This window comes from Solanum dulcamara, chromosome 1, assembly GCF_947179165.1.
Source record: "Solanum dulcamara chromosome 1, daSolDulc1.2, whole genome shotgun sequence".
Classification (NCBI taxonomy): domain Eukaryota; kingdom Viridiplantae; phylum Streptophyta; class Magnoliopsida; order Solanales; family Solanaceae; genus Solanum; species Solanum dulcamara.
Window position 1 is genome coordinate 24,309,589 of NC_077237.1, and position 72,089 is coordinate 24,381,677.

Genomic DNA, 72,089 nt, shown 5'->3' on the forward strand with positions numbered 1-72,089 from the left:
GAAGGAAAAGCAAGACAAGGACCCATCCTACTTCAGTTAAAGAAAGATGTCCATAAGTAAAATGTGATTGCTTTTGGACAAGAAGGAGAAGATGTGTTGAGATATCAAGGTAGATTGTGTGTTCCGAATGTTGATGGTCTCCGAGATAGGATCATGGATCTGCCCATAGCTCTAGATATTTGATTCATTCGAGCTCTACCAAAATATACCATGACTTGAGTAAAGTCTACTAATGCAATGGAATGAAGAGGATATTACAGATTTAGTTTCTAAGTGCCCGAGTTGTCAGCAAGTCAAAGTTGAGCACCAAAGGTCATGTGGCATGGCTCAAAATATAGAACTTTCAAAATGAAAATGGTTGATGATCAACACAGACTTCATTATAGGTTTATCGCGATCAAACCGATTGCATGATTCGATTTGGGTGATTGTAGATCGAATGAGTTCAGCCTATTTCTAGCCAATTAAGACTACAGATTCAGCAGAAGACTATGCCAAATTATACATCCACGAGATAGTTATACTTCATGGAGTTTTGTTTATCATTTCAGATGGAGGTGCTCAGTTCACCGCCCAATTTTGAAAGTCATTTCAAAAAGGTTTGGATTCAAAGGTTATTCTTAGTACCTCATTCCATCCTCAGATAGACAGTTAGGCAGAGCGTACGATTCAAACTCTAGAGAACATGTTGAGAGATGTGTTATTGACTTCAAAGGAAATTGGAATGACTACTTGCCTCTCATTGAGTTTGTGTACAATAACAGTTATCAATTGAGTATTCAAATGACCCTTATGCAACTCTTTAAGGGTGGAGATGTCAATTTCCAATTGGTTGGTTCGAAATTGGTGAAACTAAGCTTATAGGGTCAAAATTGGTTCATCAGACTATGGAAAAGATGAAAATCATCCAAGAGAGGTTGGAAACCACGCAAAGTCGTCAAAAGTCCTATATTGATGTTAGGCAAAGAGATTTAGAGTTCGAAGTGAATGATTGGATATATTTAAAAGTTTCACCCATGAAGGATGTCATGGGATCCGAAAAGAAAGGAAAGTTCAGTATCCATTATATTGATCCCTACCGAATTTCGAAGAAAGTGGGTAATGTAGCTTATGAGCTTGAACTACCATCAGAGTTAGATATGGTCCATTCAGTGTTTTACATTTTTTTGCTCAAGTGTTTAGACGATCCTTCACTCATTGTTCCTATAGAAAGTATGGTTGTGAAATGGAGAAAAAAAAAAGAATCAGTTGAAGTGAACATGCAAACTGAAAACGGAAGACCTCTCATTGAAGTGAACATGCAAACTGAAAAATGGAGAAAAAAGGAAAAGAATAGCAACCCCTGTCCCACCCCTATTGACATCCCTACATTGAAGATAGTTTAGTATTACATAGCCTTCATTTACATTCAAAATATACAAGACCAGTTCCTAAAATGGTGGGTGGCGGTTAACAATGAGAATGTAAAAGCTTCTCTTACTTGATATTGTCATCCCTACATATCTCTTACTTGATATGTGGATCTATCAAGCTCACTAGTCCTCGAATCAACTGCTAAGCAGAAGTCTATTGTTAAATCAGGTTGCTTTCATTGCACATATGGTTCTTCAATGGGGCAAAACTCCCAACAAGATGGCTCTAAAAAGAAAGCTGCTTCGTCACATTTCATCCCTCCGCCAGATATGCATTAAAGAGCATAATAGGTCACACAAGTGAGAGGAACACATCAAAACAACAAGAGTACCGACACTTCAAGACCGAAGGCTTGCAGTGTTGCTCAAAGGGCTAAAATGACTATGTGCCCCCCATGTTCTGGCATTCACGACATCTCTGACAACAGCCAATCCATTCACATGAGTTAGTCAAGTAACAGGTTTGCTCCTCCCATTTGACATTGTAGTATTCCCACTGGAATCCCGCTTTGCTTTGAAAACACCCCAGAGGTAGTACTTACCCTGAAATCCTGCAAATTGATTTTCTCAAGCAGATTAACAATGAGCCTCAGATAACGCAAACCTAGAAGACATGGTTATATTTAATCTGAACACCGTTAATTCAAGTCTATATTGTGGCATTCAAGTTGGCAGGCTGATGACGGTAAGAGTGTTCAAATTTTATTTTATTATATTATACTACAAGTGGGTCCAAACTTCCTGGTAACTATATTTTTAGGAGAAATAACATCTGTCAAATTTAAGAGTGTTTACAAAAAACATTAACCCATGGGCAATAAGACAAGGTATAAACCTTCATCTTTTATAACCATGAAAGATGGTTTAATTTGTTCACTTTGCTGAAAGGATATAATAAGAAGCAACTTTCGAAAGAAACTGACTTGATCCAATATGAGCATAGGTCACTCTGCCCTGTGCTTTGGCTTGAAAAATGAACCATTTGAAGTCTCCCTTTTCAAAGCCACAGAAAAGCAGTGTCTCTCTGCTTAAACATTATTTTGGTAATCATCCCTTCTCGAACTCCAATATATCCACTGACCACCAATCCTCGACTTCTAATTACCATATCTCCTATCATTCAACAACAAAAGTTCTCCAATTTCTATCAGTTTTTTCCCCATGAAGTTAACTTCGTCATCAGTTTGAACTTATACTAGCATACAAGTGGACCTGAAATGCTTTTTTAGCAATACAATATAGACAAATATTGAGAAGCACAAGAACATGGTTTCACGTTTAGCAAGCATATCATCTTCGGGGAAAACCAAAAAAAATAGGACATGTAAGTGAAACAAAGGATCAAATAAAAACTTACTCCAGTATAGCAGGGGTAGTTCTGTGGAAGTGAAAACCAAAAGCTCAGCATTTGTTACAATTGCTCGTAGGGCAAGTTCTTCACCAATCATTTGCTCCACCAACTGATCGAACTCTTTTTCACATCTAAAGCAAGAAAAACAAGAGGATAATAAACCAAATTTTGATCAAAGAACCTGGTCAATGGGGAAAATATACAAGTAATTACCTTGTGTCAGATGGAAAAAAATACAATGCGATGTTATCGTCAGTGGGCTCTGATATGGTGAAACTCTTAGGCCATACGTCAGATTTTGGAAGCATTTCCAGTTGAAGCAAAGCTGGAAACAAGCTTGCTTCCTCATAAACCTTTTGACATGCTTTAACTGATAGGTGAGCTAAAAGTCCATCAAACGTCTCATACTCTGTGTTCCTTATGTTAAAACTACCCCTGTCAGATCACCATAAAGGATAAATTTGCATTAGCACCACAATAAATCCATCAGTTAGATTATTTGCTGAGCTAAAATTCATGAGATATCTTCTGACCTCCAAATGAAATCGACAATAGGCAGCGCTCGTTCCTGGACAGCATGTTTGGGTTCATTTGGCTGTTCACCTTTTGAAAATTGAGAAGGATCTTCATTGGAAACAGTTCCAGTTTGAAGTGTTAATCTTATATCTTTTCCAGGCAGCGATTCCTTTTCATGATGATTGCCAGACAATGATATACTCTTTGTCTTTTCAATCATGCCAGAAGAATTACCCTGTGTGTCAGGCTGAACATCTCCCTCACAAGGTTTCTTCAAATGGCAAGCTTGAAAATTTTCTCTCGCTAGCTTGGCTAGTGGGGCAGCAACTTCTTCCTTTGATTGCTTAGCTGGCAAAGGAGAAACATTAGCTGATTGAGATCGTTCACTGCATGCAATGCTTGTCTGTGACTCATGGGACGGAATCCCATAATTGTTATCCAAATCATATATATGTATTAAAATATTTATTAATATGTAAATATGAACTTTGTTAATACTGTATAACGTTATTATAAAAAGTCATAAATTTTATATTTTGAATCTCTTTATCATTGCTCCAGTCATATAAAGAGACTTAAATCATCTTTTTACTATCAATATCAATGTGCGACTCTTCAGTCTACCATGTTTAGTTAAATAACATTGAGATTGTAAAAAAAATTCTAAATCGATAATATATATTTAAAAGTTAATTTTTTCTATTGTAAAACCTTTTAATGGCAAAAGGTTCAATCAACATTTCTAAGTACATTCATACTTTAAAGTAATATAGATAAGTGGAACCCAACATGGATAAAATATTGATAGTATCATTAAATATTTGTCAAATAAGAAAATATATCATTCTTTTTAGAATTAACTAAATAGGAAAATGAGTCGCATAAATTGAGGAAGAGAAAGTAGTTTTTTATTATGAAAAATAAATGACAATTGACTGTAACGACCCAAGTTAGGCCCTAGGCACGACACAACGATTAGAATTCCGAAGGACTCCAACCAAGCATTTTAATATATCATACATAATCATACACAATGTAAATAAGAACATAACAAGAGACATCATATATGCAGAATAAAAGTCTCAATAAGAAAATCTCATACGAAGAGAAAAGCAAGCTAAAATCTTTGAATAACGGGGCAACATAGACTCCATGACCAATCTAACATGCTTCTACTAATCTAGATGGAGTGTACGACAAGTTACTAGCTCACAAGCATAAGAAATAAGGTCATAGGAACATGAGAAATCATAAATGTCTCGTCCTCGGAATAAGAAGACTCACCAACAATAGGAAAATAGTAACTCAAGTTCTAGCCACAATTAGAATGTGTGGGATGAACATTGGACCCTATATTATGATAAAATATAGGCAAAAAATATGTGTTAGTACATCGAATGCACTAAGAATGTAAGAAGCATGCAAGAATAATGACAATCGAACATTGTCAATATGAACATGTGATGCATATGGCAGTGATATTTTCTTTAAAGATATGGCGTCATTATCTCAATGGTATGCATATGGATGTGTTTACTGATCATAAGAGTATTCAGTATGTCTTCAGTAAGAAAGAGCTAAATCAAAGGCAAAGAAAATGGCTTGAGTTGCTCAAAGACTATGATATGAACATTCTCTACCATCTAGGTAAGGCTAATGTTGTTGTTTGATGTTCTTAGCAGGTTATTCATGGAGAGTACTGCTCATGTTGAGGAAGAAAAGAAAGAGTTGGCTAAGAAAGTGAATAGACTTGCACATTTGGGAGTCTGCCAAATGAAGGTAGTGTCATTGTGTAGAATGGTTGAATCGTCCTTAGTGGTGGAAGTGAAGGAAAAGCAAGACAAGGACCCATCCTACTTCAGTTAAAGAAAGATGTCCATAAGTAAAATGTGATTGCTTTTGGACAAGAAGGAGAAGATGTGTTGAGATATCAAGGTAGATTGTGTGTTCCGAATGTTGATGGTCTCCGAGATAGGATCATGGATCTGCCCATAGCTCTAGATATTTGATTCATTCGAGCTCTACCAAAATATACCATGACTTGAGTAAAGTCTACTAATGCAATGGAATGAAGAGGATATTACAGATTTAGTTTCTAAGTGCCCGAGTTGTCAGCAAGTCAAAGTTGAGCACCAAAGGTCATGTGGCATGGCTCAAAATATAGAACTTTCAAAATGAAAATGGTTGATGATCAACACAGACTTCATTATAGGTTTATCGCGATCAAACCGATTGCATGATTCGATTTGGGTGATTGTAGATCGAATGAGTTCAGCCTATTTCTAGCCAATTAAGACTACAGATTCAGCAGAAGACTATGCCAAATTATACATCCACGAGATAGTTATACTTCATGGAGTTTTGTTTATCATTTCAGATGGAGGTGCTCAGTTCACCGCCCAATTTTGAAAGTCATTTCAAAAAGGTTTGGATTCAAAGGTTATTCTTAGTACCTCATTCCATCCTCAGATAGACAGTTAGGCAGAGCGTACGATTCAAACTCTAGAGAACATGTTGAGAGATGTGTTATTGACTTCAAAGGAAATTGGAATGACTACTTGCCTCTCATTGAGTTTGTGTACAATAACAGTTATCAATTGAGTATTCAAATGACCCTTATGCAACTCTTTAAGGGTGGAGATGTCAATTTCCAATTGGTTGGTTCGAAATTGGTGAAACTAAGCTTATAGGGTCAAAATTGGTTCATCAGACTATGGAAAAGATGAAAATCATCCAAGAGAGGTTGGAAACCACGCAAAGTCGTCAAAAGTCCTATATTGATGTTAGGCAAAGAGATTTAGAGTTCGAAGTGAATGATTGGATATATTTAAAAGTTTCACCCATGAAGGATGTCATGGGATCCGAAAAGAAAGGAAAGTTCAGTATCCATTATATTGATCCCTACCGAATTTCGAAGAAAGTGGGTAATGTAGCTTATGAGCTTGAACTACCATCAGAGTTAGATATGGTCCATTCAGTGTTTTACATTTTTTTGCTCAAGTGTTTAGACGATCCTTCACTCATTGTTCCTATAGAAAGTATGGTTGTGAAATGGAGAAAAAAAAAAGAATCAGTTGAAGTGAACATGCAAACTGAAAACGGAAGACCTCTCATTGAAGTGAACATGCAAACTGAAAAATGGAGAAAAAAGGAAAAGAATAGCAACCCCTGTCCCACCCCTATTGACATCCCTACATTGAAGATAGTTTAGTATTACATAGCCTTCATTTACATTCAAAATATACAAGACCAGTTCCTAAAATGGTGGGTGGCGGTTAACAATGAGAATGTAAAAGCTTCTCTTACTTGATATTGTCATCCCTACATATCTCTTACTTGATATGTGGATCTATCAAGCTCACTAGTCCTCGAATCAACTGCTAAGCAGAAGTCTATTGTTAAATCAGGTTGCTTTCATTGCACATATGGTTCTTCAATGGGGCAAAACTCCCAACAAGATGGCTCTAAAAAGAAAGCTGCTTCGTCACATTTCATCCCTCCGCCAGATATGCATTAAAGAGCATAATAGGTCACACAAGTGAGAGGAACACATCAAAACAACAAGAGTACCGACACTTCAAGACCGAAGGCTTGCAGTGTTGCTCAAAGGGCTAAAATGACTATGTGCCCCCCATGTTCTGGCATTCACGACATCTCTGACAACAGCCAATCCATTCACATGAGTTAGTCAAGTAACAGGTTTGCTCCTCCCATTTGACATTGTAGTATTCCCACTGGAATCCCGCTTTGCTTTGAAAACACCCCAGAGGTAGTACTTACCCTGAAATCCTGCAAATTGATTTTCTCAAGCAGATTAACAATGAGCCTCAGATAACGCAAACCTAGAAGACATGGTTATATTTAATCTGAACACCGTTAATTCAAGTCTATATTGTGGCATTCAAGTTGGCAGGCTGATGACGGTAAGAGTGTTCAAATTTTATTTTATTATATTATACTACAAGTGGGTCCAAACTTCCTGGTAACTATATTTTTAGGAGAAATAACATCTGTCAAATTTAAGAGTGTTTACAAAAAACATTAACCCATGGGCAATAAGACAAGGTATAAACCTTCATCTTTTATAACCATGAAAGATGGTTTAATTTGTTCACTTTGCTGAAAGGATATAATAAGAAGCAACTTTCGAAAGAAACTGACTTGATCCAATATGAGCATAGCTCACTCTGCCCTGTGCTTTGGCTTGAAAAATGAACCATTTGAAGTCTCCCTTTTCAAAGCCACAGAAAAGCAGTGTCTCTCTGCTTAAACATTATTTTGGTAATCATCCCTTCTCGAACTCCAATATATCCACTGACCACCAATCCTCGACTTCTAATTACCATATCTCCTATCATTCAACAACAAAAGTTCTCCAATTTCTATCAGTTTTTTCCCCATGAAGTTAACTTCGTCATCAGTTTGAACTTATACTAGCATACAAGTGGACCTGAAATGCTTTTTTAGCAATACAATATAGACAAATATTGAGAAGCACAAGAACATGGTTTCACGTTTAGCAAGCATATCATCTTCGGGGAAAACCAAAAAAAATAGGACATGTAAGTGAAACAAAGGATCAAATAAAAACTTACTCCAGTATAGCAGGGGTAGTTCTGTGGAAGTGAAAACCAAAAGCTCAGCATTTGTTACAATTGCTCGTAGGGCAAGTTCTTCACCAATCATTTGCTCCACCAACTGATCGAACTCTTTTTCACATCTAAAGCAAGAAAAACAAGAGGATAATAAACCAAATTTTGATCAAAGAACCTGGTCAATGGGGAAAATATACAAGTAATTACCTTGTGTCAGATGGAAAAAAATACAATGCGATGTTATCGTCAGTGGGCTCTGATATGGTGAAACTCTTAGGCCATACGTCAGATTTTGGAAGCATTTCCAGTTGAAGCAAAGCTGGAAACAAGCTTGCTTCCTCATAAACCTTTTGACATGCTTTAACTGATAGGTGAGCTAAAAGTCCATCAAACGTCTCATACTCTGTGTTCCTTATGTTAAAACTACCCCTGTCAGATCACCATAAAGGATAAATTTGCATTAGCACCACAATAAATCCATCAGTTAGATTATTTGCTGAGCTAAAATTCATGAGATATCTTCTGACCTCCAAATGAAATCGACAATAGGCAGCGCTCGTTCCTGGACAGCATGTTTGGGTTCATTTGGCTGTTCACCTTTTGAAAATTGAGAAGGATCTTCATTGGAAACAGTTCCAGTTTGAAGTGTTAATCTTATATCTTTTCCAGGCAGCGATTCCTTTTCATGATGATTGCCAGACAATGATATACTCTTTGTCTTTTCAATCATGCCAGAAGAATTACCCTGTGTGTCAGGCTGAACATCTCCCTCACAAGGTTTCTTCAAATGGCAAGCTTGAAAATTTTCTCTCGCTAGCTTGGCTAGTGGGGCAGCAACTTCTTCCTTTGATTGCTTAGCTGGCAAAGGAGAAACATTAGCTGATTGAGATCGTTCACTGCATGCAATGCTTGTCTGTGACTCATGGGATTGCTCAGAAGAGCTACGTACTAGTCTTGGTTCATATTTCTCATCTCTCAATGAGGTAGGACTAGATTTCTCCTTGCTCATCTTCATGTCTGAAGTACTACCCGCTATCTGGCAATGCTCTACCAAATCAATCCCAGCAGGTAGATGATGAAGTTGCTGAAGCCTACCTTCACACCTCTTTATTGTCTCAGAAACATCAAACTTTACTTCAGAATTCACTTTACAATGCCTTGAACTAGTGCAATCCCTATTTTCTACTGTGATGGCATCAGACTTCTCGATGTTTAGTTCGTCTAGCTCTTTCACTTCACAGTCATCACAGACCCAATAAACAAATTCATCAAGTGTCACATTTTCAAGGCAGTAGCTGAAAAATAAGCAAAGATCAACAAACCATATAAAGAACCACAAAAAGATTAGCAGTAATCCATCTTCGTTTTCAATTGCTCTCAACTGTTTATCTAGTTATTATTGACTAAATTTCTTAAGTAATCGACTAGAATTTTGAAAGGGATCACAATCCACCTTCGCTCTTGCGCTCTTGCGCTTTGAGGAGATATTTGATTAACACAACCATCCATAAAGTTAAGAAACCAAAGATTGACAGAAACAGGGGCAGGTTTTTTCAAACCAGCACATTGAAGAATGTCCAATGCAAGGAGAAAAAGTGAATTAGTATGAACTCTCAACTTTTAAGTTATATCCGAGATGATAAAATACAAAAAAGTTACTACTTTGCTTAAATTCAAAGCTAGTAAAAAACAAAGAAATCAGTACAGGTACTGGCCTCTCCACCACTTCCATTACATAACTACAGTTCACATGGAAAAAGGTTCCCAATGATTTTATAGAACAATTCCGTCATAGGTTCATGTAAACATTCCAGCTCGTTATAAGGACCATTGACACGCCATTCTGGAAAAACAAATAGAAACACATACATACACAAAAAAAGTAATGACGCAAACACAAAGGGCCACTGGTCCATTGACTATTCCAAACAAAAAAGGGTTGTTGGCCTGTTTGTTGCTATAAGGGAAACTTGAAAAGAGAACGAAAACAGAAATAGCTATGTTAGTGGAATTCAAACGACAAAACAAACTGCCTGCATTGAAACAGAAGCCATTACATGCCAACTTTGAGCTTTGTCTTAACTTTTTGCAAGGTGAGTTGGATAAACCCTTCACCTCTCTTTACAAGAAAATAGTATTTACTCCCTCTGTTTCATTTTATATAGCGCATTGAATGGACACAAAATGCAAGCAAGCAAGAAAGAAGGAAAGAGAGACTAAGCCAAAAGTACCCTTAGAATTTGTAGTTTTAATTATGTCATGATATTTTTATGGCTATAGAAACATCAAACATGTCATTAAAGGTAAATGGTAAGTCTCAAGTTAAAGACTTTTAAATATAGAAAAGGTGTACATTCTTTTTGCAACAAAGTAAAAAGGAAGAATTGTCATATAAGATGGAATATAGGGACCATTGTTAAGGAAACAATTTTTGGCAATACTAATCATATCATACTATACTAAAAATGGGAAGGTGCCAAGTCAAATTGAAAGACAAAAATGTTCATAAAAAATTGAAGGACTATTTTACCCATCATTTAAATGATAGTTTTGTACTAACAAGTAAACTTACTTTCAAAAAAGTAATAAATGTGTATTCCCATAATAAATGAGAAGAGAGGCATGTGGAGTTCTGTGCAATCACTTAGTGAAGCCTATTCTAATTCTTGGTGTTGTTTTCATCTTCCCGTACATTATTGCAAATAATTCCTGACCCTTAAAATGTCAATTCAATGTTTGTTTCTTTCAGCTTTCAGTAATTATTATAGATTAATCCTTTTCTTTCCCTTTCTTTCACTTAATCAAAGTGGGAAATTAAGTCAATTAAACAATTTTCTCCCTCTCAAATAATTTAAAAAGATATTTTTCTTTTCATTAGAAAAAGCTACTCACCAGTTGCAGCACACAAGCAATCGTATGACTTGCAAAAGAATAGTCAAAATTCCGGTAAGTTTATTCTTTTCCAGTTAGTTTTTGAGTATTGTGGAGAGTCTAATCGAGTACCTTGAAAAACTCTAACCTTTTTGACAAGAATAATCTTGTCCAATTTTGATGTTATTTATATTACTGCTTGATTTGTTCAGAAGATGTTAATAACTTGTTATACTCGTATGACTTGCAAAAGAATTGTTTACCCATGTTTCAAATATTGTTTCTGTTTGCTTATTCGTCTATTTCATAGAAAATGAAAAAAAAGAATGTAACAAGTACTTGCAATGCAGCTGTTGCATTTCCAATCAATTATATGGAATTGATAGCAGCGACAAAAAGAAATGTAAGTGGTTTTGGAGATAATAGTTAGGGATTTGAGGTTAGAAACATTATCCATAAGGGGAGAAGGGCTGATCTGGGGTGTATTTACGCATTCAAACACTATATGCTACCTGTATTTTAGCTTAGTTCTGAGTATAATCTTGTGAATATCTTTGTGTTTATTGATGATATGATGTGATTAGCTAATGGACATGATTAGGTTGATTTCAAGACAAACAGCCAGAAAAGACCCATATGATGGATTGGAACACAAAGCGAAGTAATCTGGTAAAACGAAGGAAAAATAACTCTAGGACCGCCCGCACCTGTCTGGAAACTAAACTTCAGAGACTCAACAAAAAGAGGACAAACTTGAGATGGGCCTCGTGGCGCGAGTTTGGGGTCCTCGTGATGCCCCTCACGCCGCGACCCCCTTGTCCGTCAGACTGGTTTTGACCCCATCAATGAAGAGTCTAGAATAATTTATTATTATTATTATTATTATTATTATTATTATTATTATTATTATTATTATTATTATTATTATTATTATTATTATTATTATGTCTTTTGACGACACTTTTCAGAGAAACGGAATTTAGAATAGCTATTAGGACTTAGAATTATATAATAAAATTCATTGTCCTTAGTTTCTAGGGTTTACTTTACAGTTTTAGACAATTATTGTGGAACAAACAAAATTCGCTTGCAAGTGTGGCTTTAATCAAATGTTTCTCTTACTCTTTTACATTCCGGATTTCTAGTAGTTTAATCTATTATAATCATTGTCTAACACTAGTTATGAGTAACTAAATTCATAACTAGGGTTATGAAACTTAGGTTAGGGATGATGATGAATGCTCTACAATAAAATATTCGTTTATAAAAGGGTGATCATTGTGTATTAAGTTTCTTTCATATTTAACACTTTCTTTAAAGATGACTGACAACCATTAATAAAAAAATCGCTCGTACTCTGACCTAACGCTTTCTTTAAAGATGATTGACAACCACTAATAAAAAAAAATCGCTCGTACTCTGACCTGCTTGACCATAGAGGTACAGATTAGGAAAAAGGTTCATTAACATAGATTTAGTGCTACCAACCACCATCTAGTAACTTGAGACCGAGAGGAGATAGTTAACTTGAGGCTTTTCACGGATGAACAAATTAATTAGACACCCAAGTGCCTAAGAAGAACTTAGGGTGATCTTGAGACTTATAGATTTGTTAGTTTTGCACAATGAACACACCTTAATGAATGAATAGTAAAGCATTTATTGATGTTCCGATATCTAAAGAGTTGTAACCCTAGTTCGTCTTCTTTATTGATGAAAATCAAGTAGTTAAAGTAGTTGGTATATCATAATTACAAATCCCCAGTTCTCTCATAATAGTTACTTTCTTGAATCTCAAATAACAAATTATAAGCAAACTCTAGTATGCACTCTGTGGGATTCCTTATTGTATTTTGCATCGACCGCTTTAACCCTCGTAAAAAGGGTGTAGTTTGGGCGACATCAAAATTCTGGCGCCGCTGCTGGAGAATCTTTTAGAGTCTTATAATTTGTAGAAATTTATCAGGTAGCTATTATTTTCTTTTTCAAATTACATTGATTGTTGTTTTTGTCCATTGTAAGGTTTTACGCAGTTTATGCCCGATACTAGGAGTCAATAATCTCCCTTGGTTCCAATTGACCTGGAAATAGAGAGAGCATTCATGCGACGAATGTTGAACTTTGCGAGGGTGACGAACACGATCATGGGTTGTAACTAAGGCTGTTTTCCAAGTGGGCCATGCTGGGGCCACTAAACCTCCACTGTGGGAAACGCTACTTTCAACATCACTAGCACGATGTTGCATTTAATAGGTATAAAGGGTTTATCCGATGGTCTACCTCTTGAAGACCCGAATAAACATCTTAAAGACTTTGCAGGGTATGTCTAGCTTACAACCTACCAGGTATTTCCCAAGAAGAAATAAGACTGAGGTTGTTCCCATTCTCCTTGACTAGTGAAGCAACTACATGGCTTAGGGAGTTACCAAAAGCATCCATCACTACCTGGACGGAACTTATAGGTACATTCTTGGAGAGGTTCTTTCCTCCAAGTAGACGTATCTAGCTTAGGGATGAGATTAGCAACTTCAAACATGTGCCAAGTTAAGGGCTACATGAAGCTTGGCTCTAATTTAAAAAGAATGTAGCTTAGTGTCCAAATCACAAGCTGCCAGATGAAGTATTGCTAGAGAGCTTCTACAGATCGCTAGATACTGTCAACAAGTTTGTGGCCAACAATATTGCAGAGGGTTCATTGATGGACCACACTTATGAGGAGGCCAGTACTTTGCTTGACCGGATGACCAAGAAGAACATGGCTTGGCATACCAGCGAAGCTGAAAGTTTTCAACAGAAGAGAGACGCAGAGAGGAAGCTAAAGAGGAAAGGATGGTAAAGTTAATGACGCAAATGAAGTTATTGACTAAGCATGTAATGCATGCCCCTACACAGAAGGTGAATGTTGTAGTTGTTAATGATCAAGGATACATACATGAGGATGCCTACCATAATTATGAGGAGGAAGCTCACTATATCAATATAACGAGATGGAGGGTTCTCATCCGAACTACCAAGGCCATAATCAAGGACCTTGGCAGCAAGGACAAGGGAATCAAGATTGGAACAGAGACCATAACACAGGTTGGAGAGATGGAACCAAGGTAACTGGGACCAAGGCTTCAACCATAGAAGTATTAATCCATATATGCCACCAAGGGGAGGGCAGCAGAGTACCGACCAACCCTCAATGAGAGACCCTGCAACATCTAAAATGGAAGACATGTTGTCTTGCATATTCAAGAAAGTGGAAAACACTGAGAGCAATATGCAGCAACTACGCAACGACATATCTTTTGTGGGACATGTTGTAAGCACGCATGCTACATCTATCAAGCAGATTGAGACTCAGCTGGGCCGAATTTCACCAGAGATAAAGCAAACGAAAAAGGGTACTCTCCCAGTGATACTATCGCAAATCCAAAAGCAGATGGAGGTAGTGTAAATCAATGCATGGCTATCGCAACACAGGATCAAGAAGCATTCAGAGATTATGTAAAGGTGAGTGAAGAACTGAAAAAAGAAGTTGTAAGCGATCAAGAAACAGTATTGTTGATGAACAGGTGAGCAAGGATGAAGATGTTAGAATGCTAGTAGCAACTATACATGCCCTAGAAAATGCTCCACCAACTCCCGAGAAGTTGGAACTGAACGAAGAGGAGGCTAGTTTCAAAGTTTTCAACACATTCAAAGGACTTCACATCAACATTACAGCTATTGATGCATTGAGGAACATGCCGAAGTATATGAAGTATTTGCAAAAGACAGTGGCATGCAAGAAAGAAATTGGACAAAGCAAGGAAAGAGCACTTACTGAGGAGTGCAGTTCAGGAATAAGGAGCAGGCTTCCCAAAAAGCTTGATGATCAAGGGAGTTTCAAATTGGTGAATAAGGTGTTGGACTTGCACTGTGTGACCAAGGAGCAAGCATAAACCTAATGTCACTATCAGTGTTCAAAGCTCTTGGCTTAGGAAAACCAAATCCAACCAGCATCACCTTGCTACTGGCGAACAGGTCCCACTTAGCACCAGATGGTATCATCGAGGATGTGCTCATAAGAGTTGGGATATTCATCATCCCCACAAACTTCATAATTCTGGAGTTTGAAGCAGATTCTAGGATGTTGGTCATTATAGGACGTCCCTTCCTAGCTACGGGAGGAGCACTCTGATGTTAAAGAAGGGAAGATGACTATGAGAGTCTGAAACGAAGAGATGACTTCCAAAATCTGCAAAGCATCTTCAAGACCTTCACATTATGGGGTCTATTCTTGATTACAACAGTAGATGCAGAATCTGAGAAACCCAAGATACCATGGCTTTCTTTGCAGGATTCAATTGAAAGAGATCTCAAGAGTCAAGGAATGTTTTGCAACCCTAGGGAGAGCAATCCTCTCAACACTTCAGAAGTTTCATGAGAATATGTGCTATTAATATCTAATGAACTATTAAAACTTAACATGTTTATGTACTCTCTTACCGGTGAAGCATAAGCATGGTTCAAAACATTGCAACCAGATGAGATTGACTCCTCTCCTAAACTAGTTCACATATTTAATCACGAGTGGAGTCTAGTATCAGAGAGAACGCAATTTGTCAATAGTATCTTGTACTTCAGGCAACTAGAGGATGAGCTATTATCGGATGCATGGGTAAGATTCAGAAAGCTATTGAGGCAACCGGATCATGGATTACATGAATCAACAGTTCTAGACGCATTTTGGAATTCACTTGATCCAGTGAATCAAGAGCTTGCAATAACAGTAGCTAGAGAGAAACTGAACAAAATGTCGAGAGAAGAGGTCATAAAAGTGCTAAATGATAACCAGACATGGACCGCATCCGACGTGGGTCACTAAAAATTTTCACTTAAAACTTTGGGGCACCCCAACCCGAAACCCTTATTTATACTCCCAAACTACGAAATTCATCATTTTTACACGAACCCCCTTTGCGTCGCACCCCTCTGATTCCCTCAAGAAAATCTCAAAGCAAGTCCCAATTACCACAATTACTCCTTGAGTCTACTACAACAAACTTCAAGGTATGATTTTTATCACATTTTCAAGGTTTGTTTTGCTACTATTCCTACTTCTTTCCCTAGGCCTCTGATTTTTCTTTCAATTTAGTATTGTACATGTGTTTCATCATAAATTTGTTGGTGTTTGGCTAGAAACTTTGATAAACATGGATAACCAAACTTGAAGTGGGGAAGGAAAGGATGATATTAGGGCGGACATGTGCTTAAACTTTGAAACAACTTGATCTTCTTTTAGAGTAGATATCTACTAATGCAATATCATTGAAGATAGTTACTAGCTAATGCATGCAAACAGTTTGGGAAGTCCGAGTACCTAACTAACTATACAACTAGTATCATGCCAGCAAGTTAAGTGTGGATTGACCCCAAAAAAAAGTTGAAATGCTTAAAGATGGCTACCTTGGCCTGTTGCTAATATGTTTGTTGTTTAGAATCCACAAGTACCATGTCTTCACACCAACATAGGGGTAAGGCCAAGGCTAGCAGTAAACGATCTCGCTAGGGAAAGACTTCACAAGGGAACACTACTTCGTTTGCCTATCACACGCATACACCCAGTTCGGCATACACTGGATTGCAGAACCAAAGGGATAAAAGTGGAATCGGACTAACAAGGTTAAATACCTTCCTAATGAGAGAGTGGATAGGGACAACCTTGCGGGCTGAATCACCCCGCATTTTTGAGAGGGTGAATGCCCTTGGTCCTGATTTCATTTACGAAGAACAGTGGGAGTGCAAACTCAGCCTTGTGAGGGAGTTCTGCGCTAACTAGGACCTTTGTTACTGCAGCCACATAGTGAATGTCTGAGGCCACAAAGTGGACTTTACAGCCACAAACCTTAATGAATATCTGCATACACCAGCAGCGGACCCATGGCCAATGAAGGGATTGAGAGAAAGGCCACCATTTCAGGAGATCCGCCACACTCTATGTGGGCCACAATCAGGTGTCAGATGGGTCCGACACCAGCCGACAGGAAGGCACCAAACCTTCCCCTACGCACACCTGAACAGAGAGGTCAGAGTTTGGCTTCACATTGTGTGCAGCTGCTTGATTTCAGGGAAGCACATGACTCATATCTCTAGGGATAGAGTGATTGTTGTGTTTGCCTTGATGATGGGAAGGAGTTTAATGTTGGGATAGTATTGAAGGGTGCCATGAGGATATTCAAGTTCCTCAAACGCCTGCGGTTCAGTTTTGGAAGCTTGCTGATTGGCTTCTTGAGAAGCCAGAATGCTCTAGAGGAGGACGCTGATTATAGACCACCTCGCAACTCTAAGGGGGTGAATGTGACGACGTCCAAGGATCCGGATACTCAGCATGGGCTAGCAATGTCCATTTCCGAGTGCAATGCGGGCACAGACAGCTATCAGAGCCACATGTATGGCTTGTTTATGCTTCAGCTAAGATGTGAAGGACGCCTTCCTACATAGGATGAGATGCAGCAACTCCACTATTGAGTATCCACTAAGTACTAGTGCCCAAAGGTTGTGCTGAATAGGCCTAGACTTTGAGGAACCAGTTGATGACGACATTCCCATGAATGAGGAGATAGAACACGAGGACTCTGATGCAGAGTCTAATGGAGAGGAGGAAGATGACGCTGCAGCGGAGGAGGATTATACCAGGGAGTTATTTCTTTTCTCTCTTACCCCAGTTGAGTTATTTGATTTGAGCACCGAGGACAATGCGATGATTTATGTATGGGGTGGAGAAAAACATGTCATATTTCTCCCTATATTTTGTATTTTCTAGAGGTTGTAGGGTATATTCATCTCCATGCCTTATATGTTTTCTTCATTATCAAGTTGTATTGCTCATTTTGATGATGAATTGGGTTGTTATTATCCTTCTGTTTGGTTTGAATGTTTATGGGTTGTAATTATTCTGATATTATGGGCTGTTAGTTATGTTGTTCTATTAATATTTTATGTTTTCATTATGGATTTTTATTTGGGTTGCTCGACTTTTGTTTTTTGTACTTTTCAAGAAGATAATCCCTTTGAACCAACTAGGATCTTATTTTTAGATTTTTTTTAGGAGTAGTTTAGTTTAGATCTTTTTGGTCTTAGAAACCTTAGAACAATGAAGTCCGTCACTAGTAATAAGGTGCTCTGCATAAAAAGATTTTATTAGACCTCATGGGAGTTTAAAAAGAAATACCTAAGTGTAGACTCAAATACTATCTAGAATAAGACTCAAACAAAAATAGAGCTTAATAATGCATAGCATCCAATGTGTTAGTTGTAAAGACTAGAGTCTTAAGTAGCGAAGTTCGAAACTGTTAAGGTGCCATGCGTGGTGAGCGTTTGTGCATTCATTCATGTTAATACATCTAGAACTTGCCCTGTGTGTGCAAAATGATGAACTTGGTGTGAAATTGTTTGAGGTGATCAAGGCCTTTCTTGTTTAAACTCATTGACTATATTGTGATACCAGCCCTTACATTATCCCTAGTTAACTCATTTTGAGTCTATAAGCCTATTACTTTGGCAGCTATTATATAGCCTAATTCCCTTTTGTTGATTAGCCTCAGATTTTGATCCAAAAGTCCTTAATGCATTTTGAGTTGAAAGACTTAGAGGTGGAAAGAGAGATGAGAAAGAAAAAGGTAAACTTGGAGAAGTAAGGTTATGTGGTAGAAAAGAAATGGAAAATAGGGCCCAAATTATGAAAATATCTATGTTTGATATATACAAGGGATGAGAGAAGTAAGAAATATTATTTCTTATATGACTTGACTATAAAAAGGTGAGTGTGAGAAAAAGAAAAAACAGAGAAAGTGAAAAGCATCCTTGTAACTATCAAGTAGTAATGCACTTTGAGTTGAAAGACTTAGAGATGGAAAAAGAGATGAGAAAGAAAAAAGTGAATAAACTTAGAGAAGTAAGGTTATGTGGTAGAAAAGAGATGGAAGATAGGGCCCAAATTATGAAAATATTTATGCTTGATATAAATAAAGGATGAGAGAAGTAAGAAAAATTGTTTCTTATATGACTTGACTATAAAAAGTTGAGAAGTGGGAAAAAAGAAAAAAAAAAGGGAAAAATTAAAAAGCATCCTTGTAACTACTAAGTAGTAAAGAAAAGGGATTGTTCAAAGGAAGTAGAAAAATGTGAGGAAGTATCATGGAAAGTTCAAAGTAGGTTTAAGTAAGAAAGGAGCACTTATTGATCTTGTCAATGTCTTAAAGTGCATAGAGAAGAGTGGTCACTATTTGCAACCAAATAAATTCTACTTGTCCCTTAGCCGACAATACAACCTGAAAACGTCCTTGTGATCTTACAATTCTATGCTTTGTTTGACGTAGTAGTACACTATTGGCAAGCCTATGGTATGTCTTGATATGTCTTGAATTTATTTCTGAGAGTAAGAGATTTGATATGCTCATGCCCACTGATATGATATTGATAATGAGTGAAAAATGGGCAATTCCATGATTGTGAGGGCATTTAATAGTTAGAACTAGTCACTTGATGATTTCAGTATTTGCATCGTAGCATGTTGGCCCTATATATGTGATAAAGGGTTAATCTAGTAATTGTGAAGTTTGCATGAAGAGTCTTGAGTCAAAAATTGTGCTTGAATGAGTAAATTCTAGATCATGATTAAACTGTCTAAGGGAATTAGAATTTGTGAGTAACATTATTAACTAGCACTAATTTGATATGGGATCTATAGAGGATAGGATAGATTGTTCGAGGACGAACAAATGCTCTAAGTGTGGGGTGGTGATTTAGGGCTGTATTTATTGATGATGGTTGTGATTAGCTAATGGATATGATTAGTTTGATTTCAGGCCAAAAATAGCAAGAAAAGACCCATATGAATGACTGGAACACAAAGCGAAGTAATGCAGGCTAAACCGAAGGAAAAATAGCTACAGAAAACAGATGGATACAAGGCTTCAGAACTGAAAACAGGTTGATGAGATACTGGAAATATGCCACTTATTATATGCGGATGACAAAGTAGTTTTCTGTAATGCTAAGCCTGAGCAAATAAGTTATCTCAGGATGATGCTAATCATTTTTCAAGCTATACTAGAATTGAAAGTAAACCGGAGGGAAGACAACATTGTTCCCATCAATGATGCTGCACAAATTCAGCTGTTGGCATTCATTTTGGGTTATGGGGTGGAAAAGCTACCTATTGCATATCTTGGGATGCTTTTGGGTTCAAAACACAAGCACTTGAAATCTGGAATGGTATTAGAGCTGGCAATATAGGTCAGCCCAGTCCATCCGGGCTAGCCCACACAGGCTTTGAAACTTGATGGGTCAGGCCTGGCCCCTTTTTTTGGTGGGTCAGAAACATCAAACCCAAACCCATCATTAGGTGGATTGCGGGCTATGCCGAGCCAGCCCACATATTGAAAAAAATATATTTTTTTATAATTTTTAAATTTAAATGCTAATTTAAAAATATTAACATAACTATTTACAAGATAATATTACATGGTATTACTATGCAAATATCTTGGGTACAACCATACAGGGAAATGATCTTCTTGGACAAAAAGTTTCTGTGAAACTAAATAAATTTTGACATGATACCACTCGAATCAATAGAGATATTAATAAGCAAACTAAACAATTAACAAATAACAATATAACTTACTAAATTTGAGTTTGAGTTCCTCTTATTATAATTTACTTATAGTATTCTATTTTATTTTTATTTGGCCCACGGGCAGGCTCAACTCACATTGTTCAAGCCCCACGGGTCAGTGGGCTTACTCAGACCGAGCTAAAAAACCATTTTGGGCTCCAAAAATCTTAGTTCAACCCTATGAAATCATGGGTTGGGCTGGCTAACCCAACGAGCCTATCCCATATTGATGGCTCTAGATGGTATTATTGAGAAAACCGAATGAAGTTGGCATTGTCGAAGTGACAATATCTCTCTTTAAGAGGCAGATTAATTTTACTCTGTTTTGGACTCTTTACTAACATATGTGATGCCAAAATTTCCCCTGCCAAGTAAGGTAATCAAAGCTCTGGGCAGAATGAGAAGGAACTTTCTATGGCATGGCAACAAAGAGGCCAAAGGGTTTAATATGGTGAAGTGGGAGATAGTACAACAAAACAAGGAGGTATGGGGGTCAAAAACTTGAAGCTGCAAAACAACAATTTACTCATGAAATGACTTTGGAGATATAACAAGGAGGGCCAGGCCCTTTGGAAGGAGGTCATTCAACAGAAGTATGGGCAGAATTAGCAATGGTGAACTGATGAAGTCAGAGACACTTTTGGAGTAGCAGTTTGGAGAACTATTAGGTCCTTATGGGCACCTCTAAGTAGGAATATAAGCTACCATGAGGGTAATGGAAGAAAAAAAAATTCTGGAAAGACAACTGGACTACACAAGACTCATTGCGGGAAACTTTCCCTGATCTAATTGCCATCTGCATAAATCCAGACATCACACTTGATGAAAAGTGGACAGCACAAGGCTGGAATCTAATCTTCAAGAGACTGTTGAATGATTGGGAAGTAGAAAGGGTGGTCGAATTGTTAGGAAGAGTGGGAAATTTTACTGGGACAACCACTGGACAAGACACAATTAGATGGAGACACGATGAAGATGGGAAGTTCTCAGTGAATAAAGTTTACAAGAGGAGTCTATTTGAGATGGCAGAAAGTCCCAAGTGTCCATGGAAAGCTACTTGGAAAAGCATGGAACCAACAAAGGTGGAATGTCTTACTTGGCTAGTGGTGAAGAAAGAATGTCTCACCCATGAGGCACTACAGAAGAAGAAACTTCAGATAGCCTCCAGATGCCCTTTACGTATGGAGGCAGCAGAAACAAATAGTCACTTGTTCCTTCATTGTAAAGTAACTGAACAAGTTTTGGCATTTTTTTAATCTTTTTGGCTAGGATGGAATGGACAATGCCAGAGCACACGGCGGATTTACTAAGCTGCTGGGTAAGAAGAGGTGGGAGTAAGAGTCAAAAAACTTGGTGGAAAACGGCTAAGTTGCTCGGACTCAGGTGCGGGTGTCCGAGAGTCGGATTTGGCAAAATCTAAATTTTAAGATTCAGGGATACAAATCCGAGTATGGATACGGGTGCGAGGATTCGGCTAAAAACATTCAATATTATAAAAATCTAGTTATAAAGATAAAGATATTCTTCCCCTAAGAAAAGAAAAAGAAAGTTATTCAAGGCCTTCTACCAACTCCCCTTACAGATCGTTGCTACTGTCTACCAAAAATCGGAACACAACCGCTTGAATATTTAGCATCTCTCTGTTTGGCTTGAAACATGAAGCAACAAATATTGACCAAGAGGAAAAGTATCTTGGTCAAAGTAGTTGATGTGAATTGACCGAATCCCATGCGTATCCCGCACCCGCACCCGTCTGGTGTATCTGATGTGGGTTGTCCATGGACTCTTGGTCAAAGTATCTAATGTGGGTTGACCGAATCCCATACGTATTCCACACCCGCACCCGTCTCGTGTCGACATGGGTGCGGCTACAAAAATGAAGAATCCGCGCAACTTAGAAAAACGGTACCAACTTGTATTTGGTGGAATAGATGGAAGGAGAGAAATGGATTTTTTCAAGGCGGATTTAGTTCCATATAAAAGATTAAATGGAATTGTATTAAAACTTTTATATTTTTGGTGTAAAGAGCAATGTATAGAAGAAGTACAGATAGTGGACTTCTTAGGAGTTTCGCAATTAATATTCTCCTTGTAAGCGCATTTTTTGGTGAGGTGGTCAGCATACCCTTAGGAGTCGTTTAGTCGCTTGTTAGAAGAAATATTATACATGTATTAGATTTTGCATAAGTAATACCATGTTTGGTAGTTGGTTAGGACTATGTATAATATTAATAGGGTGTTTGATTTGCAATTTACAAATCTGCGTAACTAACAACAACATACCCAGTGAAATCTTAGAAGTGGGGTCTGGGGAGGGTAGGATGTACGCAGACCTTACCACTACCTCATGCAATTTACAAATCAGCATAACTAATACATGTATAAATTATAAGGGAATCTACGTATAATTTTATGCAGGATAGAAGATAGAATAACTAATACATGAATAACTGAACCCTCCATTCCCTACATAAAATAATACATAAATTTTATCATAACTAATTCATGTATTACTAATACCTGCATAACTCTAATCAGCTACCAAATGACCCCTTAATGTTGAGGAATACAAGTTACCAGTTTTCAAAAATAAAAACTTATTGAATGCTCACATGAGATGATTACGGCTATTATATGTTATTATGGTGTTATCACTGAGTGATTATTGAAGAATACGTGTAAGCAATTGATATGCATATATATATGACATATGCATATTGAGATATAATACTTGTAATGGGTAGCAACATTATATATTGTTATCCAACGGCAAAACACGATAGGCCTGGAGCACCTTATACTAGAGAAAACTACCAATAACTATATTTCACACTAAGACTCTACTATAGACAGCCATGGTGATAATCATAGACAGTCCGATATTGATTCTTTGGAAACTCCCTCACAACTTGGGCAAAACTTATTTGATAAAATTGCAAAGTATGTGTACTGATGCTCAGTTAATGTATTTTGTGACTTTTACCCCCATATTACTTTAATTTGAAATTGTATATGTATGTGCATATATAATTCTCACCAAGTTGATTTCCACCCACCGCTCACATTAATTGACCCCCTCTTCTCATCTTCACAAATTTGTTAGTTGTCCTGGACTGAACCAGACTTGTGACCCACTAATAGAGAGAGAGATACAATCAATACTGCCTGGACAATAAGACACCCAACCCATAATTGCAACGACCCAATTGCAATAGTGGAGAGAGCATTATCTCTTTTTGTTTTGTTTGACTTTTCCGTCATGATATTTTGACATTTCTCTAGTGTTATAATCCACAAGTCAGTCACGGGAATTGTAGAACTTCTTTTGCGAGCCTTGTATCGATTCACTATTGAATATTTGATCGTTAGTGTCTTTGAGTTATAGTTGTAGATGTTGGCGGATCTTGTATGTATTGTGGTAATTGGTTAAAAGAAGGATTATTGGAATGCTCTTGGTACAGAGGAAACTCTAACAAATTTTTGCAATGAAAATGGGTAGGATTGCTAGGTGAGTCAAGACTCAAGCCTCACTTAGTGGCGGTCACGACCCAAACCGTGACTGAAAAGATCAAGGAAGAGATTAAATTGCAATAAAAAGATAGTACAATGTTTGACCATTGATAGTACAATGTTTGACCATTGATAGTACAATGTTTGACCTATAACAATGACATTCAGTTGTTGATCTAACTTACCGGTGCACAGCAACTTCTAGGCATTTCACACAGAAAACAAATGCATTAGTGAATCCTTTGTCACCACAAGTTAAACATAGTGTGCCCTGCAGTGAATTACAATAAAACAAATTAAAGATACATAATATCATTATGCAAGAAATATATGACTGCACAGAGAATCCAAGTTCTTGTTAGACAGGAAAGAAACCATAGTATGCAAAGATGCAGACTTAAGGTATGGAGCACTGAGTAGCCAGTAATCTGGCTCATCAAATTTTTTGCTGAGTTCAAGTTGAGTAAAATGTGTTCTCACTTGAAGTCATATAACGTAGGCTCACCGAGCTCTTAAGCCCAACCAAGAAAAAGTAAGATCTAGCAGCTATCTGTTTAATTTTTATGTGAAATATTTTCTTTTTTAGAATGTTCCGAAAAAGAATGAAACCTTTCAATATTTTTTTTATGACGTAAAATTTTACTGAAGTGTTTGGGCAAAAAACTCGTATACAAATAGTATACCAAAAAGTAAAAAAGCCTACAAAAAGATACGATTTTCTACAAATTGATACCCAATCTTCTATCCAGGAACCTCATGCGTGAACCAAAAGGAAACAAGGGATAAGAGGTTATTCCTCAATTGTGCAAAATAAAACTCTACCCCTTCAAAAGCTCTCATGTTTCTCTCTCCAAACAAATCACATAAGTGTTAATGGGGCAATGAAACCTTTCTATATTTGAAAACTCTTAGCTCCATGTTTACCTTAATGACATGCTCTTGCAGCTAGAGAAATATCATGACAAGTTTAAGACTGAAAGCCCCAAGGATGATTTTGGTATATTACAAAAGTTTTCATTTTTTCTTACACTTCGTGCACAATCAAACATTGGGATATAAAAAAGGGGGAAGGAGTATGTCACATGGATAGCTACCGATATGCGTTCATGTTACACTGATCTTTTTCTGGATATATATCGTGTATGGGTGTGTGTGCAAGGATCCCATATGATAACGTCAAGTATTTTGCTCCTTTTTTTGAGTGTACTTTGAAGAACCAACAAAGTACCCACACCCTTATCGTACCCGTTCACGAGCACATCAAAGGCAAATGAAAGATCAACTTAATGAAGGTAAGTGTATATCTCTAAGAACCAATTTTGGTTTCATGCCGGAACGATCAACTACAGATCAATTCATCTGGTAAAGAGATTGTTGGAGGTGTAGAGACAGAAAGAAGACTTACACATGGTGTTATTGACCAGGAAAAGGCGTATGATAAAGTCCCTAGGGAGATCCTTTGGGGACGTTTGGAGCCCAGAGGTGTACATGTGGTGTATATCAGGGCAATTAAGGACATACATAATGGAGCCAAGACTTGGGTTAGAACAATGGGAGGTGCTTTCAAACATTTCCACATCACGATTGGGTTGCCCTAAGGATCAACCCTTAGTCCGTTCCTATTTGCCTTAGTGATGGATGAATTCATACGGCATGTCCAAAGTGAGGTGTCATGGTGTATACTCTTCATAGACGACATAGTATTGATTGACAAGAATTGTAGTGGAGGTAACGATAGACTAAAAGTTTGGACACATGCATTGGAGTGTAAAGGTTTCAGGTTAAGCAAGATTAAAACACAGTGTCTGGAGTGTTAAGTCTAGTGACATAACGCCTGAAGAAGGTGAAAGTGAAGATCAATGCATAAGTCATATCCACAAAGGGAAGTTTCAAGTATCTTGGGTCCATCATCCAAGGAGAGGGAGAAATTGATAAGGAAGTCGCACATCGCATTGGGCGGGGTAGATAAAATGGAGGCTCGCATTAGAGATTCTACGGGATAAGAATATGTCACAAAGGCTTAAAAGGTAAGTTCTACGAGTGGTGGTTCAACCAACTTTAATTCATGGGCCGAAGTGTTGGGTAGTCAAGAACTCCCACGTTCAGAAGATGAATGTAACAGGGATGATGAACGTGTGGGCATATTAGGAGAGAGGTGATTAGATATGAAGTTATGAGGGGCAAGGTGGGAGTGGCTTCCATGGCGAACAAAATGAGGGAAGAGAGATAGAGATGATTCGGGTATGTGAAAAGGAGGTGCGTGGATGCGCCCGTAAGGAGGTATGAAAGGTTGGCTATAGAGGTAGGCCAAAGAAAAACTAGAAGGAGGTGAAGAAAGGACATGACACAACTTCAACATATTGAGGATATGACCCTGGATAGGAAGGTATGGACGTCAAGGATTCAGGTAGAAGGTTAGTGGATAGCCGAGAGTTGTCGCATTTCATGTGGGAGAGGCACGGGGTTAGCTTCCTATCCTTATTCGTAATCATCTTTAGGAATCACATATTCCTTTATTATTCAGTGTTTATTACAATATGTTGCTCTATTTGCTTTGTATGTGTTTTGCTCTCATATTTCCTAATAATCGTGCTTCGAATTCTTCTTCTCTTTTGAGTCGAGGGTCTATCGGAAACAGCCTCTCTACCCCCATAAAAGTACCCTCCCAAGACCCCCACGGGATTGCACTGGATATGTTGCTCATTATTCAACTAGAAACCTAAAATTAAGAGAGTTGACCAAAGTCAACATATTGAATAAATGAACTTAGATTCATCATTTGAAGGTTCCAATAGGTTCGTATAATGATTTTGGACTTGTGTGTATGTTTGGATTGGAGCCCAAGAGGCCAGGGTGCAATTTGACACTATTGCATAAATATTTGGAGTTCAAGGTTCATAAATTTGACTTGAGAGTCCACTGTGTTGTAGATTTTCCCCTTGTGTTTTGAGTCCTTGGACCAATCCATATAGGGCATTTGGACTTGTCAGAATGATTTGGAGGAGACCTGAGGGGCTTGGCTGAGTTTCAGCGTGTTTGGACCAAGTGCTGAAAGATTTGAAGTGTTGCAACGTGATTTTCTGCACTTGACCTGACTTGAGAAGATATCTGTTCTCAATCTATAAAGAATTTGGTGAAGATGTATTGACAAGAGTAGTAGCCCCTTGAATCTAGTTTCCAGATATTCAAATCGTCTGTCATTCCGACATCTGTACAAAAAGTTACGACTGTATTAGTGAAGGGTGCCAATGCTGTTATTTCTGTGTGACCCGCTGTTTTTAGATTTAGAATTCTGAATCATGTTCCGAGACTTCTGGTAGCTCAGTAGCTAATTGGAACTTGTTTGTAAAATTTGGTTAGATTCCATGGTGGTTCAGGCAGGTTTTGGACGCATTCAGCAGAAATAGCATTTTTAGAAAAAACAAAATAACTAGACCCTTCATTTTGTGCATATGTGATCAAAAGGTAATTTGACCACATGGTTAGGTCCTTATCATTATTTGTGACTCATAGAAATTAATTTCGTCCAATTTTGAGTTTGTTTGGTATATTTCGGACAACTAAAAATAAGATAATTAAGTGCAGATTTTTCTAGTGCAACAATTACAAAAACAAACAGATTCATCCCAGTTGTGCAATAAAAGAAAATCTGATGCATGCTCTTCATTCTTTTTGGAGATTTTGAGAGCATAGCTAGTGGGGAAAAGGTAAAAAACATTGGGATCAAGGAAAAATGTTGACGTAATCTTTGTTTGATCAGTTTAAACTACTCATCCAAAATTTCAAAAAACAAAAACATGTCTATTCTGGAAGCACATTGATTATTCTCTCCTCTAAACCATTTGAAGGAGCCTCTATGAAGTGGGGGGTCTAGTAATGATAATCCATTAATGATTCTGAAGAAGTCCCTCCTAACTCTGATATTCCTTGAATCAAATCAGACAACACTAAAATCCTCATCAATTACCCACGCCAATGAAATCAAGTCATTAAAAAAAATTGAGGATAGTAACAAAATCAAGTCATAAATTGCAGCCAATTGAAAGCGAGTACTTTCTTCTTCCCGGAATATATAACTGAATGATGTCCCCCATATTTGTCCCAATAGTTCCACCTCCTCTTCTCCCAATACACCACATTTCCCCGCTATTACCTTGAACCTCCAATTCCAACCCATTCGCTCCACCTGGATCTCCCTACATATTTAATATCTTCCTCACTCAAGCCACTTAACTTTGTTTCAGAAAGATAAACAATGTATGCATTCCATCTTCTTAGAAGCAAATCTATAATTCTTCTTCTCTCCATCATTCATACCCCTAATATTCCAACTAATGGTTTTCAGCTTCATTAAAAATAAATAGAGCCCTATCCTGTCCCCAACCACCACTGTTCCCAACAGAGATGGACTACTGCCCTACTATCCTTTCCTCCTGGTTTTCCTTCTATACCTATGGCCACAAACCATTTTGGAAGAAGTAGGTAATCCATGTGGCAGGTGAATCGAACGAAGTTTATAGGCCACCAAAGAAAACTCATAGATATATAGAAACCAAAGTTGGAGTTCATGTTTTCACTATATCTATTTAGATTGAAAAGTCTCCTACAGTAAGAAATGACCAGAATCATGTCGCCAGTGCATGCAAAGAATAAGGAGCAATGAAAAATGCTAAGTCATATCACCAACGAAGACAGCTGGAATCTCATCACCACCAGTCAATTAGGCGCAAAGGGCCATGAACCATCAGTTAAAAGCATTAATGGATCTGGAAAAGTGACCCCAGGAATAATTCAAATTTGGAATTACCATGTGGGGTAGATGAGGCAACAAGTATTGGGCATGCAAGTCCAAAAGGCGTATTAATTTTCAAGGGCTTATATGAAGGACCTCTGCACCAGCAGCCAATTCCAGGGATCTTGTAACCAACTCTCTTATCTGGATGGATAAAGACAAAGTGAACACTAACCCAGACATCCTATTTGATCCTCTCTCTGTTGAACTACAGCTAACAATTATTACAGCAAAAATGGTTCAAGTCTTGCGATGATAGTGGTCCAAAATGACGAGTTCCTCGAAGACCAACTCACAATCAAGGATAACAATGTAACAACAATTATTCCCATCGCAATCTAAGGGAAAGAAGATATATTAGTTAATGAGCAGCCATTATCAGAAGAGGAATTCGAACAACATAATATAAGAAGGATGTTTCTAGAAGAAGCATAGGAACTTCAAAGACAACAAACTGAGATGGAGGCACCTTTATGGTCCACAAGAATGTATTTTCTTTGAGAAACAATATGGTGTTGAATTTCAAGGCTATGAACAAGAATCACAGAAAATGTTAATGAATATTGATAAGAAGAGACAAAACAAAGACTATTTCAGACCAATCCTGGAGGCAAGTAGACCAAGGGGAAAATGAGCTAAGAAATTTGGAGTTTATGTCAATGAGTGAATTTTCAAATGGTAAAGAGGAACTAGAACTTATAGATCCACCACTTGTGGGGAAATATGCATGGTTCAAAGGAAACTGTCAAGAAAGTGTTTCAAGAATTGATAGACTCCTATTATCCTCTGAATGAAATGAGGAATTCAGAATGATCATACAAGAGTTAATACCAAGACTAAAGTCAGATCATGTCCCTTTGCAATTGCTCTGTTGAAATTGGGGAAGAACCAGATCATACTTTATATTCGAGAATTGGTGGTTGGAGGTGGAGGAATTTGTGGATAAAGTGAAAGAATGGTGGACAACCTTATAGAATGAAGGTAGACCAAAATTTATTTTGTCAAAGAAGCTGCTGCTAATAAAAGGGAGATGAGTCAGTGGAATAAAAGTAACTTTCGAGTTTAGATCGTAGGAAAAGTGAGCAGTTAGCTGTTAGTATAAACAACTCATCTAGACAGTGGAAAAGGAATAACAAAATTGGACACTTCAAGAGGAGGTTCTTATAATCAATTTACAAATGGAGTTGGAAGACATAGCTAAATATGAAGAAGTCACTTGGAGATAATCAAGAATGTTATGGTTGAAACAAGGTGATACTAATACTAGATTATTTTCAGAAGATGACAAATGCTCACAAGAGATACAGCCACATTGGGAGTTTAGAATTAATCTTATAATGAAGGAGGATCCTAAGGACATCAAACAAATTTGAAGTTCTATCAAAACCTGTATGCTAATGGGGAAAACAGGAGAGCTAGGTTAAGCATGGTGACTCTCTAAAATTAGCAAAGAGGAAGAAATATGGCTCCAAAGACCATTTGGAGAAGATGAAGTCCTGGAGATTATAAGGCATGTGTAGGTGACAAAGCATCTAGGTCCAGATAGGCTTTCCATGAGTTTCTACGAAAGATGATGGTTAATGATTACAGAAGACATAGTGAAGGCCATGTATCTTTTCCATTACTTAGGAGAAGATTGAAAAAGGCTTCAACCTCACTTATATTGCTCTGATCCCTAAGAAGAAAGTTGTTTTGGAACTGAGAGATCTTAGGCCCATAAGCTTGACTAGTAGCTTCTAAAAGATCATTTCAAAGTTACTAGCAGAAAGATTCAAAAGAGCAAATCATAAGTTGGTGGATAATGCACAAATGGCAATTATTAAAGGGAGGCAAATCATGGAGGTAAACTTATCGCAAATGAATGCATTGACACTAGATTGAAGTAAAACTAGCCACATTTGTGGTGCATGTGGGAATTTTTCCAATTTGCAATTATCAACATGTTAATTTCACTTTATGTGCTAATAGATGGTGACAGATGTATAGTTATAGCCTATAGGGACGCACACAATATTTCATATAGACCATATGTAAAAATCAATGTTTCAAACCCATATCTTCAAAGAATTATGGACTTTGAATGCATAAAGATCAAATCTTGGATACGCCCGTAAAAATATGTATGATCTTTTGACATATTCAGGTCCACTATCACGCCATAACATAGAGGAGGTTGTATTTATATAAGAAACTTAATAACAAACTGTCCTTTACATGTAGTCATACAGCCTACAATCCACCGATAATGTCAGAAAGAAAGCTACCCAGTAGCAAGCAAAAAATGGTTTTTCAAATAAAGTTCATATATCTCATTTCAATCAAACAAACATGGATCTAAGGATATATACTATTTACGAACCATTAATCTGCATAGTATTGCCCAATGCTATATTATTGGTCTACCAAACAGCAGGTAAACAAAGAAGTGTTTTTTTTCCATAAGTAGCAGGTAAATAAGGGAATTGTTGCCAATAAATGCAAAAGTCCAAACAACAAAGCTTTGTTCCTTTTCAATGACTTGCAACACAGGTCAAGAAACACAAAAACATAATTCTCTCTGTGTGATGCTATACAAAACTAAAACATTCAAGAAAACCCAAATCTGGTGGATGATCAGTAGATAAACACAACACTAAGAGTAAAAAAAAATATCACCAACTCATTCTTCCGCTTTAACATTTTTCACTTAGGGTGTTGTTGGTACGGAGGAAATCATTTTCTGGAAATTGTTTTACAATTTTCTTATGTTTTGTTTGTCAAAATGTTTTGAAAACAATTTCTCTAGGAAAACAAGTTCCTTAAAAATGAGGAAAATGACTTCTCTAACAGAAGTAGAGAAAACAAGTTGCATAATTAACATTACAAGTTTATTATCTCCTCCCCACCCACCTAATCCACCCCTTGACCATACCACCCCGCACCAACCTCGAACCTCCACTACTCATGCCATCTCATCTCCATAATGTTTTGCTAGATAATATATAAATATTTTTGGGATAATATTTTCTTGCTTACTTACCAAACACCACTTGTTTTTCAAGAAAACTTTTTCTAGGAAATCATTTTCCATGAAAACCATCCTGTTTGGATTATTTTTGTTATTTTGGCTTAATATAACAAAAACTGCAAAAGGAGAAAAAAAATTCAAAACTGCTCAAAAGCTATTTTGGGAAAATAAACAGGCTCTATTATTTTATCCTAAGGACATCATCTAACTTCCTTTCCCTATCAGCCCTATAAAATAGTACTGTAGTAGTAGTAATAATCAAAATTGGAACCCGCCCAATCACACAGAACCGGCAAGAAAACAGCGGAAGCACCAAGAAACTTACCATAATTTGGAGGCCCTAGGACTGTCGCTAGGAAAAGATTTTAAACCCACCAAGTCGGAACTGTGTTTATGTTCATCAAAAAGATCGCTTTTCTTGTTTTTTTCAAAATGCTGATCATCAAAACATTTTCTGTTTTCCCTCCTCAAAAGTTCTATTCGCCAAATCCCTAAACCGCCACAGTGGCAAAACTGAAATACTATGGATCTTCCTCCCCATTATTTATTTATTTTTATGCTCACTCAATATAGTAAAATGAAATAGGGACAAAAATATTCACACACTAATATTGAATAAAAATATATTTCATTAATAATTTGGTCAAAAATATTTTTGTTATCAATGTTTTTGTCCAAAAATTTCCTACAGTTACTTTTGGGTCAAAAATATTCTTTTTCTTATGAATATATTGTTTCTTTTTAAAAAAAATACACTCTTTTTTTAATAAAAATATTGTAACCCGTCTTTTAATTTTCATATATATATATATAAAATCATAATAATGCATTATTAATTTTCATTTATATAAAGATTAAGAAAATTCAAATGAAATAAGGAATATTTTTAGGTTTTAATATGTTTTAACTTGAAGAAGGATAAACATTTGTTAATATTATCCTTGGTTTAAAATTAAGATACAATAATCATAATGTCATAAACACAAAAAATTACTACATTGTTCAAACTGTAAAATGTCTTTAAAATATCATCGATGGAGTTATTGTTATCCTTTTTTTCCCAATTAAATTTAAAAGCAAGGAATATATTCGCAAATGTATATCCTACTTCAATTCAAAAAAGATTAAGAAAAAAAAAAGAATTAAAACAAAAATTAATCACTATCGAAATAAAAATTAATGAATCTTATATATATGACTTATATTATCAGTTTAAAAGGTATATGGATAATTATATTTTAATTGATAAAATACAGAAGAAAAAAGATTATTTTCCACTTTTATTTTAGTTAAAGAGATTTTAAAAATATAAAAAATAAGAAAAAAAAGTTCTTTATTTAGAAAATAATGTGTTTTAAAAGAAAAAGAAACATATATATTGATTAGAAAAAAAGTATTTTTGACCCAAAAGTAACAAAATGAGCATTTTGGACCAAAATATTAACGGATAAAATTTTTGTTCAATTTCTTTAGTTTAAGAATATTTTGGCCTTTTTTTCATTTTTAAATTATAAACAACTGCTAGTAAGAATTTATTTTTACGAATTTGATATCGATAAATTTCCTTTCTTTTTTTTTCTTTTTTCATTTCATTTATTTCTTTTTGTTTTCTAATTTCATTTAATTCTTTTCTTCCCATCATGATCTAATTTCATTTAGTTTTTTTGTTCTTTTTCTTATTTGTTTATCTATACTATATTAAAAGCATGAAGGTCCTTAGAAAATGTTGATTGAACTTTTTGTCCTTCATTAAAAGACTTTATAATAGACAATATTGTCATTTGCTATATTTCCAACATTGTTAATTAACTATTTATATAATATTTAAAATTAAGGAGTTCTAAAATATATGATATGAGGTATTAGGAGATTTAATAATTAAGGAGTCCTGTAATATATGGTAAGAAGAAAATATACTTTCAAATTAAGGAATCCTAAGATATATTGACAAGTTATATTAGGAGAATTAATAATTAAGGAGTCTTATAATATACGGTAAGAGAAAAATACATTTCAAAAATTAAGAAATCCGGTATATATGGTAAGAAAAAATATATGATAAGAACTCGACCAAAATTATCATTTACTATTTATTTTTTATGTATATGCCCCAATAATATGTAGTATTTTTTGTGTGCACAATCTTTTAATTATTTCTTATTATTTTGGACATCCTTTTTAAATAAAATAAAAAAAAAACCTATTTAGGTTAGAAAAATATTTAAAAAAGAACCCAATAAAACGTATATGGGTTGGCAACTAAATTTATCCTCTTTTTTTTTGTTAAATTTTGATATTTTATTGATGAAGTAATAAATATAAACACCACCTTACACCACCTCGCGCAAAGTTCATTCTCTACATGGGCCAATTGATTAGGAAAGAAATAAATAAACAATCAAAAACAAAATGCATGTAACATCCCTTAAAAACGTTATATATGGTGTTCCAATTCTCGATGAAAATGATACTACTTCTGTATTTTGGGCATAACTTTTCATAAGATGGTGTACATTAGATGATTCAAATTTTTGAGTGACCCCAACATCATTACCTACAACTTTTGTGAGACCATATCTTAAGATTCAGAGGCTAAGTAGGTTAAATAAATTAATCTTTGTAAGACCTGGTGTTGTGATGAAATGGAATATTTGTAGAAGAAAAAACATATCTCACTGTAGGATGCTCCAAATCAGTTGATTCTTAAATGATATGAAATAAAACTTCTAGATCTACAATTCATTTGAAGACAGCAAATCCTAATTAGGAAGTTATCTTTTTCAAACGTAGCTCCAAAAAAGGGTATTCCGTAAAAAGAAGATTCATCTCACCAACGATAGAAGATCTAGATCCATTTAACATCACAATCCTCCATTAAATTTTAAAATTTTTCTTTATAATTATTTTAATTATTATTTCTTTATTTTTTTCATCAAACTTTCTCAAGCAACTCTTCTCTCTATACACTTCTTTAATCATTCTCAAAATATAGTTTTAGTTCTTAGTAGTGTAGAAATACTATTCTTGTGATTCACATACTCCGGGTACTATACAAAGCGCTTCGACGAGAAAAAAATGCTAGAATTCAAGAGTGTTCATTAAGTCATTCGATTCTGAGTAAAACTTCAGATTCTAGGCATGTAAGGCTTCAATGAGAGTATTCCTTCCACTCTCATGCCTAAAGTATTTTGAATATATGATAAATTACGTTTATTTACCCAATTCTTTTTAAGCTTTACTCTAAGGTATGTGGTATTGATTCATGGATCCTTTAATCCATGAAGCCCAAATGAATTATCAAAGTCTTCTATTTAATTCAAGTATGAAACTTTACGAGTTTTCATATCATGATTCCAAATGCATAGATTATTAAGTATTGGAAGTTTAATGTTATGACCCGTATTTTTAACATTAGAACATTTTGAGAATAACGGTAACAAGTCTAGGGAAAGATTATATTTGATTTTATTGGATACAAAAATTTTATGACTAAATTAGGATGTGGAAATATTGGAAAAGTTAAAGGGTAAAATTGGAATTTCACATGTGGAAATACCATAAAAGGTTAAGGACAAAATTGGAATTTCACATGTGTAAATACCATAAAAGGTTAAGGACAATTTTGGAATTTCACATTTGGAAATACTATAAAAGGCTAAGGGCAAAATTAGAATTTCAACTTGGGAATATTAGAAAAGGTTAGGGGCAAAATTAGAATTTCTCATGAGGGGCTTTAAAGCATAAATTTCCTAGAATTCTCTACACAATTTGAGAAAGGAGAAGAGCAAAGGAAAGAAGAGAAATCAAAGAGAGAAAATCGGCTATGGAGGGAGTAATTTTACTCCTTGAAATTTCATACCAAAAATTATAATTTTCTAGTATTTCCACTATATCAAGGGTCCTTCATAACATGGTAAACTTATTTTGGAAGATAGAAGGCTTGTTTGGTTGATTTGGAGCTTTGGTTAAGTGAAGAAGTTAGAAGGAAAAGGTAAGAATTAATCCAATTTCTTTGTGTTATGAAGTTTGTTGATGTTGTAGTAAGTAGGGGTGTGTAGAATTTAAAGAAATATGAAAGTTTGTATGGTAATATGGTGCCATGTATACATGTTCTTATATGAGTAAGATTTACTCAATTTTTGTGTAGTATTTTTGGTGTAGTATTTGAATAGTAGTATGATAAATATTTGATGTTGAAAATGGAAGTTGGATGAAATTAATGGAAGTTGGAAATATGGGTTAGGTGATGAGATGGGAAAAATTAAGGTTGTATAGCTTGTTAATTATTGTTGTGATTCTTGGAACATAAGGGAAACTTAAATGGTTTAAGCTGATATTAAAATGGATTGTAGGGAATTATGCATTTTTAGTATGATTTTATAATATTATGGAAGTAAAGTTGTTCAAGTATGGATTGTTGTTGTTGATTATGAAGTTGAAAAAAGGAAATGAATTGTAATATTTTTGTTGTATTTATGAAATTTTTGAGTAAAATATGGAATTGATGAAAATTGAATAACTTACTTGGAATATTTTTCACCTATGTTGGAATGAGTTGAAATTAATTATAGACATGAAATATTCATATTTACTTGGAAATGCAAAATTTGGTTGAAAGTTGTTGCACTAGTTGGAAAGAAACCAATTTATGTTATTGTGTGTTTAAATTGATTATTGATGGTATTGGTGTTGTTGTTGGCTTGGTCTTTGATATTGTGACCGAGTTGTAATCTCGGGGTTGTCATATATATAGGGGAGATGCTGCCGAAATTTTTGTAGACAAGTATTGGAAAAATTGAATTCTTAAAGTCTTATGAATAGTAAGTGGTAAATGTGATCAATTGTAGATTTTGGTGGAAACGGGAATTGAAGTTGGACAACCGTAAAAAGCCAATAAGGTATGTAAAGTTTTACATTTTCTTCACTTGGCATGTCCTAGATGTATTAGGAGTGGATACGAGCCTCGAAAATAACTCTATTCATCGGAATCGATGCCCAAAATTTTCCCATTTCTGTTCAGTAGAATTGAATTAGGCATTTATGAATATTTTTGGAAAGATTGTCTAAACTTCTAGATTTAGCATAAATGAATTCCGACTACCTTGAAACTCTTATAAAGAACGTTATGAAGTTTAACGCACATAATTTGTATACGCCACCTCATTTGATTGAGGTGGGCCCCACTATTCTGAATTTTTCTTTGTTATTCCGTTTGGCTTATGTTAGGTAGTATTTGAGAGAAATTCTTTGCTACTCTTCCGAATATTATATGACTAATTATTCCGTTAAGTCCCATAATATATTTTAAAATATGGAGACGATTCCAGAAAATTATTTTGACATAGACTATCGTGAGGTTGATAAGATTTGCGCTATTATTATTATTCAAGTTCTTTTTATATATGATTTATTATTAAAATCATGCTATCGAGTCTGTATAAGTATTTTAAATTTTAAATTGCATTTAGTTTCTCACTACTCTACTCGTGTATACTGTAACCACTCTTCCACTGAGCCTGGGCCAGGATATATTTTCATGCGTATTTCTCTGCATTGTTCGCCGTGTCCCGACGTGAGGAGGCAGGTATGACATGTAAATGGGGTGGTGTATGTTATGCCACAGAGTTATGTTGTGCCATGTACACCTATGTTTGGGATATGATATGATCCAATATGATCTGATCTGATATGATTTGATATGATTTGATATGGCCATCTGATATGATATGATTTGTTACGGAGATATTTTCTACTCTGGTGTTATGCTGTGTCGTGGCGCCGACGATGGGAGGGCTACCATATTTTGTTCACCGAGTCCCATAATAGGGCCGGATATGGCATAATTTTTGCATATATGATTTGAGATTATGATAAGCATATTGAAATATTGAACATTTATTTTGTATTCTGTACATACTATTCAGATTATGATTTTATCTAGTACAGTTCATGCTTTACATATTTGGTACATTTTTCGTACTGACCCCCTTTCTTCGGGGGCTGCGTTACATGCCCGCAGGTATCGAAGTTCGATTTGCTGATCCACCTGTTTAGGACATCTGCTGTGTTATTGACAGTGCTCCCTTGTTCGGAGCTTGTATTTTGGTACTGACTTTATCTCTGTATATTTGAATATATTGGTCAGGGGTACGACGGGGCCCTGTCCCGTCATATGACTATGCTATCATCTGTAGAGGTCTGTAGACAGAGTTATGTTGTGGGTTTTGTATATATGATTTGGGTTTTGTGTGTTTTAGTAATGGTCTATCAACCCTCGTGCCTATATCTACTTTTATGATATATTTAGCAATTTCTACTAATCACTACATATGTTTATTCGGTTAAAAAGGCTAATTTGGGATTAGGGTACGTTTGGGTGCCCAACTCGAGCACTAGTCGCGGTGTACGGGGTTGGGTCGTGACATTTAATTACCTATCTTATATTAGCGTATGTAAGGCTTGAATGAGAGTATTTCTTCCACTTTCATGCCTAAAGTATTTTGATTATATGATAAATTATGTTTATTTTCTTTAAGCTTTACTCTAAAGTATGTGGGTGTTTATCCATGGATTTCCAACCATGTAGTTCAAAACTCTTTCAACTAAATCTCTTGATTTCAAGTAAGATTTTCTTATGGGAAATTCTTATTTCTACTTAATAGAATAAATTATGATTAAACTAATAATTATTGGTCTATTTTAATGCAAAATAACTTCATATGCATGAATTGATGGTTTGCAAGTAATTTCTCTATTTATCTCTTTAAAGGTTCTTGAAATTCATGGTGGGTTGTTTAAAGCATGATTTTTAATTAATGGATTTCAAAGTATTTATGCATAATTTTATTTACAGACATGTTTGAAAGTTAAAATGACTTAAACCCACCTAGTTTTACTATATTTTCAATGAAGTTTGACTTGAAAGCTTTGACTCTAATTAAATATTTATGAAAGCAATGTCTATGATAAAAAGGGAGTCTTATAAAATAAAAGAATGATGAAATGCTATGAATGATGGATTCTTTATGCTATAAGGACAATTCTTACATTTTTGAATTACTAAAGATTTTAATGAGTTATTCCAGTGAATGTGATGTTTTGAATTCTCAAGCTATATGCTATAATTATTTTAAGTATTAAACTAGTCCGTGAGATTGACTTAGCACCGAATGAGGCATTGGAATGGGATTCGATAAGAGAATTCTAGTAGCAACCCCTTGTCTCATTAACTATGTACCAACATAGGAGCCCTTGTAGGCTTAGGCTAATTAATACACAAATAGCCCTTAAAGTTAAAGTTAAAGAAATGAATGAAGTTGACGGAGTTCTATTCGATAAGTAGTCTCCCCGGATAACGTAAGGGGTTATGTTGGATTTTATGTAATAGCACGCATGGTCTTAAATATCGGTTATGATTATCTTTCCACAAAATAAATGTTTTAAAGGATATCTATATGATTGATTATGCATGCATTGCATTATGTTTCATATTATATAAATGTTTTAATGTTTCCTCAATGTTCATGCATGCCTACATACTTAGTACTTTCAAAGTACTAACGCATATCATGTAGGGACTGGTGCTCCTCCTCGTTCTCCTTCTCGCGGCTAGTTGAAATTTTGTTTGAAGGCTACTTTTGGTGAGTTCCCATGTTTTGGGAATAATACTCCTTTGTCTTTCTAGTTTATGATATGTTGAGACCTCTAGACACTTACTATGACAATTCATTCTCTTTTGATTGAGGGGTGAGCTAGGGACTTGTCTTAGCCCCCGGTAAATCTAAAAGTTAGAGGTATTGTTGGACATATGTAAGTTGAAGATTTATAATTATGGTTTCCGCTTATTTTTTTATCATTACCTATGAAAGGCTAAATGAATGCTAAGAGGCTTGTTTGAGGTACTTTTGGATTCCTCATTCGCCGTGTCACGTCTAGGCCCTAGGCTTGGGTCGTGACAACACCTAATACTTTGAACCTCACTGTCCCCTCTATCCCTTTGCTGGAGTTACTCTCAAATAGGGATATTTTAGTTTATCACTATTAATGATCTTTCTTCGTACTACTTCCAAACTGCTGAAATCTTGGTAGTTGCACCCTTCTTTATCGATTGCAATATTTGTCAAGTAGTCTTCTAGTTGATTTTCTTCCCTGAGAATGTGTTGGAATGTATGTTATTTGTCTTACAAGGATGTTTTGATTTCTGTCACCATAGCTATGATTATCTAAGGACATGACCATTTTCCTTCTAGAATCTTATACAATATCATAGAGCCTGTTTGAATGATTATATTATTTTATTCATGCCTGCTATGTTTATATGCTTCTAGAATAGTCTTTTCCACTGCTACAGTGTTAGTGGTGTTTTCAATACTAGCTCCCTCTGCATACAGTAAATCCCCTTTTTTATTTCTCAAACAAAAGGCATAGGAGCTTATATTTGGATTTCCCCTCGAAGCCCCTTGTTTTTAACTATCTCGGGCATTTGATACCATGAGAGTATATAATATACTTTGATGGTATAAAGCAGTTTTGCTGATACCCTTTGTTTTTAACTATCTCATATATTTGATATCATAAAAGTATATAATATACTCTGATGGTATCAAGCAGTTTCGTTGTCTCTTCCTTCTTGATACCATCAGAGTATATTATATTCTGATGGTATCAAGAAGAAACTGCTTGATAAATTATTTGATACCATCAAGGTATAATATACTCTGATGGTATAAAAAAGAAACAAGGGAAGGGGCACTGCCATAAATATACGTTTGATACCATGAGAGTATATATATACTCTCATGGTATAAAAGAGGAGCAGTGATGCTGACATCATCATGACGTCATGCGCAAAATTAAAAGAGAAAACGATGGTGATTGTGTGTGTCAATTTGGAATGGTGTTAACTGATGATGGTGGTTGAGGGTAGTAACTTACAAAATAGTGGTAGGCATTAGTGATTAATCGTGGTTATGATAATGACAAATGATAATTAGTAGTGTAATGATACTGATAACTAATGGTGATGGTGAATAATAGTGGTGATTAGTGATATATAATGTTTACTAATGGTGATAGTTATTAGTGCATGTAACAATGGTTGGTGATGATGAATGCAAATGATGTCTAATAGTGATAAAAATTGATTTTGGTGATTGGCGGTAGCAGTGATTATGGTTGGGCTGACGTTGATGGTTTTGTTGATGGTAGATGGTGGTGATTGATGGTGCTGGTAGTTGTGATTGAAATGGTGGTTGTGACTGCTGGTTGAAAGTAGATGGAGTAGTACTGAACTGTCATAGTTGTACATTTTTTTAAATGAACATTTTAATGATATTAAAACTTTGTTATGGACCTTAATCGTTCAGACTTATTCAAATTTTTCAAGTGGTTGTAAAATAAGAAAATTAAATGTGTTTAATTAGTAAGATTTAGACCTTGAAAGCAAACGAACTTAATGACTGAAATCTAAATAGTTAAAATTAATTATCTCTTTGACGTTTATTAGAATTTTAGAACTATAGAATAAAAAACAATAATTTCTTCTAGCTAGAAAGAACTTCATTGGCATTATCTTGCTACGTTTGTAAAATATAGTAAGAAAATGATTTAATTGCTCAAAAACTGAAGAAAATATTGATTGATTTATATTCTTTAACAAAATATCTTTTTTTGTAAAAAATCTATAATTCCATGTTGAATAATATTGTATGATCAACTCTCAATATTTAGTAACTGTATATATCTATATTATTTTACAAGCACGAAGGACCTTAACGAAGTATTATTTGATTTTTTTACTCTTTAAAAATTGATTTTAAACAAGATAAATAGTCATTTAATTATATGCCTAAAATTTAGGTGTTAATTTTCATACCATTTAGCTTTACGAGTCCGCAATTTATATCTTTATTAATCTAGCCAAACATAATTAACATTGACCGTTTTTAAGAACTTAATATTTTTCTCTTGATATTTATTTGTAACTCAAAATATTGTTTATAAGAATGTTTACGTTATTTTTAAAACTTTATACTTAATAATATCATGTACATAGATAAAATATATTTTTTATATATATATTTATTATCAATAGCCGCGTTATACACGTGCAAATGACGTACTCTAAACTAGTATACAATAAACACATATAGTAAATATTCATTCACTTAAAATATAAGTTGTACAACCAAACCTCTCTATAATGACAAATTTGTGTGATAATTTTATAGTTTCTATAATGAGGTGGTGTTATATATGTATGTAGCCTTTTGACGTTTGGATCTCATTTAGTTGTTATAAATAAAAGTATGTAAAATTAGAAGAGTATGAATGTAAAAAAGACAAACATCAATAGCCTTTCGTCGTGAAGTTATGATGATAACTTATGGATACCATTTAAATTCAATATTTTTTACCATTTTTTATGTTTGTTCTTGAAATCTATTATATGCATGATATTAAATAATTATTATAAATATTTTAATATTTTATTTATACATAATATTTTTTATTTTTTTCAAATATTGTTATACAATGTTTGAGTATAAATATTATAGGGGAGTAATTTTACAAAAAGTCATTTGTTATAATAAAGATCATTGTTGTTATAAGTAGAATATTGGTATATAGAAATAAAATATAATATAAACAATCAATTTTTGAGAAAATCAGATTGTTATAGTGAAATGCCGTTGCAACGAATGGTTGATAAAGTAAGGTTTGATAGTATCTTTTTTTTAAGAGTATTTATTTCTTTATTTCCTTTTTTTCATAATCTAATTTTATGCATCCTTTGTTTTTGTTTTGTTTATATTTTTATCTCTCTCTTTTTCTATACCAATGTAAATAACTAATATAGGGGGTGTTTGGATTATTTTAATTTTTAAAGTAGCTTATAAGCTTTTTTTCACGATCCAAAAATCGAGGTCCTGATGACACACATCCCAAATTTCAACCTGATGTGTAAGCTGAACAATAATTCATCTACGAGACCTTAAAAGGGGAAGTCGGGCCACAAATAAAAAGAAAAAAGTACAACGAAGAATTTTTCAAAACTTGGTGTCATAAGTATTAGCATCTAATACAACTTTCAAGTATGAGGTATATCACAAGTCTCCAAATAATAATACAGATTGAAATAGACGATGAAACTAATGGTGATCCGGAACACAGGATCTCACCACCAATACGAAATAAGAATGTCTGCTTGAGTTGATCAACCTCCACGAGGAGTACCGTCATGACCCAAAATTTGGGTGTGGTGGCACTCATCCATTCCCACCAGACAAGCCAGCCTAAACCCAATAATTGCGGAAATAAAAGCGGAAACTATTCAAAATAGGTAATTTAAAGATAAAAACGAAAACCTTAGTCATCTACAAAATCTCCCACGGACTGGTTGTCACATGTACAAGCCTCTAAATATAAAGATACTGAAATAAATACAAATCTCAAAACTCTGTCTCTCGAATAGAACAAAGTAAAAATAAGGAGGAATAAGAAAGATCGCAGGCATCAACAACCTCTCGAATCCCCTCTAAAAGCCTCAAATAGAAAGAAGGAGAACTGAATCACCATCCGGGATCAAAACCTACACAAGTGTAGATAGCAAGGGTGAGTACCACCGATACTGTATCCAGCAAATGAATAATTAAGACTAAGCTAAACTAGTAAAATACACGTACTTCTATCATACCAACCAACCCTCAGACTACAACCTGCATAGAAATCAGCTAGTCTAATAGTTCTGACAACACTAGTACAGATATCTTAACGACAATACAACTTAAATCTCAGTCAAATCACAACAGTCAATAACATAGATCAGGGGAATATCAGGGTTAATGTTATACTCCACACTTTTGTAACTTAAAAACGTGTTCCTAACCTTCTTGAAAATAACCATGTGACCCCCTACTGTCCACACACATCAAACAACTCTAAGGAAAGAAGAATGCGATACCCCGTGAGAGGGAAGGTTGGAAATAGGGCTAGGAGAGTCCGAAAGGAGTTAGAGGCCAAGTAACGAGTAGCAGGACTCGACTTACCTACGTAAGATACTAAATTCGAAGTCTTGCATACTTAAACTACTTGAGTATATACCAAACTTACGTAACAAGGATTATATAGGTCCTTAAACTAAGATGAGATTACGAACCCACGAGGGAGAGAAGAGGATGACATGCGGAAGCAAGAGAAGAGTGCCACATGGTAGCAGAAGGAAGTGCCACATGGCAAAAGCTGAAGTAAGGAGGTGACCCACCTACCTGCTGGAGGGGTGGACCCCACTGCCACATGGTAGCCTAGAGGTGGTTGCATAGTTGAGGTGGACCAATAAGGGCTTGACACGTGTCACCTCTTAAGGGAGTGTATATACACATGTAAAGATGGATAAACTTCAGTTTGAACTTCAATTATTCATCCTTGGCTTAAGAGAGTTGAGAGAAAATGTGAGAGTTGGAAGAAAGGCAGCCACAGGTTTGGTTAATTAGAGGTAAGCCTTCGACTTTTGTTCTGTGAATTAATTATCTAAGGTGTTCCTGGATCATGTGGTGATGTATATATGTATCTTATGATGACTAAGAAGTCATTTTTTCAGTTGTACACTTGGAAAAGTTGGACAAAAATGTGAGAGAAAGAAGAGATGAGGGCTATAGCCTAGGGGCTGCCAAGGTAAGCCTCCGAGCTTCACTTCATAAATTAATTATCTAAAGTATCCTATGATTAATTGAGAGTGTTAGTAACATAAATTTACTGGTTGGGTCCGCAAGGAAGTGAAGCAAACAGCCCCACCAATTTTCAGTTGCTAAGAGAACTTCCGAGGTGCATTTTGGCAAGTTTTGGATAAGGTAAGGTCTTTCCTTTAAATTTGAAGTTTATGGTGTGTTTGTGGAGCGTATTATATATCTTTTATATGGATGGAAGTATAAAAAGTTTATAAAGATGCTTGACGTTAGAAATAATCTAAATGAAAGTCTTTCTAGCTGAGTTAAAGTTGTTAAAGGTTGCATAGTATTGTTGCGATTGTGGTGCTACGATGGGAGATGATTTTATGGTGTGTTAAAGGGATGGAACATGTCACAAAAGGGGTGTGGGAGCTTTTGGTTTCAGCCACATGGCCCTCCGCTTCGTATGGTTAAAGGTTTTGTGAAATAGAGACTAGAAACCCTATTTTGGTATCGTAATTTTAAGAAAGTTGTTTGGATCTTGTGTTGTGTAATGTTGCCATGTTTTATGTGTATATGAGATGCAGGTTGTTGTTTTTTGTTGTCTGTAATGATTAGGGATGTAATTGAGAATTTGGATAGGACATGTTATAGCGGAGGTGCTGCCCGATTTTTGATAATGCCTTAACTAACTAAAGAACTAGTCGAGAAGACGAGCGAGAAAATGAGTTCTATGGATACTTGAGTGCAACTTAAGATGCTGAAAAGTCAAGGGTTATTGATATTCATATTGATTTCATGTTGAATAGGTTCAAAGGATGACGAGGTGAAAGTAACCCGAAAGAGGTATGTGAAGCTTTCTCTTGGCATATTTTGGCATGAGTATGTAGAGCTATTCTTCTTTTCTTTTGGCATGTATTAGCCTTAATTGGGTTGTATATGAAATGTGGGGATAATTCCATTCCCAGGACTCCAAGTACGCCTCATAATCCCCATCCACTACTTGATGTTGGAACCCCTACAAGAGTCGAGTATTGCCTTTCAAGGCTTCCACGTGTTAAGAAGTAGTGTATGTAAGCCTATCCTTTCTTTCTCCTAAGAGGTAGTTTGAATGAAAATGAGGTTATGATTCCATGGTTGTTCACCAAGCCCCATAATGGGCCGAGTACAAAACGTGTACATAATAACCCCATGATGGAAAATATAGACTTTTCTTCCTTCTTTTGGCATGTCTTAGATGTAAGTAGAATATGATACAATCTCTGAGGTAATTCCACTCTTAAGCATCTCCTATTTACTTCTGGATATCGAACTCGTGTAATAGTTGAACTATTTTCCTTGAAATTTCTATATGTTAAAGAGGTAACAAATGTACAGGCTCCAAGTCTTAAAGACTATATGATAACAAGTATTTCGGATTCCTTAAGCAGTTAGCATTACTTTAGTACATGTCTAGGGTCCCCGAGATGCTAATTGATATAGCCCTTAATGGAATTTAGAGGGCACTCGAGATGACTACACTACTACTCAGGTCCTCAGACGAAAGCTTAATCTTCTTATATGGTCGAGTCTCTAATAATGTTTTAAATTGCATATGGTTACTCATTACTCTACTCGTGCATACTGTAACCCTTCTATCACCAGTCTCGGGTCAGGTACGTAGACGTGCGCAGTTCACTGCATTATCCACTGAGTCCCTTACTAAAGGGTTGGGTACGCTATACGAGGACATGATAATGCAATGACCTAAAAAACTCACCAAGTCCCTCACTAGAGGGCCGGATACGTATGTATATATATGATGATGTGATGTAATAAGGTGGTGATGACACCAGGCCTATGATGGTTCTACATATATGATTCACCGAATCCCTGAAAGGGCCGGCTATATTGTGTAATTTGAGCATTCATACTTTTATGATTCACAGGGTACAGGTACAAGTTTCTGATTTGATATTTTACCCTCTTGCTTCTCTATTTCAAATATGCTTCCAGTTGTACTATGTTACGTTTTACATACTCGACACATATATCGTACTGAACCCCTTTCTTCAGGAGGGCTGCATTTTATGCCCGCAGTTACATATACAGGTTTTGGGAGTCCGTCAGCTTAGGATTCCACTCAGTTTAGCTGAAAGAGGCTCCATTGTATTTTTTTTAGGGGAATAGACCCTACACGAGGCTCCCACCTCTCGTACACAGTCAGGGGTTGAGCAGCACCCCCAAGCCTTAACATAAATAAAAATAATAAAAATACACGGAGGGGGACATAAACCTTACTTGCGAACTTAAGATGGTTCATAAGTCAGCCGACCTACTAAGATCGGCCAGCTCATCTCCATTGGTAGATAGAAAGCGATAAACCTATGAGAGGACTCCTCTCGATACAATAAAATTAAGAAAAACGTAAATGAGGGAGACTCTCCCCTTCTATGTCAATACAAGAAGAAAACCTACACTAGTCCTATTCAACTAAGCTACATTAAAACATAGCTAAATTGAAGAACAAGTATATGAAACTTCCAATTTCCATGGATCGAGATCGTTCATTTCATCATGGCCTTCTTAATCTTTTTCATACCGAGCTTGTCCATGAGATGCGAGTGCTTCATGCAATGTCAGTGCATGGTGTTGCATATTTGGTGACATATGGATGTATTTTATTTGATGAGTCTTCAGTCGGCTAACTTTTTTAAGGTCGCTCGACTAACGTCTCCAGTTATCCGTTTGGGTTGTGACTTCTTGAGGTCTGTAGTTGCTACATATGCTATCATACTATAACATGTGGGATCAGTTTGATGTTGCATGATGCATATTGTTGAGATTTTGCTGACTGTTGCTGAATTGTGTGTTGCTTTTGGCTTGTGTTGTTGCTGATGCTGTTGAATGGTTGATGCATATGGAGCTTCTGTGTGACCTATAGAATCAGTTGGACCACAAACAAGTACTACTGTTGTTGCTCTAGTATCTGCAAGGGATTTAGGGTTGTTGTTGTTGTGTGCTGGAAATGGTTGAAGATCTTCCAGGTCAGCTGTTGCTGATATAGTACATGGCTTGTGCAACTATAGCTTATTAGAGTTTGCAGCTTCTGATGCTCCAGCAACCTGCATAAACAAACAAGCAAACACAAGGGGTAGGTCCAAGAATAGTGAGCTCTTGTTGGTTCCAACAGTTGCTCCAGCAGGGGTTGTTTGGTTTCCTCATCTGCTGTAGTTGCATTATTGAGAAACAGCCATAGTGAGTGCTGACTGTTGGAAGTTGATGGATTTGTTACACCTGCACAAAAACAATCAAACAAGAAACAATCAACAAAACAAACAGTAGGCTTGCACTCCATTGGTTGATGGTGTTCTACAGATTCCTGTTGGTTTGTATTGGTGTTGTGTGATTCATCAAGGTGTTGTAGGGTGTTGGTTATTGGTGATCTTATTGTGGGATGCTGCATGTGTGTTGCAACCATGAATGGGCCTCCAATTGCTGGATGGTCTATTGTATGTCTGCACCTACCTGCACATCTAAGAATGAGAAGAAAGGAGAAGACCTCTACTTTATTCTTTACCTCTAGTGGTATGTTGATTATTCTATGAAAGCAATAAACTAGGGAGACTCTCCCTTTATAATATGACATAGCTATGTTGACTAAGAAATAGTACATTGCAAAATACATATAGAAAACTATTACACAATCTGACTTAAGATATATTAATCAAGGAGGTTGTTTGATCCTTTTTAGGCTTTTCCTTCTGAAACTTGCCAGTCCTAGCTTATCCATCTTGAAGTAACCCTTGGTTTCTTTTGGAAGCTGCTGTAAGTTGTAGAATTGTTATGTCTGATTGAACATGTGATTGTATTTAGATAAGGTATCTGCAGGGTGATTTGTTTCTCTAAATATGTGTATGCACTGGAAGAATTCCAGGAGCTGGACCAAAGACTGCAAATTTGCAACATATTTGTAAATGCTCCAAGGTGGTTTGATATCTTGTTTCAGCCACTTGGTCAATAATTCTGAATCAACTTCCAATATCACTCTATTGTAGCCATGTTTGAGGCACCATTTGATGCCAATAGTTGCTGCCTGTACCTCTGCTTGGTTGTTAGTACCCTGTCCCAATGGAGTTGCAAAGGCATATATTAAGTTCCCATTGTGGTCTCTTAATATTCCCCCTGCTCTAATTTTCCCAGGGTTGTCTAGTGCACTTCCATCAGTATTCAACTTCACTATGGAAGGTGGAGGCCTGATCCACACCACTTTGATCACTCTCATATCATGCTGGCATTGTTCTACCATAGTAACTAGCTCCTTCCAGCTCTCTGGCCACTTAATGTAGGGGTAAGCATTGTTTATCAGCATGTATAGATCCTTACCTATGGAGAATTTAACTCTAGTAACACTAGATTTCTTTCCTCCATACTTGCTACCACATCTATTCTTCCATATATGCCAACAAACAAAGATAGGAGTGGCCTGCAAAATGAGCTTATGGACATCATTATTGGGCTTGGAAGTCCACCACTTCATCAGGATGCATCTCAGGGACATGGTGTCATACAGGATCCCCCATGAATTAGAGAATTGTTGCCAAATATGCTTGGTAAAATCTCCAGAAGCAAATATGTGCTCTATATCATCCAATCTAGGTCTGTAGTTTTTGGTATTGACCGTTGATGTATATAAATGCTTTTGTTTATTCAGGGGTACGGCGGGGGCCCTGTCCCGCCATATGTTGTTGTTAACATTTTTAGAGGTCCTCAGAAATGTATGTATGGGTTGTGTATGTCAATTTAGTTCAGCTGGATCTACGTGATGTATGGTACGTGTTATTATGTTACGACAGCCTTGTCTGCTTATGTGCCCTTTCATGATGTGATACGAATGAGAGAGGCTTCAGGTTTATGGAAATGTTATCACCCAATAGGGTTATGAGGCATGCTATTATATTGTTTATAGTTAGACTTGAACATGACTGATATTTATGTATACGGGGGTCCAAGTTGGACCCCAGTCGTGGTCTACGGGGTTGGGTCGTGACAAAAGTAGTATTAGAGCAGTTCGTCCTTGGATTGTCTACAGACCGTGTCTAGTAGAGTCTTGATTATCGATGTGTTGCACGCCATATCTATAAACAGGAAGCTACAGGACATTTAAGATGTTACCTTTCTTTCACATCTGAGATTATGCTATAGATACGTATCATAGGAAAACTCCTTATACGAACCTTGGATCTTAACAGAAGGACGATATCAACGAAAGAAAGTTACTGACGATATTGGAAGTCACAAAGCATGCAGGTAAGCAAAGGCATGAAAGATATCTGTTGGGTAAGTTATTGAAGTAAAATGGAAATATAAAGTTGAAAACTGAAGGGAACAGTAGATAGGGAAGTGCAACAGATGCAGTTCGAGTTGGACACATGAGGTAAGTCCATCATTTTCATACTATTGTTGATTTTGAAAGCCCTGTGTGGCTGTGATATAATAGGAATTTATGTATATGCGTTGTCTCTGTGAGGCATTGTTGGTATTTTCTGTGTGCAGGTTTTGGGATAGTAAGAAGTATAGAGGAAACTCTGCCAAAATTTTCCCAGAACAAGAAAAAAGGAATGAAACATAGACTCTTAATGTATCTTGGAAGTTGATACTGAATACCCCTATTATGTTTAACTAAAGCTGTAAGAGGTACTCTCTATGTCATCAGTAAGGGGCACCCTTTTTACTTGGGGAATTTTATTTTGGAGAAACAAAAGCCTATCTGAGCAGTAAAGTTTAGAACACGGTATCTCCAGCCGTATGTGTGCCGTAGGGAAAAAAAAACTCAGGTTAAAGGGTAAGATGTCCAGCAATTGAGTTTCACCTTTTTTGAAAAGTACTAAGCTCCCAAATCCTAGTTGTAAATTAGATAAGTTATTCATGACTCGAGGATAATTTCAGAGGGAGACTATATGGGTCAAGTGTTAGGAAGTACTGTGATGTTTAAGGGATAGTTTTCTTCTAATGGTGGTTGGAAAGTGCTCTATGTTAATAGTTTATTAGTTCTCCACCAACTAATTAGAGAAAGGAATTCTAACAAAAGCACCCTAGAGAAATGTCATGAACTGAATATGAGTATGAACAAAAAGGGGGATACGCAAGTATGAATTTAAAGGTGTGGTACAACAATACGGAGATAAGGTAAGACCACTAGTAAGGCATACTTGGTAGGTGTTGACTAAGTTAAAAGCCTGTGTTGGGTACACAGTAAGGGCAAGGGGCATCAGGTATAAAGGAATGATGCGTGTACATAACGTCGCCCCAAAAATAATGGAACCCTTAAGGGACAAAGACGACCAACTTAAGGAATAAATGGTGCAACTTACGTTCACCCCAAGAAACCAAGTATATAGGTTGGGATAAAGCTACTACTCCGAAAGAACCTTGGACAATCATCATCGGAATACAAATGTTACCTAGTTAAAAGTGGAACGGCTACAAGTGTAGATTAACCTTTCATAAAGATAAGTAGAATGTGGCCTTGGATGAGTTGTTTCTTGGGTCATACTATTCAAGTATAGATTAGTAGATAAAATATCACATTATGTATGGGAAGGTTCTCGTCGCTTCGTGATGTGACCAAGGTTCCGTACATGGATAATCAGGTTATAAAATATGCAGAAAGACGGGGACATGATACAGTACCTAGTTGATTAGAGAAGGAGATTGGACGAATTTGAGACTAGACATAGAGACATAGGGCAAGGTATAAGTAGATAAAGGTGTAAGTACCCTCTAAAGGGGGGAAGCCAATGAAAAAAATGCAAGGGTCAGGTGGAGGCAATCGATATGGAAACATAATTAAGATGGATGTTTAAACTTCAATAAGGTCCCTTGCTGAACTAAGTTAGGAAGGTCTGGAAGTCACCAATACTGGATAGAAGTCAGAATGGTATGTACGGCAGTGTTAAGAAGGTTTTAACAAAACATTGAATGACATCATGCTAGACCAAAAGCCAAAATATTGGCTATAGAGTTGGTCACGAATAATGTTACGATAGATAAATAACCAAGGAAAAAGGATAGAAAACCTCCTATGGTAGGAGATGAGAAGTGCAAAGAGTAGATAAGGGAAAAGAAAGAAGTATAACAAAATGGGACAAGCAAGTTCCAATGTGAGTGAGATATGTATAGTAAAGTGAACCAGGAGATGGAAAGACTACGTCTACCTCCTACAAGTTGCATCAGAATGGTTGTACAACCTACATGTATGTATATATAAGCCTCAAGCTAAGTGAGTAAGTACAAGATAAAAGGAATAGGGGTTCAATAATGACAATGCAATTATGATATTTTGGGATACCCTACCGAGAAATATGAAGATAGGTTAAGCCAAACTATCAAGATGGAAGTAGTACTATGGGCAAAGTAAGACATGGCCACGGTTGGACCAAATATCTACCCTTATATCAATTGTAGGGTAAGGGAGGAAATGGCAAGGTAACACATAAGATGACGCTAAGCAGATAAAGGTATAAGTACCCTATAAAGGGGGGAAGCCAATGAGAAAATTGCAAGGGTCAGGTGGAGGCAATCGATATGGCAACATAATTAAGATAGATGTTTAAACTTAATAAGGTCCCTTGCTGAACCAAGTTAGGAAGGTCTGGAAGTCACCTATACTGGATAAAAGTTAGAATGGTATGTACGGCAGTGTTAAGAAGGTTTTAACAAAACATTGAATGACATCATGCTAGACCAAAAGCCAAAATGTTGGCTATAGAGTTGGTCGTGAATGATGTTGCGATAGATTAATAACCAAGGAAAAGGGGTAGAAAACCTCTTATGGTAGGAGATGAGAAGAGCAAAGAGTAGATAAGGGAAAAAAAGAAGTGTAACAAAATGGGACAAACAAGTTTCAATGTGAGTGAGATATGTATAGTAGAGTTAACCAGGAGACAGAAAGACTACGTCTACCTCCTACAAGTTGCATCAGAATGGTTGTACAACCTACAGGTATGTATATATAAGCCTCAGGCTAAGTGACTAAGTACAAGATAAAAGGAATAGGGTTTCAACAATGACAATGCAATTATGATATTTTGGGATACCTTATCGAGAAATGTGAAGATAGGTTAAGCCAAACTATCGAGATGGAAGTAGTACTACGAGCAAAGTAAGACATGGCCATGGTTGGACCAAAGATCTACCCCAACATCAATTGTAGGGTAAGGGAGGAAACGACAAGGTAATACATAAGACCTAGCAAGACGATGCTAAGATATTTCTCAGGTTAAGTTATACACCTTCTCATATTCTCATAAAGGCAAAGGATGACACGAGATAACGAATCTAAAGTGTTACAAGCTGGGGTAAGAAAAATTGTGAAATGGTTTAAGTAAGACAGGCAAAACTAGCTAGTTACTACAGGATGGCGAGCTCATATGCTAAATTCCTTTGGGATTATGCCAGCTAATGATAGACAAAACTCAAAGCGGCTATAAAGGTCACTGTATGAACGAACCTTGGCACTACTTAGTAGCCAAACCTAAGGACTGGAAAAAAAGAAGAAGAAACCCAAAAGGTAAAGTACCAATTAAAGTCTTCTAAGGAAGTTGAGAAATAATACATGAGGTCCCCACAACTATTGTCTTGAGTAGAGAGGCTTAAAGTACAGCTAGCACATGAATATCAGTCCAAGAAGAGGTCAGGAACACAGGCAGGTCGTAGTACCGCTTTTCACCCTCAAAACTGATAAACAAACTAAGCGTACCACTTAAATGCTAGAAGATATATCGTGAGCAGGTGTTGTTAACTTCGAAGGTAGCTGGGATGATTATCTACCACTTATCAAGTTGCCTCCAATAATAATTATCACTCATGTATTCCAATGAACCCATACAAGACTGGTAGGGCAGGACATGTAGGTCTCCTATTGGTTGGGTCGATATTAGGCAAACTAAGCTAGTAGGCCCAGATAGGATTGAGCAAACTATTGACTAGCAGCCCATAGTTAGCAGAAAGGATATGCAGATAATCGACATCGACATTCAGAGTTCAAGTTGAGGATTGAGTGTTCGTAATAGGGGCACTTAGGAAGGGAGTAATAAGATTCGGCGAGAAAAGGAAGCTTAGCCTAAAATACATTAGACCTTATCAAGTTGCTCATAAAAGGGACAGAGTTGCCTATAAGTTGAACTTACCACCTAATTTGGAAACTATACACCCAGTCCATCAGGTAGGGATGCTTCGCAAGGGTACTGGTGATTTACCCAGAGTATGTCCCATAAATGATATCCTCGAGATGGAAGAGCTATCCTATGAGGAATAACCTATCGCCATCTTGGATCGGCAAATTAGGAAGTTGCAAGCTAAGGGCGTGACTTCCGTCAAGATATTGTGGCAAAATAAAAACCAGAAAGAGGATGACCTGGGAAGTCAAACAGGAGATAGAGAGAATATATCCATACTTGTCCCTATATACAAAGGTAATCTAACCTCCTAAATGGATTGAGAGACGACGGTTATACAGAACCCCCAAAATCCTCATAAAACCCTATATGACAAGTTAACATTCGAGGATGAATTTTCTAAAGGGGGGAAGAATGTTATACCTCATACTTTTATACCTTGAAACATGTTCCTAACCTTCTTGAAAATAGCCATGTGACCCCCTACTGTCCACACACATCAAACAACTCTAAGGAAAGAAGAATGCGATACCTCGTGAGAGGAAAGGTTGGAAATAGGGCTAGGAGAGTCCGAAAGGAGTTAGAGACCAAGTAACGAGTCATAGGACTCGACTTACCTACGTAAACTACTAAATTCGAAGTCTTGCATACTTAATCCACTTGAGTACATACCAAGTTTACGTAGTAAGGATTACATAGGTCCTTAAACTAAGACGAGATTATGAACCCATGAGAGAGAGAAGAGGATGGCACGTGGTAGCAAAAGGAGAGTGACATATGGAAGTAGGAGACAGTGCCATGTGGCAGCTGCTGAAGAAAGTAGGTGACCCACCTGCCTTCTTAGGGGCTGGAGGGGTGGACCCCACTGCTATATGGCAGCCTAGGGGTGGTTGCGTGGTTGAGGTGGCCTAATAAGGTCTTGACATGTGTCACCTCCTAAAGGGGTGTATATACACATGTAAATATGGATAAACTTCAGTTTGAACTTCAATTATTCATCCTTGGCTTAAGAGAGTTGAGAGAAAATGTGAGAGTTGGAAGAAAGGTAGCCACGGGTTTGGTTAATTAGAGGTAAGCCTCCGACTTTTGTTCTGTGAATTAATTATCTAAGGTGTTCCTCGATCACGTGGTAATGTATATATGTATATTATGATGACTAAGAAGTCATTTCTTCACCTGTACACTTGGAAAAGTTGGACAGAAACGTGAGAGAAAGAAGAGAAGAGGGCTACAGCCTAGGGGCTGCCAAGGTAAGCCTCCGAGCTTTGCTTCGTAAATTAATTATCTAAAGTATCCTACGATTAATTGAGAGTGTTAATAACATAAATTTACTGGTTGGGGCTACAAGGAAGTTAAGCAAACAGCCCCACAAATTTTCAGCGTGCTAAGAGAACTTCCGAGGCACATTTTGGCAAGTTTTGGATAAGGTAAGGTCTTTCCTTTAAATTTGGAGTTTATGGTGTGGTTGTGGAGCGTATTATATGTCTTGTATGTGTATGGAAGTATAAAAAGTTCACAAAAATGCTTGATGTTAGAAACAATCTAAATTAAAGTCTTTCTAGCCGAGTTAAAGTTGTTAAAGGTTGCATAGTATTGTTGCGATTGTGGTGCTGCGATGGGAAATGGTTTTATTGTGTGTTCAAGGGATGGAACACGTCATAAAAGGGGCGTGGGAGCTTTTGGTTTCAGCCACACGACCCTCTGCTTCGTATGGTTAAAGGTTTTGTGAAATAGAGACTAGAAACCCTATTTTGGTATCGTAATTTTAAGTAAGTTATTTGGATCTTGTGTTGTGTAATGTTGCCATGTTTTATGTGTATATGAGCTGTAGGTTGTTGTTGTTTGTTGTCTTTAGTGATTAGGGATGTAATTGATAATTTGGATAGGGCATGTGTCATGACCCAACCCCGTAGGCCACGACTGGGGTCCGACCTGGACCCTCTTATGCGTATTTATCAACTACACTCAAGTTGAACCATGTGTGATGTGATACTATATACAAAAACCTCAATAGTTTAAAACTTTTTCATGTACCTATAACTTTTTCATCTCCAGAATAAAATTCTGTACCTGCGGGCATGAAACGCCGCCCCCCAAGAAAAGGGGGTCAGTACGATATATGTACGGCGTATGTAAAGCATAACACATCATAACTGAGACCATAACTGAAATAGGGATGCAGGAGACAAGTATAACAACTTAACGAATTACTGTACCTGCACCATAGGACATGTAAATCATACACATCATCATATGCTGTGCCCGGCCCTCTAGTGAACTCGGTGTTATAATCGCTTCTTCATAATCACATATCATCATATCATAATGTATTTCATTTCATCATATCATCGTATACGGTATCATCTTATCATGTATGTTATCATATTATACGCGGTTCACTATAGGACTCGGGGTCACAATGTATCACTCTAATCTTATATGCATGCCTACATAAAGTATCCAGCCTTTTAGTGAGGGACTCGGTGAATGGAGTGGTGTACGTCTATAGCGTACCATCATAATATACATACATACCCGACCCTCTAAGGAGGGACTCGGTGGTGCCTCCCTTATTTCGCAACATATACTATCATATTGCAGCCGGCCTGGGACTCGGTGAATAATCGTATCGTCATAACATATAACATATATCACACCTCACGTACGGCATCATATCCTCGTGCATGGAACTATACACATCCGGCCCAGGATGCGGTGAAAAAAGTAGAAAAGCTGCGCCTGACATAATATCCGGCCCATCGTGGGACGCGAAGAAAGAAGGGTTACAACAAGCACGAGTAGAGTAATGAGAAACTATATGCAACTAAGTCACCCTCTGAGACTCAATGAAACACTCAAGTGAATCGTCACCTGAAGACTAGGAAGGTACTTATCTGAAGTTCCCTTTAGATGTCATTAGGAGTTACATCAATTGGGGCCTCAGGAATCACAGACATGCATCAATACAATGCCACCTAGCTTATGCAATCAAAAATATGGTTTATGCAATCAAGGGCACGATTGTGCAATCAGAGACACAGTTATGCAATCAGAGACACAGTTATGCAATCAGAGACACAGTTATGTAGTCAAAGACTCAACTTATACAATCAAACGCGTTTACCATTTCAGAGCCTTTAAATGGAGAAGAGCTGGTACTTCCACTTATTATTCATTATATAGAAGGCTCGAGAATAGTAGTTTGACTACTTTCAGACTCTTAATGTTCAGGAGTGATTACAAGTCACGAGTTACACTCAGAGCTCGTAAATGGAATTACCTCTAAACCTATATCATATACCATTTCACTTAAAATCAAGCCATTCCAAAGGAAAGGAGAAATGGGCCTTACATGTACTAATTTTCATTACATAGAAGACTTAAAGGCAATAACTCAGCTATTGTAGAAGTTCTAATATCCAGAAGTAAATGAGAGTCTCGACTCATACTCAGGCTTTATGAATGGATTGAATCCCAAATATCATATACATATCATTTATAGCCTATATCTAAGACATGCCAAAAGAAAAGAAGAATAGCTCTACATATCTATTCCAAAAACACGCCAAAGGAAAGCTTCACATACCTTGTATGGACTTTTCTTAATCACGTCCACATCGTTGTCCTCGAAACCTATTTAACATGAAAGTAATATAAGTATTAACAACCTTGGACTTTTCAGCAACTTAGACTACCCATGAGTATTCATAACATTCATCCCTTCGCTCGCCTTCTCCACTAGTTCCTTAACTAGTTAAGATGTTAACGAAAATTGGGTAGCACCTCCCCTATAATGTGCCCTATCCGAATTCCCAACCATGTACTTAGAATCTACAGACAACCAACATACATATACATATTACGACAAAATTACTCAATATAGACCCCCAATAATTCACTCGAAACTAAGATACCAAAACTAGAGTTTTTAATCTTTCTTTCGCGAATTCTTTAATTGCAAAAGCGGAGGGTCATGTGGATACAACCAGCATCTCCCCCACCTCATTTAGATAACTTTTAGACCCTGCAACACGCCACAACATAACCAGCAGAAGCCCCTACGCGTACAACACCTTATTTCGACAACAACTTAACTATAGCGATTCCAAATTCGTTTATTTCGAACGCCGAACATTTCAAACCTTTTACCCAACTCCCAGCAGATCCTAAGGTGTGTAATACACCCTAATTTATTCTCATAAACTTCAAATTATAGGGGAAGAACTTACCTTTTCCGAAATTGGCTAGAACTCGCCGAAATCGCGCCTCGGAATTTTTTTTAACGTGCTGAATCGTCATGGCAGCTTGCTGTACGTTTTTTGGCTGCAAAAAACTCTAATTTTACTCTAATAATACTTCCATATCATCGTGGTATACGCTATATAATTAATTTACAAAACGAAATCGGGACTTACCTTATTTTTCTCCCAAGCCGTCGCAATTTTCTCCTTAGCCCTAGGGTTTGTTTTCTCACGTTGCTGCTGGAAATTTGTGAATGAACTGAAGTCATTAGGATACATATCAACTTATATAGGTGGTCCCAAGGGGTGACACGTGTCATCCCCTAAGGGGGACACGTGTCCAGCCCTTATTGGGCCACCGTATCCATGCATTCCATGTGGGACTGCCACGTGGAAGTGGGGCCCACCCCCCAAGTAGGTGGGTCACCTACTTGACCCCAAGAAGGTGAGTCACCTGCCTTCTTAGGTGCTGCCACATGTCACCCTTCCATTGGCTTCCCCACAAATTTTTTTTTTCCTCCTCGTGAGTTCGTAATCTCGTCTCACTTTAAGAGCCTATGAAACCCTTGCTACGTAAGCTTGGTATGTAAACAAGTAACTCACATATGTGAGACTTCTAACTTAGTAGTTTACGTAGATAAGTCGATTCCTACGACCCGTTACTTGGCCTCCAACTCCTTCCGACTCCTCTTGACCCTATTTCCAACCTTCCCTACCATGGGGTGTCACATTCTCCCTTCTTAGAGTTGTTCAATAGGGTCGTAACTTAAGTAGCTCACATACTAGCTTCTAAGTAACTTAAGGAACCTTCCGAGTTCAAAGATGTGGGGTGTAACATCCTTCCCCCCCTTAGAACATTCATCCCCGAATGTTAACTATAACTTCCCTTAAGACTATATATAGATTATAGAAAGGTTCCTTTCTTTTATGATATCACATACTTGTCTATCCATATCTTTAATATACAAGTATTCAGGAGTCGGGTTACCTGTAGATATCGGGAATAGGTACGGACACCTGTGTTTCATGTCCTCTTCAACCTCCTAGGTTATGTCTTCATGATTCTTATTCCGCCACAGTACCTTGACGGAAGCTACGTCCTTAGTTCGCAACCCCGTTTAATCTTCTGATCCTGGGTGGAAATGGGTTGCCCCTTGTAGGATAACTCTCTGTTACGAGGACCTCCTTCACGGGAAATATTCTAGGAGCGTCGTTTACATTCTTGCGGAGCATTGATCTGTGAAAACTGAATGTATTGTTTCAAATCGGACGGTAGGTCCTACTCATAGGCAGCTTTATCTATTCTATAAATGCCTTAAGAAGGATCAATGTATCCCCTTCTTACCGACTCTAGGCTTCTAATCGATATCTTATCCTGGAATAAGCTTTACTTTATCACTAATTTAGTGGATCACATCCGGGCATGTCCCTTTATCGAAGGGAAAAATGTCGTATTAAGATTCATCTGTGTTCCTCAATCCCTTCCGGAATGATTTTCAGTGGTTAGCTGTAAATTGAACTTCCCCGTCCGAGATAATAGATGTGGGAACCCTGTGAAACCTTATTGTTTCCTTGCTAAGTCATCTCGTATAGCCCTTAGCTAAATTTACCTTCCTAATTGGAAGAAAATGGGTTAATTATATCAGCTTATCTACTATAACCCATATGAACTTATACTTCCACAGAGTGCGAGATCAACCTGCACTATAACCTACATTAATCGCCTTCCATTTCCAAGTAGGGACTCCCCTCCCCCGTAATAGGCTATCAAGACTGTGAGACTTCATTTCATTTAAGCTATTATACAACTCCTCTTAATCCAACTTGTAATACCTTAGGTATGCTATCTTGCTCTTTTGCTCAGCTCTTCTCTCCAGTTTTCTTACCATATATTATATTGCAATTCTTACCCAAACGTGTGTAGGTATGTAGAGCCATTTAGAAAGTGCTTTAGTGTCATTATACCAGCGACTTACATCCTTCGGTGAAGGTCAGGGCTCCGCTATGACTCTTGTCCTTAATATCGATTATATCTTAATAGTTTTGCCTCGAACCATCTTACACTTTTCTTGAATAGATTCTAATTATGGCAATCATATTTCCATTATTGATTTCTCTTTATCGAGTAATCACTTGATCTTACTCTTAGTATTCCAATGCTTGTAAGCTACATAATTATGCTTGTGTCATTTGCACGAGGTGCGTTCCAATTTAGTCATAATCTTTTCTGCTCTTGGCTTACTCTATTATGTATATGTCATTGCACTAACACGCACTTACAGTCTCTTTTTTCATTCTCGTGTTGTTCCCTTTTTCACTTCCTAGGGGGTCACCCATCTCAGTGCTACTCTCATCCAAGCACGCTTAACTTCGGAGTTTTGACAGAATTCGGTGTGTTAGTGCGGGTATGATTGCATCTATCCCTTATGGGGTCTCATTTGAGGTTTAAGCGTTCCAATTTACATACGATAGCATCAGTTGATTTTCTTTTACGCTTGTACTTCTCTTGTCCACTTCCCCCCTTTTAGGGTGCACCTATGTCATTCTATGTATATCTTCAGCTATTTACACGCGAATGATTCTATTCCAATATATTTAACGGGCTGCACCATATCTACATCTTCTGTTAAATCATCCCCACGTTAGGTTGCCTTTCTAGGAAACCCTAGCACAATTGTAGGGTGCTTTAATATTTGGAATATCTCGAATCAAATCTCATCTAACGATTGATACTCGAGTAGTATCCGTAATGTAGCAGTGCACTCAAAGCCACATTCTATTCATCCCAACTAGTAATTCGTGAGGGCTTATAATTGGTGCCAATTCCCCACTTGAGTGTACTTATACTTTAATGACTCGTGTTTCAAGCTTCATCATTATACTAACTTTACTCACGTGAATACAGCTTATTCTTCTAATAACCTCGTAATACAGCAGTTGTTTTGCAAATCGACATACCTTCTCCTTGCAGGATCTCACTAAACATCAAGGTGGAGTCACGTATCTTAACCTCGTTATGCCTTCTGAGCTTTTATCTTTGTCATGTGCTTCAGGCTCTCCTCTAATCCTGCTTAAAACCATATTGACTTTGTTGTAGTAGGGGCCTTATCTTATTATTTTTTTATCATACTATACTTTCAATTCGTAGCTGTCTTCTTAACACTTCATAGCCGTCATAATTCCTTATCCCTCGTAGTCTTGTCTTAGTCATACTGTTACTTCCTTCAACCATAACTTGTCATAGTTTATCCCTATGTATCAATTCAGGAGATGCCTTACTATATCATTTCATCCCGATCTATCCGTCCTCTCTGGGTCATCTTCTTTGGCTTATAGGTCCTTTCTAACTTCGTTCTACTATTCTAGTATCGACCTCCTAGTTTCTATTGCCATTAATTCAGCAATTAACTTATTTCTCGAGGTCAACCATACTCGTTTAGTTAAATCTCATCATTGTTGTGAGAAAAACCTTTCAAGACATACTACAGCCATGTATCTCATTCTCTTTTTATTTCTACAAAAATTTGGGCAGAGTTTCCTCTGTATTTCTTACTATCTCAACACCTGCACGCAGAAAATACCAATAATGCCTCACAGGGAACACATATATATATTCATATTGTATAACATATCAGCCACACAGGGAACACATATATAGTCATATCATCTCATATTGCAGCCGCACAAGGTGCCCACAATTAGCAGTATGAAAATGGACTTACCTCGTATGTCCCCTCGAACTGTGCCTGTTGCATTTTCCTGTATAATTGTCCTTTCATTTTCCAACTTTATATATCAATTGTATTGCAACACCTTACCTGACATAGGTCCTTCGTGCCTTTGCTTACCTGCGTGCTTCGTAACATCCAATATTGTCAGTTACTTTCTTCTATTAGCGTTGTCCTCTTGCTAAAATCGTAGGTTAGTATGAGGAATTTTATTTCCTATGTCTCGGCTCTATCGCATGATCTTAGATATGAAAGAAGGTAACATCCTAAATGTCCTGTAGCCTCCTGTCTATAGATGTGGTGCATAACACACCGATAAATAAGACTCTACTAGACACGGTCTATAGACATTCCAAGGACGAACTGCTCTGATACCACTTCTGTCACGACCCAACCCCGTAGGCCGCGACTGGGGTCCGACCTGGACCCTCTTATGCGTATTTATCAACTACACTCAAGTTGAACCATGTGTGATGTGATACTATATACAAAAACCTCAATAGTTTAAAACTTTTTCATATACCTGTAACCTCTTTCATTCGTATCGTATCATGAAAGGGCATGCGCCGACGAGGCTTCCATATCATAAACACATTTAAAACATGTCGTATAGGCACCATCGAAACAAACTTATAAACAACCCACATTCATATGTCTATAGACCTCTAGGAATAGAAATAGTAACATATGGCGGGACAGGGCCCCCGCCGTACCCCTGAATGTACAAATATATACATTAAGTGACCAACATCAAAATTTAGGCTCCAGAACAGTGAAACACTTCCGACATAGCTGAGAGGAACTCCTACGCTGATGGATCTCCAAAATAAACATCTGTACCTGCGGGCATGAAATGCAGCCCCCCGAAAAAAGAGGGTCAGTACGATATATGTACGGCGTATGTAAAGCATAACACATCATAACTGAGACCATAACTGAAATAGGGATGCTGGGGACAAGTATAACAACTTAACGAATTACTGTACCTGCACCTTAGGACATGTAAATCATACACATCATCATATGCTATGCCCGGCCCTCTAGTGAACTCGGTGTTATAATCGCTTCTTCATAATCACATATCATCGTATCATAATGCATTTTATTTCATCATATCATCGTATACGGTATCATCTTATCATGTATGTTATCATATTATACCCGGTTCACTACGGGACTCGGGGTCACAATGTATCACTCTAATCTTATATGCATGCCTACATAAAGTATCCGGCCTTTTAGTGAGGGACTCGGTGAATGGAGTGGTGTACGTCTATAGCGTACCATCATAATATACATACGTACTCAGCCCTCTAAGGAGGGACTCGGTGGTGCCTCCCTTATTTCGCCAAATATACTATCATATTGCAGCCGGCCTGGGACTCGGTGAATAATCGTATCGTCATAACATATAACATATATCACACCTCACGTACGGCATCATCTCCTCGTGCATGGAACTATACACATCTGGCCCAGGACGCGGTGAAAAAAGTAGTAAAGCTGCGCCCGACATAATATCCGGCCCATCGTGGGATGCGAAGAAAGAAGGGTTACAGCATGCACGAGTAGAGTAATGAGAAACTATATGCAACTAAGTCACCCTCTGAGACTCAATGAAACACTCAAGTGAATCGTCACCTGAAGACTAGGAAGGTACTTATTCGAAGTTCCCTTTAGATGTCATTAGGAGTTACATCAATTGGGGCCTCAGGAATCACAGACATGCATCAATACAATGCCACCTAGCTTATGCAATCAAAAATATGGTTTATGCAATCAAGGGCACGATTGTGCAATCAGAGACACAGTTATGCAATCAGAGACACAGTTATGCAATCAGAGACACAGTTATGTAGTCAAAGACTCAACTTATACAATCAAACGCGTTTACCATTTCAGAGCCTTTAAAAGGTGAAGAGCTGGTACTTCCACTTATTATTCATTATATAGAAGGCTCGAGAATAGTAGTTTGACTACTTTCAGACTCTTAATGTTCAGGAGTGATTACAAGTCACGAGTTACACTCAGAGCTCGTAAATGGAATTACCTCTAAACCTATATCATATACCATTTCACTTAAAATCAAGCCATTCCAAAGGAAAGGAGAAATGGGCCTTACATGTACTAATTTTCATTACATAGAAGACTTAAAGGCAATAACTCAGCTATTGCAGAAGTTCTAATATCCAGAAGTAAATGAGAGTCTCGACTCATACTCAGGCTTTACGAATGGATTGAATCCCAAATATCATATACATATCATTTATAGCCTATATCTAAGACATGCCAAAAGAAAAGAAGAATAGCTCTACATATCTATTCCAAAAACACGCCAAAGGAAAGCTTCACATACCTTGTATGGACTTTTCTTAATCACGTCCACATCGTTGTCCTCGAAACCTATTTAACATAGAAGTAATATAAGTATTAACAACCTTGGACTTTTCAGCAACTTAGACTACCCACGAGTATTCATAACATTCATCCCTTCGCTCGCCTTCTCGACTAGTTCCTTAACTAGTTAAGATGTTAACGAAAATCGGGCAGCACCTCCCCTATAATGTGCCCTATCCGAATTCCCAACCATATCCTTAGCACCTAAATCCAACCAACAATGCTACCATCAGCCCATACATATACATATTACGACAAAATTACTCAATATAAACCCCCAACAATTCACTCGAAACTAAGATACCAAAACTAGAGTTTTTAATCTTTCTTTCGCGAATTCTTTAATTGCAAAAGCGGAGGGTCATGTGGATACAACCATAAGCTCCACCACCTCATTTAGAGAATTTTTAGACCCTGCAACACGCCACAACATAACCATCAGAAGCCCCTACGCGTACAACACCTTATTTCGACAACAACTTAACTATAGCGATTCCAAATTCGTTTATTTCGAACGCCAAACTTTTCAAACGTTTTCCCCAACTCCCAGCAGCTCCTAAGGTATGTAATACACCCTAATTTATTCTCATAAACTTCAAATTATAGGGTAAGAACTTACCTTTTCCGAAATTGGCTAGAACTCGCCGAAATCACTCCTCGGAATTTTTTTTAACGTGCTGAATCGTCATGGCAGCTTGCTGTCCGTTTTTTGGCTGCAAAAAACTCTAATTTTACTCTACTAATACTTCCATATCATCGTGGTATACGCTATATAATTAATTTACGAAATGAAATTGGGACTTACCTTATTTTTCTCCCAAGCCGTCGCAATTTTCTCCTTAGCCCTAGGGTTTGTTTTCTCACGTTGCTGCTGGAAATTTGTGAATGAACTAAAGTCATTAGGATACATATCAACTTATATAGGTGGTACCAAGGGATGACACGTGTCAGACCCTAAGGGGACACGTGTCCAGCCCTTATTGGGCCACCGTATCCATGCATTCCATGTGGGACTGCCACGTGGCAGTGGGGCCGACCCCCCAAGCAGGTGGGTCACCTACTTTATCCCAAGAAGGTGAGTCACCTGCTTGCTTAGGTGCTGCCACATGTCACCCTCCCATTGGCTGCCCCGCGATTTTTTTTTCCTCCTCGTGGGTTCATAATCTCGTCTCACTTTAAGAGCCTATGAAACCCTTGCTACGTAAGCTTGGTATGTAAACAAGTAACTCACGTATGTGAGACTTCTAACTTAGTAGTTTACGTTGATAAGTCGAGTCCTACGACCCGTTACTTGGCCTCCAACTCCTTCTGACTCCTCTTGACCCTATTTCCAACCTTCCCTACCATGGGGTATCACATTCTCCCTTATTAGAGTTGTTCAATAGGATCGTAACTTAAGTAACTCACATACTAGCTTCTAAGTAACCTAAGGAACCTTCCGACTTCAAAGATGTGGGGTGTAACAGCATGTTATAGAGGAGGTGTTGCCCGATTTTTTATAACACCTTAACTAACTAAAGAACTAGTCGAGAAGACGAGCGAGAAAATGAGTTCTATGGATACTTGGGTGCAAGTTAAGATGCTAAAAAGTCAAGGGTTGTTGATATTCATATTGCTTCCATGTTGAATAGGTTCAAAGGACGACGAGGTGAAAGTAACTCGAAAGAGGTATGTGAAGCTTTATCTTGGCATATTTTGGCATAAGTATGTAGAGCTATTCTTCTTTTCTTTTGGCATGTATTAGCCTTAATTGGGTTGTATATGAAATGTGGGGATAATTCCATTCCCAGGACTCCAAGTACGCCTCATAATCCCCATCCACTACTTGATGTTGGAACACCTACAAGAGTCGAGTATTGCCTTTCAAGGCTTCCACGTGTTAAGAAGTAGTGTATGTAAGCCTATCCTTTCTTTCTCCTGAGAGGTAGTTGGAATAAAAATGAGGTTATGATTATATGGTTGTTCACCAAGCCCCATAATGGGCCGAGTACAAAACGTGTACATAATAACCCCATGATGGAAAGTATAGACTGTGTAAAGCTTATTCTCTTCCTTCTTTTGACATGTCTTAGACGTAAGTAGAATATGATACAATCTCTGAGGTAATTCCACTCTTAAGAATCTCCTATTTACTTCTGGATATCGAACTCGTGTAATAGTTGAACTATTTTCCTTGAAATTTCTATATGTTAAAGAGGTAACAAATGTACAGGCTTCAAGTCTTAAAGACTATATGATAACAAGTATTTCGGATTGTTTAAGCGGTTAGCATTACCCTAGTACATGTCTAGGGTCCCCGAGATGCTAATTGATATAGCCCTTAATGGCATTTAGAGGGCACTCGAGATGACTATACTACTACTCGGGTCCTCAAACGAAAGCTTAATTTTCTTATACAGTCGAGTCTCTGATAATGTTTTAAATTGTATATGGTTACTCACTACTCTACTCGTGCATACTGTAACCCTTCTATCACCGAGTCCCGGGATGGGTACATAGACGTGTGCAGTTCACTGCATTATCCACCGAGTCCCTCACTAAAGGGTCGGTTACGCTATATGAGGACATAATAATGCAATGACATGAAAACTCACCAAGTCCTTCAGTAAAGTACCGGGTACGTATGTATATATATGATGATGTGATGTAATAAGGTGGTGATGGCACCGGGCTTATAATGGTCCTACAAATATGATTTATCGGATCCCTGAAAGGATCGGCTATATTGTGTAATTTGAGCCTGCATACTTTTATGATTCACAGGGTACATATACAAGTTTCTGATTTGATATTTTACCCCTGCTGCTTCTATATTTCAGATATGCTTCCAGTTGTACTATATTACGTTTTACATAATAAGTACATATGTCGTACTGACCCTCTTTCTTTGGGGGGATGCGTTTCATGCCTGCATGTACAAATACAGGATTTGGGAGTTCGTCAGCTTAGGATTCCACTTAGCTTAGCTGGAAGAGGCTCCATTGTATCAAAGCCTAGTTTTTGGTACTGACCGCTGATGTATATAATTGCTTATGTTTATTCAGGGGTACGATAGGGGCCCTATCCCGTCATATATTGTCCTTAACATTTTTAGAGGTCTGCAGACATGTATATGTGGGTTATGTATGTCAATTTAGTTCAGCTGGGTCTACATGATGTATGGTACGTGTTATTATATTACGATAGCCTTGTCGGCTTGCGTGCCCTTTCATGATGTGATACAAATGAGAGAGACTACATGTTTATGGAAATGTTATCACCCAATAGGGTTTAGAGGTATGCTATTATGTTGTTTATAGTTCAACTTGACCACAACTAATAAATATATATACGGGGGTCCAGGTCGGACCCCAATCGCGGCCTACGGGGTTGGGTCATGATAGGTAAAACAGTCCACACTAGCAAAATATGTATGATGCAATATAATGCAATGCAACGTCACATACAGTGTTGCATGTCTATCCGAAATAATACATATCTGCTGACTAGCCGACCGGAACCCATAGGGGCCACACATGGACCAGGTATCCGCCGGAACCATTTCCCATCGGCATAATCATCTTTCACCGGAACCATTTCCCATCGGCATAATCATCTCTCGCTATAACCATTTTCCATCGGCATAATCATTAGATCAAATTCCATCTCAAAGTATTAGAATCAATGCAAATAGAAAATTTCTATGTAAAATACAATGATGGAATGATATAATGAACAATTCACAACTCATATCACAACAACATATTCAAGTGTTCATAATAAGTCAAGGATCAATTCATATCGAACATAACATGCTAAAGCGTCTCTTTTGCCATTTATTACCCCATTTTTCATTATCAAGTTCAATTGAATATCAAATAATCTCCAAAATCACTTTCCATTGCTCTCCAACACATAAGACACGAATACATGATCCTACAAGCCTAAGCAAAGGTTTAGGAATTCACTTATCTCGATTCAACCTTGAACTATTCCGAAATCTGAGCTAGCCAACATTCTGAATCAAGATAATTTATTCAAATAAGCAATCCCAATGATAACACGAGTCTAACGATATCCAATTCAATATTTTTAAAAATTGGGCCAAATCTGATCCAAAAAACTAGAAGTTTTACATGAAAACGATCCTTGAAGTATTTAGAAACTAATGCTGAAAACCAATTTGAATTTAAGGTTGAAATCAACCCTCAAACACCAATTTAGAGAATCAAATGTTCTTGGTTAAACCCCCAAGATGAGCTTCTTCTACTGTTCAGTCCGGGTCACAGGATGTTCGTACTGCATCGGCCTCAGCTATTCTGATGTGGAACTCTCTAAGAAGGTTCCACATTGACATACAATCTACATTGTTACAAGAAATTTGTTTGCCTCCTTGGGTAATATCATGCGTGGAAACAAAAAATGATCAATGTGCATACAATTTATATGCATAAAGTATGAAATATTTTAAGGAAGAGAGACATATTCTAGGCCGCTAGAGGTGATCAACCACCACGAGGGGTACCCTAACTAGAATCTGCACCAAAAGTGACGCAGAAGTATAGGTGAGTACAATCCACATGTATTCAGTATATTTGACCGACTGAGTATAATGAATTAATCAAACTTATGAAATAAACTAAGAAATGCTTTCACCTACATACAGAAAACTGTCGTTCCGACATTGGTGCTGCCAATTCATATAGAACAACACTAGTAAAGTAAACACATAAGATCAGAACAATACCACGTATAATTAGGTAAGTCAAACAACTTAAAGATCAATGTAATAGAATGAGATAATGCAATAATGAAGTGGTATGGTGGAATCAAGGTTGTCACACAGCCTATCGTATATAACATATCGAGCTAAGACTTCCCAATTAAGATCCATGGGGTACTCAAGTCTATATATCAAATCAAAATCTCAATATCTCATCAACTTGCCCCTTAGCTCGTGGTTAGGGATATAAAAAGGTGTCTCATTTTCTTTCTCAAAAAGAATTTCTATATTTCTCAACTTCCCAAGAACAATGATATGATATATGAGGGTGAATGCATCAAAACACATATAACATGGAGGCAACAATCAACTCAACATATAACAAAAGTTTCAAAGTTTTCAAGACTCAACTAAATCATGATATACATCCCCGTACGAAAAACAGTGGGAAAGAGTTCATGTGAAATAAGTGTTCACCTTTTGGAAAACATTTCATTTACCTAAAGTGTGATCAAAACTCCAACTCAACCCCTCACTCAGGCATTACAAGTCAATATCACATGCTCACAAGCAAATAGAATAACAAATAAGGTCCTACACGGGCTAAATCGCACAAATAAGTCCCCCACAGGCATCACAATATAATCAAAACCCTACACGGGCGTCATAATATATTCAACAATCCCAACTCATTTTATGATTTTATCCCAAGTCTATGACATAAGAACAATAAATTACCCAATCCTAGTCTCAAAGAAGGATAGCCAAACCTACCTTAAAGGTCAAATTCTTCATTCGAACACTCTACTAGAGCTTTAATCTCAAATACCATCTCTGATATGATCTCCAATTATCAAGAATGGAAAGAGTTCATCAAAAAGAGTTTAACGATACCCATATTGTAAAGTTTAGGAACCGGGGTCAAAATCGTCCAAATATCTCCCTAGAAATAAAAAGGTAAAACTGGAATTTTACTTGAAATTCAGATTTTGCACATCAAAAGGAATTCGTAGTTGAAAAAAATCATTAACATCGAGTAAGAAATAGATTCAAAATAGTGAAATTACTAACTTTGAAATTTGGGAGAAAAACCCCAAAACCAACCTTGAAAACTTGATTTTTAAATATTTTTGAATGATGAAATTGTTGGAAACTATAAGGAATAGATAAATCAACTTACTCAAAAGAATTATCTCAAAAGACTACTTCAAAAATCGTCTCCCTCAAGCTCCAAATGTTTGAAAAGATGGAAATGAGAAAAATGAGCTAAATTTTCATAATTCATTGTTCAGAAAATTAAATATTAGGTCCGTGAATGCGGGAATAGTGCCATGAGAAAGTGACCTACTAACTCAGGTGCTTTGGCGAATGGGAAAGATCAACCGCAAACACAGAGGTTCCCCATACTAGCCTTTCGCGAATGCACTCCAGGTTCTGCGATCGCAGAACATTGACCAACCTCATCTCGACGAACATGCTAGGGGCCCATGCTTGCGGTCCCCATTGCACCAGACACCAAAAATAATTAAGCCACCAACTCAAAGTCTCCGAACGGATTGTAGGATTTGTTCGAGGTTTGATAAAAATAAATTGGATATGCTACTTGTTATGATCCGATTTCAAAAACTAAGTTTCAAAACCTTTTCATGACTTTGCTGGGGAAAAATTCTCATTTAAGTTATTTTCTTAGAGAAAATAGGAATTAGAGTCGCCACTTAATTTTAGGAAAATTAAAAAAATCATCTAAAAAGAACTTTGAAAAGAAATCGGGTAAGGGTTCAAACAATCCTCCAAGTAAGGTTTTACGCACCTTAAAGGATCCACTAACACACGGTTGACCGAAGAATTAAATTATTTGGCTAAAGAAAATTTAAAGTACTTGTAAAAATAATTCTCTCTCTAGAAATGACAAAATCTTTTGATATTTGTAAAGTCTCAAAATAATTCAAACTTTAAAAAATTTCATCCATAGTTAGGTTTTTGAACTAAACAATTAGTTCAAACTCGTAAACGTGAATTAAAAGAACCTTTGTTCAACAACTATGAAAGGATATAAGAAATCCTTAAGTCATTCTTATAAAGTTCCAAAGTTTGTCTAAAAGACAAACTAAATTAGTTTTTTTAGAAAAACTTACATTAGAAATTACTACCTAAACAACATGAGTAAATGAAAAAGTGAAATAACCATTTAAAACCCAAAATGTTGAGGATTCATCTAATTTAACAGAAGTTAGTAATCAACAGATAATATAAAAAATAATACCACATAATATATGGAAAAAATATAATTCGAAAGAATCTAGACTTTAAGTCTAGGATGCCTTCGTCCCTGTAGAGCTATTCTCAAACTCTTAAAGAGTCCAAAAAAATCTTCCTTTTAGCCTCTTTTGGCTATTTCTGCTGACTACTACTTTGAGTTTTAATCCGATGATATTATCTTCCCTTTCATGACTTTATGGAGGATGCCTCAAAAGAAAGAATGCAAGTGGTGGAAATCCAATTGGACTCGAATGGGAGAGAGTTCATGCAAAAGAAAGAAAAATAAAGAATTAATATCCTTTCATGGCAATGAAATTGCTAACTAACTATCAAATAAGTAGATTTGAAACAACGAGCAAGGTAAAATATGAGCATTTTAGCTACTTAAAAAACTTCAAAATATTTTTTTAAAAAAAGAAAATAATCAGTTATCCAAACTTGTAGTAAATCAACCAAGCATTAAAGATAAACCGACTAAATAGGAACCAAAATGGAGGAAGGGAACTTAGTATATTAAGCGGTAGGTCAGTCAAATGAAACATCTCTAAAGAAACTAATCAGTTAAGATAGAAATCAGATGGGAACAATTGCAACAAGACTTCAACAAATCATGGACAAAATAGAGATAAGAAACTAAATATTACTACCGGATATAACAGTGAAGAAAAATTGGAACTTACTATTAGAATTATCAAGTTTAAAATAAAATAAAATAAAACCAGTTTATATTGACTGTTGTGATCCTTAATGAATAACTTAATGAGGATTTCATAAATAAAAAATAAGAAAATCCAACTAACAAAACTTAAGCCATTACTAAAGATCTAGTTAAGACTCAAGATCTTAGATCAAATGTGCCTATGGGACGTTTAAAAAAGTTTTCACTTCTTTCAAATTCATGTTGTGCCTTAGAGTGTCCTAAGCTTTCCTTTAACTAACAATCCATTTCATTTTCTCTAGATAATGACTCATGAAAGAGTACCTCCAAGAGCAAGGGTTGATGATGAGGACCAAGCTTCTTTAGTTCCCAATGCCCCACATCATGAGAAAGGGGTTGCCCATGCCGAATTTTACAATATCATTACGTTGTTGGCTCAAGTTTTAGCCAACCAAGGGCACCAAGGTGTTACTCCTCCCCAAATGCAAAATTCGGCCTCTAGTATTTGAGATTTCCAAAGGATGAATCCGCCCGAGTTCGATGGTTCTAAACTAGATGAGGACCTTATGGAGTTCATT

General features: G+C 36.8%; 2 protein-coding genes and 1 long non-coding RNA gene across 4 annotated transcripts; 1 reads left to right on the top strand and 2 right to left on the bottom strand.

Moving 5' to 3' along the window:
- Positions 1-1,366: 1,366 nt before the first annotated feature.
- LOC129892293 (uncharacterized) lies at positions 1,367-4,019 on the bottom strand. The gene is made up of 5 exons (XM_055967862.1): positions 3,991-4,019; positions 3,297-3,776; positions 2,977-3,198; positions 2,770-2,894; positions 1,367-1,963 (listed from the first exon to the last, which is right to left on the bottom strand). The coding sequence occupies exons 1-5, from the start codon at positions 4,017-4,019 to the stop codon at positions 1,863-1,865; spliced, it is 957 nt and encodes a 318-aa protein (XP_055823837.1). The 3' UTR covers positions 1,367-1,862.
- A 2,452-nt stretch (positions 4,020-6,471) lies between these two features.
- LOC129903221 (uncharacterized) lies at positions 6,472-32,248 on the bottom strand. 2 transcript variants are annotated; one of them, XR_008770220.1, is made up of 7 exons: positions 32,029-32,248; positions 24,090-24,175; positions 8,402-9,169; positions 8,082-8,303; positions 7,875-7,999; positions 7,441-7,630; positions 6,983-7,068 (listed from the first exon to the last, which is right to left on the bottom strand). XR_008770220.1 is itself a non-coding variant. In XM_055978733.1 (6 exons), the coding sequence occupies exons 1-6, from the start codon at positions 32,029-32,031 to the stop codon at positions 6,968-6,970; spliced, it is 1,305 nt and encodes a 434-aa protein (XP_055834708.1). In that variant the 5' UTR covers positions 32,032-32,245; the 3' UTR covers positions 6,472-6,967. The 2 variants fall into 2 exon arrangements, 1 of the variants encoding a protein (XP_055834708.1); XM_055978733.1 differs by lacking the exon at positions 7,441-7,630 and having other exon boundaries at positions 6,472-7,068; positions 32,029-32,245.
- Positions 32,249-35,498: 3,250 nt separating this feature from the next.
- Positions 35,499-37,940, top strand: LOC129887629 (uncharacterized). The gene is made up of 3 exons (XR_008766447.1): positions 35,499-35,694; positions 36,551-36,601; positions 37,723-37,940. It is a non-coding gene; the product is annotated as an uncharacterized LOC129887629 (long non-coding RNA).
- The last annotated feature ends 34,149 nt before the right edge of the window (positions 37,941-72,089 follow it).

Coding starts and splice junctions, on each gene's coding strand:
- LOC129892293 (XM_055967862.1), bottom strand. CDS start 4,019: ATGTTGATTGAACCTTTTGCCATTAAAAG. Junction 3,777..3,990: donor GAACCTTTTGCCATTAAAAG/GTTTTACAATAG, acceptor AACGTTATACAG/TATTAACAAAGTTCATATTT. Junction 3,199..3,296: donor ATTGTCGATTTCATTTGGAG/GTCAGAAGATAT, acceptor GTGATCTGACAG/GGGTAGTTTTAACATAAGGA.
- LOC129903221 (XM_055978733.1), bottom strand. Junction 8,000..8,081: donor TTTTTTCCATCTGACACAAG/GTAATTACTTGT, acceptor TTCTTGCTTTAG/ATGTGAAAAAGAGTTCGATC. Junction 7,069..7,874: donor ACTACCCCTGCTATACTGGA/GTAAGTTTTTAT, acceptor ATCAATTTGCAG/GATTTCAGGGTAAGTACTAC.